This window comes from Cervus elaphus, chromosome 5, assembly GCF_910594005.1.
Source record: "Cervus elaphus chromosome 5, mCerEla1.1, whole genome shotgun sequence".
NCBI lineage: Eukaryota > Metazoa > Chordata > Mammalia > Artiodactyla > Cervidae > Cervus > Cervus elaphus.
In genome coordinates, this window is record NC_057819.1 from 115887605 (window position 1) to 115948552 (window position 60948).

The 60948-nt window shown below is 47.5% G+C and overlaps 3 protein-coding genes across 5 annotated transcripts; 1 reads left to right on the top strand and 2 right to left on the bottom strand.

Annotated features, from left to right (window-relative positions):
- Positions 1–1123: 1123 nt before the first annotated feature.
- Positions 1124–14404, bottom strand: DUSP3 (dual specificity phosphatase 3). The gene is made up of 3 exons (XM_043904758.1): positions 14195–14404; positions 10820–11046; positions 1124–4828 (listed from the first exon to the last, which is right to left on the bottom strand). Exons 1-3 carry the CDS (start codon positions 14317–14319, stop codon positions 4623–4625), a joined length of 558 nt encoding a protein of 185 aa, XP_043760693.1. The 5' UTR covers positions 14320–14404; the 3' UTR covers positions 1124–4622.
- A 1447-nt stretch (positions 14405–15851) lies between these two features.
- CFAP97D1 (CFAP97 domain containing 1) lies at positions 15852–19264 on the top strand. Its single transcript, XM_043904762.1, has 6 exons — positions 15852–16002; positions 16553–16623; positions 16886–17004; positions 17954–18077; positions 18586–18642; positions 19146–19264. Exons 1-5 carry the CDS (start codon positions 15879–15881, stop codon positions 18640–18642), a joined length of 495 nt encoding a protein of 164 aa, XP_043760697.1. The 5' UTR covers positions 15852–15878; the 3' UTR covers positions 19146–19264.
- Positions 19265–28406: 9142 nt separating this feature from the next.
- MPP3 (MAGUK p55 scaffold protein 3) lies at positions 28407–55838 on the bottom strand. Of its 3 annotated transcripts, none has more exons than XM_043904759.1 (20): positions 55761–55838; positions 55383–55451; positions 54510–54566; positions 54152–54270; positions 53907–53984; positions 52580–52660; positions 52197–52334; positions 48528–48609; positions 46937–47022; positions 45129–45203; positions 41558–41754; positions 39451–39515; positions 37816–37836; positions 37212–37253; positions 35600–35764; positions 35424–35504; positions 33983–34076; positions 33342–33450; positions 31608–31730; positions 28407–29485 (listed from the first exon to the last, which is right to left on the bottom strand). In XM_043904759.1, the coding sequence occupies exons 3-20, from the start codon at positions 54532–54534 to the stop codon at positions 29309–29311; spliced, it is 1758 nt and encodes a 585-aa protein (XP_043760694.1). In that variant the 5' UTR covers positions 54535–54566; positions 55383–55451; positions 55761–55838; the 3' UTR covers positions 28407–29308. The 3 variants fall into 3 exon arrangements, with proteins under 3 accessions (XP_043760694.1, XP_043760695.1, XP_043760696.1); XM_043904760.1 differs by having other exon boundaries at positions 55634–55765; XM_043904761.1 differs by lacking the exons at positions 46937–47022; positions 48528–48609 and having other exon boundaries at positions 55761–55835.
- Positions 55839–60948: the final 5110 nt, after the last annotated feature.

The window sequence follows — 60948 nt, forward strand, 5'->3', positions numbered from 1 at the left end:
TTTATGGGGAAAAGGATATCTACATACACACATGTACTTACCTGGCAGCTCAGTGGTGAAGAATCCACCTGCTAATGCAGGAGACTCGGGTTCAATCCCTGGGTTGGGAAGATTCCCTGGAGAAGAAAATGCCAACCCACTCTAGTATTCTTACCTGGAAAATCCCATGGGCAGAGCAGCCTGGCAGGCTACAGCCTATGGGGTTGCAAGAGTCAGACACAACTTAGTTGACTAAACAATAACATACACACATGTATCCAAACGTGGGCTTACACATGCATGGCACTTTTCTAAAAGGATATACTTAGAACTGGCTTCCCCTGAGGGAGAGGTATTGAAGGTTTGGGGTAAGGTTTACTAAACCTTTTTGTACTATTTGAATTTATAACGGTTCCTATACAGTATTTCCTTTTTAATTAAATGTTTAAGTTCCACTTTAAAAACGTTACCCATTTTACATATCAGTGCTTTTGTATCAAAATATGAAGATTAGGTTGCCAAAGAGGTTTGATAATACTGAGCTAGTCTCATTGCCCCCTGCTGTAGATGGTGAGCTGGAGATCAGAAAGGCTCTTTCTCTGCCCAGGCTCTTTCTGTCTGGAGGAAAGTCACCAAGTTTCTCTCAGTTTTTTATTCAGAGGGGGAAAAAAAGCAATGCTTCTTATAAAAGAGTTAGTGCTAATGGAGGAATTTATAAAACATCTAGGGGCAGGGGATGTTTAGGGACTGCCTGTTTGCAGGATCACTCAACTCCTAAAATGCCACGCAGTCATCTTCATGTGAGGCGACCCTGAGACTCACCCCTATCCCCTTTCTTAGGAACATAAATCTTACCTGCCTCATTGGCAGTAGTGGGCCACTCCAATTAAGAATATTCCAATCAGTTACACAATAATAAAGCTGGAATTTTAAAAAATTAAATAAAAAGATTATTCCTAAGCCAGTAATTTTCTGGTACTGGAGAGATGTTCAATACATACTGCATGAATATAATCATCACAGAACCTATAACTAGATCAGGAGGGTGAATTTTTAAATGATGATCATTAGAAAAAGCAAACATAAAAGCTAAGCATAAAAGTATAACAGAATCAACTATGATAAGAAGGACAAAAAAAGACCATTTCTTCATAATATAAGACATTTATTTTGGTTACAGTTTTAGTGTTTTAACACTGATTTGTGATATGACAGACATTAAACTTATTTTTTTTCAAACCAGTTTAATACCTTTCCCTTTTCTGTCCAGAAAATTGATGCTTTCACAATCAAATTACCCTAAAAGCTGACAGCAGGTAAGTTAAGCTTCCAACCAATCTGTTCTCTCAACCGGAGATGGCCTCTCTGTTCCAATCAGGATAAAATCTTGACTTGGAAGGACCATCGTTGTCAGCTCTTCAGTGATTCTTGATGCCGGTTTTATGACAGAAAATTTCCTGTGAGAAAAGCTAACATCTTCATATTTTAAGATCAGTGCTTATTTCGATTAAAACATTAGCATCTTAACATTGTGACACAAAGGCACCAACTTTTTCCCAAGCATCCATCTCCATGGGTGGAACATAGCGCCACCTGCTGGTCATCACGTTGTTACACACCCTATAATTTCCAGGTGGCGGTCCAAGTACATGGGGATTCTTGTAACAACCCTACGGTGTCAGAGACAAAAGGGACCTTAGAGGTCTTCAAGTTTAGTCCCCTTGCTTGAAAAATGGTGACTTCTGCTCTTCGGCTAACTTGGAGTGGCAAGGAAACAGACCAGCCTGTGGAATATGCACTGCTTCAGAACTGAGAAGAAAACCATTTGGTGCTCTCATCTGGTCTAGATGGGGGTCTCCCAGTCAAAGAAAGAGACCAGGTCAGAGGAGGGGATAGAGGCACCCTGAGTTCCTGTTCCATCACTTCCCCGTGGCAGAGGGGGAAGCTGTCCAGATGGGCATGTGTTGGCTCTTACACGACAGAAGTTGATTTTGTTTTTACTCAAAGAAGTAGGAGCCACATCTCGTGAAGGAAATATAGGGTTTCTGGGACTAAAGACTATGAAGAAATCCCAAGTTATCAGCAGAAAAGTAGCCCCAAAGTGACAGCAGTAATTCTCCCCATGGCCTTTTCACCAGCATGTCCCCACAAAGAGGCCTTCAAGAGGTCCTGTCAGCAGACCTAAGTAGCTGAGGCTGTCCCGTGTGAGGACCACTGCCTGGGTGTGGGAGAGGGACCCCAGCCCCAGCTCCTGAGCCTCTTCCGGAAGTGGAGCAGAAAGCTCTGACTTAGGGATGCTATGTGTTTCCAAGAAGAAGAGCCACACATTCTAACCCAATTGGGGACCCACATTTCTTACTTTTCCTGCAGCAGGCCCCCCTCCCCTCCCCCAGCACCATGGCTTGCACTTTTGTCCTCTGGCTACAAAGCTAACTGGCCCTCCTGCACGGGGGCTGGGTCAATAGCATGCACAGCGCACCAAGACCTTCCCGAGGGCTCATTTCTTGAGGAGGAGTGTAGTAGGAGAGGAAGAATTCCGCTTCAGAGAGCAGTCAGCCTGGTTTCACCTCAGCTCTGCCTTTGAGCTGGGCAGCCCTGAGCACCCCACCCCTAATCACTCTGAACCCCAGTCCCTTTTCTTAAAGGTACCAATACATGAATGAGCCCGACGCCAAGTTAATAAGGTTATTGTGAGGATCAAGTTAGATGAAGTGGAAGAGTTATTTGGCCTCTGTGAGGGTCACAGTGGGGAAGAAGGCTGTTTCACTTGGGTGGGTCTATGGGGGCAGCCTGGTATCTGAAAAAGAAGACAGATTCTAGTCTGTTTGGGGCTGCTGCGGTCACAGAGTAAAGGGGACATCCAGGCTGGGCGGTGCTGCTTCTGTCAAGATAGAGATCATTACCCCTGGGTGTTAAGCCCCAAGGCACACCTGCCTCTCCTCCACCTAGCTGGAAGCTTCTGGTCAATTCTCGAAAAGGCACATTTCCCACCTCCACATGGTCAGAACCACTGCCTGAATTGAAACTTAAAACTGAATTTTAAATATTCAACAAAAGTCCCTGATATTTCATTTCAGGTAAGACTCCTTTGCAAATCCTTGCAAGGGATCCTACCACCAAGTCAGGCTTCTGGGAGCTTGACAGACCCACCAGAACAACGCCCTGCGTATATTTGGTGCTCAAGAAAAAAAAAAGTTTAATTCCACAAACTTTTATCAGACATCTATGTGCTAAGCTCCAGGGGGCAGAGCTGAGGACCACCTCTCTGCCGTTAGGGAACCTGAAGACAACGGCACCGCATCGCTTGCCCTGATGACAATCATGCCAAGTGCTAACAAGACTGTGTTCAAAACAAAACTCTATTCTGACAAATGTGTACAGACGTGTCAGTATGAGTGTTCACGGCTTCCAACATCATCCTAAAAAGTCCTTGCAAAGGCCGTTTCTTTTTGTTTCTTTGCTCTACCATCAATAAAGGTGCCATGTGGATGTTCCGTCATGTTTCCTCTCTGCCTGGCTGAGTCGTTTTTGCTCCCAAGACTCCAGGACCTTTTCTGGCAGCAGAGAGCTGGAAGACCTACCTGTCAGTGGGCAGGGTGTGAGCCTGGGCCCATTTAACCCCCCGTTTGTCCAGCCACTGGCTATGCTGCTCTCACACACACACACACAACACATGTGCTATAATTGGCCAATTTCCTCCTCCTGTTCTTGGAATAGCAACTGAGACAAAAAGCAGTGAGCACGAGTGGCTTGGGCTCGCCAACACTATAATTTAGGACAAAACCCTTGTAATTCTCCAAATGGTGGGGTTTTTAAATAGGCTGGACTTCAACACCCTGTTTTCTAAAAAAGAAAAATAAAACTCTGCCTAAGGAACTACTCTTCTAACGGACCAAGGGACTGAGAGCCAAGTATCCCTAAAAGGCGGATTCTGAACTCAAGCCTTCTAAGGAGTCACATTTTTCAAACTATTGATCTAGGAGAGTCCTTCAAGGAGGGGGATGTGCTTGCCCACACAAGGGCCTCGTTGTTTCGGTATCTTTAATCCTAAGGAAATCGTCAAAATGCAGTTACTTGATGAGCGTTTCCACCCACGGACAACTGACCCCAGCCAGCTGCAGACCTCATGACGTGTCTCTGTGAGCAGGGCGCGGACGGCTGTGAGGATAAGGGGGAGACAGACACAGTGGGGGAGAGGGGCCCACATTTGCATAGTTCCTTTACAGAGCCCCCTCAGGAAAGGGCCCAGAGGTGGGGGCTTGGAGTTGGGGGCGGGGGAGGTCGGGAGGGGCCCCCGTGAGCATCTCAGGCCTCACACTTCCACAGACCTCTTGCCCTGGGTCGTCCAGGAGAAGCACGCCTGTCACAGGCCTTCGCCCTCTGGGCCCCCACCTCAGGGCGAGGACGTCATAAACTGCAGGCGCAGGACACGCCAGGGAGCAGGACGCCCTCCTCAGCAAGCTTCTTTATGTGCTCCCCAGGGGGAAAGCGGCCCAGGGCCGTGTTGGGACAGACGTGTGGGCAAGTGCCTGGTGATGCTGGGAGCAGGGTACACTGTGTTTCCTAAACATGGCAGCCTGTGACGTCACAACCAGGGACCCCCTCCCCCGCCTGACCTCTAGAGAAGAGGCAGTGGGGGCGCCCTAGAGTTTCAATTTTCCCTCCTTGACGAGTCTGTCATTGAGCTGGCAGAGCTGGGCCAGGAAACCGTCGTTGGGGCCGATCTCACGGTTCTGCCTGACGATGCTCAGGGCGGACTTGACATCCATCTTCTGACGCATCATGAGGTACGCGATGACGAGGGTCGGGGAGCGGCTGTAACCCTCACGGCAGTGGACAAGCACTCGGCCTGTGAGAGACGGGGGACGCGGTGAGCTGGGGCTGGCCCGCCCCACCTCAACTCCAGTCAAAACTCCTCCCAGGAAATGCACATGCAAATGACACTGCCAGGCCACCCTGGGCCCACCAGAATGGCTAAGATAAAAAGATCAATACAAAACACACAAAGCACTGTCGGGGATGTGGAGCATAGCTAGGACTTTGATCTGTGGCTGGGGAAAGTGAAAAAGAAAGTGATAGTCACTCAGTCATGTCCGACTCTTTGTGACCCCATGGACTATTCAGTTCAAGGAATTCTCCAGGCCAGAATACTGGAGTGGGTAGCCATTCCCTTCTCCAGGGGATCTTCCCAACCCAGGGATCAAACCCAGGTCTCCCACATTGCAGGCGGATTCTTTACCAACTGAGCCACCAGGGAAGCCCAAGAGTACTGGAGTGGGTAGACTATCCCTTCTCCAACAGATCTTCTCGACCCAGGAATTGAACCAGGGTCTCCTGCATTGCAGGTGGATTCTTTACCAGCTGAGCTACCGTGGTTGGGGGAGGGGATGTAAATTGGCACACAGCTTCAGGAAACCACGTGGTGGAATCTACTCAAGCTGACCACGTGCATCCCCCAGGCCCTGGCAATTCTATCTCAGACCCACACCAGATAGGACTGCATACACGTCTGCTAAAAAGAATCCCACCAGGACGTCATAGGCAGCACTGGTCACAACAGCCCCAAACTGGAAACTCCCAAAGGCCCATCAACAGAAGAGTAGAAAAATACTACGTCTGAATAGTCTACAACTTCCCAGATACAAATTGGATGAAACACACAAACAGGATGTATATGATCCCACGGAGCAGAAGAGTCAGGGGCATTCCCTGGTGATCCAGTGGTTAGGACACGGAGCTACTACTACACGGGGCACTGGTTCAACCCCTGGTTAGGGAACTAGATCCCATATGCTGCAAGGTGTGGCCAAAGACAAAATCGGGAAAAAAACCAAAAAGGGCCAGCAAAACTGAGCTATGCGGTTAGAAGTTTGGATAGTGATGTGGAGGTGGGAGATGTGATACTGTGAGGAATATGTGGGGATTCTGGGGTGCTGGTCAGGTTTAGTTTCTTGATCTGGGGGTTGGTAGTGAAGGACAGGGAAGTCTGGCATGCTGTCCATGGGGTTGCAAAGAGTCAGACACAACTTAGCAACTGAACAACAAAAACACTGGTGTGTGCAGTGCGCTGATCTACACACTGTGATATGGGCACTAACCTACATGAATTTTCTATCTCAAGCAAAAGCAAAATATGAAAACCACCCAAATGTCCATCAACAGGTAAATGGATAAACAAACTGTGGAACGTCCATCCAACAGAACACTACACAGCATTAAAAAGCCATTCCTGCTACGTGCAATAGCACGGAAGAAACAAAAGAATTATGCTGAGTGAAAGAGACCAGACGGAAAAAGCGTGCATACTGTGCAACTCCATTTACATGAAACTCTACAAAATGTACACTAGTGTCTAGTGATAGAAAGCAGATCAGTGGTTACTTGGGAATGGAGGAGAGAGAGGAGCAGAAGGGAGAGGTCTCAAAGGGACGTGAAGGAAATCTGTGAGGTGATGGACAAACTCACCATCTTGGGTGTAGTTATAGCTTCACAGATGTATACATATGTCAAAACTTACCAAACTCTATTACGTGTAGTTTAGGGAATGTCAATTAATGCCTCAACAAAACCATTTCAAAATAAAAGGACCATGAATGTCAAATACAAACACAGAGAATCAAAACAATGTATGTATGTGTTAGTTCAGCTGTGTTCCACTCTTTGCGACCCCAAGGACTGCAGCCTGCCGGGCTCCTCTATCCATGGAATTCTCCAGGCAAGAATAGTGGAGTGGGTTGCCATGCCCTCCTCCAGGGGATCTTCCTGACCCAGGGATCAAATGTAGGAGACCAGTGTACATTGCAGACAGCTTCTTTATGGTATGAGCCACCAGGGAGACTAAATCTGGCCCCTCCCCCTGCCTCTGACATCATCTCCTTGTTCCCCTCCCTGCAATCCATCCAGCCAGCCCCTTGGCCTGCGAAAAGTGAAAGTCTTAGTTGCTCAGGCCTGTCTGACTCTTTGCGACCCCATGGACTGGAGCCTGCTTGCAACACCTCTTTTCCCAGGGATTTGCTCCAGTGTCCTGAGAAGGTCTTTCCTGCCCACCTTCTAAAGCCACAATCCCACTCTATACCCCGTCATTCCCTTTCTCCCTGCTTTAGTCACCCCCACCCCCTGATGGGCCACACATCTTTTTCACTTGTTTACTGTCATCTCCCCGCAAAATGTAAGCTCCTCGAGGGCAGAGATGCCTATCTGTTTTGCTCCCTGTTGTATCCCCAGCACTGGATGAAGGTAAGAAGGAATGGTCAGGAGAGACCAGAGCATCATCAACAAGGATCCCCCAACCTTTTATCAAAGTGGGGCGGCCCCTTGAGCAAGAAGCTTTGCCTTCTCTTATCCCTACCCTCTCCTGACACAGAGTGCTCAGTTCAGGTCTTCATCTCTCATCTCTGCCCCTTCACCTCCAAACTGAGCTTTCCCTCCACCCTCATCCTCCACCAACCTACACAACAGCTGGAGGGAGCTTTTTCAAATATAAATGTGACCTGTCCCCATTAGTCGGGTAGCATAGTCACCAAAGTGTTACTTACCAGGCTAACCACCCACGGCCCCGACACCTTTCCAGGCTATTTCTCACCTCTGTCTCTTCGCTCATATTGTTCCTCCTACCTGGAACACTCTCTCCCTCTTGGCAACCTGGCAAACTCCTGTTCATCCTTAAGACCCCAGCTCAACTATTTCCCTTGTCAGCATAAGGACTGAGAACCCCAATCCTTGAAGACATGGAAATCTGGGTTTAAATTTTAACTTGCTGGTTGTGATGGTTAAATGTGTCAACTTGGCTTATCTATGACACCCAATTGCTTGGTCAAACACTAGTCTACAAGAGATTTTGTAGATGTAATGAACACCTCCCATCAGTTGACTTTACATAAAGGAGATCACCCTTAATAAGGTGCGTGGACCTCATCCAATAAGTTAAAGATCTTAAGAGCAAAAAACTGAGGTTTCCTGGAGAAGAAAGAATTCTGTCTGCAGAAGTCCTGCCTCAGTTTCCAGCCCGCCTGACAGATTTCAGATTTGCCAGCCCCATGACCATATGAGCCAATCCCTTAAAATAAATAATATATGTATATTCTATTGGTTCTGTTTTCCTGGAGAACCTGGGCCAATACCCTGGTTATCACCCTATGACCCACCTAAGAATACTGTGCCTCAGTTTCCTCATCTGAGCTAATATACCCATGCCCCAAGATGGCTGAAGATTCAGGGAAGAGATATATAAGAGCCTCAGACTAGTGCCTGGCAGACATGAACATTCAATAAATAAATATGAGCCGACACTACGAGCCTTCTGCTGGCACCTGGGGCATCCTCTTCTGTAGCAGTCTAGCCCTTTGTTTCTGCTGGTCACACACAGACCAACCCTCCTCTGCCAGAGTGTGAGTTCCTTAAGGGCAAGGACTATAGAGTATTGACTCTGGATACCCTACAATTCCCAGCATACACTAAGTGTTCAATAAATATTTGCGGATCAGCTGAGTGAATGATTCCCCACCAACACTTCTGCATGGGCATTACTGTGATGGAAACCTGCTAACCCAGAGTCAAAGTCTCTTCTATTCCCATGACCCTAGCCCCAAAACATAACCTTATTTTCCCAATGCTCTCAGGGTAGAAATGGGGGGGTTCTCTACTTCTCTGCCCAGTCAGTCTCTGGCCAATGGACCCAAAGTATTCAGAGTAGGGCTTTCCCTGTTTCCATCCTGGCAATGGGACCCTCTGCAGAGCAGCTGCCTCATTGCCTAGAACCTGGAACAGACTCAGCATGCACAGAACTCAGAGCCAATAAGCAAGGGGAGAGGTCAAAGTCCATCCTTCCAGGCCCCGCCCATACACCACCTCCTCCAGGAAGTCTCCCTTGATCTTCCCAGCTGGAAATGACTGCTTCCTTCTCTGAGGGTCCCTGGCCAATTCCCCCACCCCAAAGTGATGGGCCCCCAGCTCCCTCAAGCCTGGCACAGTGTTGGAGGCCAGTGTATTTCTGTTGGCTCACTTGACCAATCAATCCTATAAGTACTTCCACTAGGCATTAGAACCCATGGAATTTTTTCCTGTCACTGGTTCAGTACTCCAGTGTACCTGCTACACGCCCAATCTATGTCAGGTGCTAGGGAGACAGACAACAGACAGTGGACTCAGACTGCGGGCAGGCTTCATGGATGAATGGACACTACGTCCAGGGCTCAAGCATGAGGCAGGGTCTGCCAGAGGATGGGTCAGGAAGATGCAGAGAGAGCCTTCCAGACAAATGACCCAACCCACATGGGCTAAGGCAGGAGGTCACACAAAGTCAGAGTATGTTCCCAGTTGCATGGAAAGAGGAAACCGTCAGGGAGCTCTAAGTTGCCTGAATGAATGGATATACAGGAAGAGCAAAATCCATCCTCTTAACCGGGCCCCTCATTCTTGTCTACAGCAGAGCTCAGTATAGCTGGAGAGGAGGCATGTGATGTGTACGAGGCTGGGGAGGACCACAGCGGGCCTGATGATAAAGACTGCAGATATCCCAGGCAATCAAACCTCCCTCCTGGGCCCCAATTGTGTGATAACCAGTGGCTTGTAAACTCTGTCCGCTGGAAATCATTGCTGTGGGGAGGCTGCTGGGACAAGTAGCATCAGGGAAGCAGAGACAGGCTAGAATCAGGGGGACAGGGCTGATCATGCCTCAGTGGGAGTCGCTCCCCTTGGCCAGGTTTGGGTCGGGAGGAAGAAAGGGGATGGAGAAAGCGGCAGGAAGGTAAAGGCAGCTGCTGAGAGAATCAAGCTAAAAGCAGAAAGGGCAAGCAGCCCAGCCTGCTCAGCTGCTGTCTGCCCTCTGGCCTTCTAGGATTTCTCTCTGGCATGCCTCACCTGACAGCCAGCACTCCAGCAGTTCTACTTCGGTCCTGCCTTATATTTTGGACCCGCAGGAAGCATTTAAAAACTGGGCCAAAGTTTGCTGACTCCCAGTCTAAGCCAATCAGGGCTGCCCCCTTCCCCTCGCCAGGTAATACATATGACCCAGCTCTCACCAGTGAGGTGAGGGGGACTCCACTGGGTGGTTTCTAGGGACTACTTTATTTGTTCTTAAGAAAAGAGAAGGGGCATCCCTGGTGGTCCAGTGGCTAGGACTCTGTGCTCCCAAAGCAGGGGGTCCAAGTTCCATCCCTGGTCAGGGAACAAGATCCCACATGTTGCAACTAAAGACCCCATGTTTCCGCATAGAAGATTGAAGATCCTACATACTGCAACTATGACCGGGCGAAGGCAAATAAGGAAGTAAATGTTAAAAGAAGAAGAAGAACAGAGAGAAACATGAGGAAGAGATGGTGGCCTCATCTATTGCTGCACTTTATCCTGTTGGGAGGTGGTAACCAGATCTGCCACAGCCGTCTTGGGGTCATCAGGGGAGTCCCAAGCACTGAGGGTGGAAGAAGAGTCCTAAAGCCAGCAGAGAGCTATTGCATCAACCAGCCCTGGAGCTGGTCACCTCAGGATTTCTTATCACAGAAAATAATAAATCTTCACTACTGCAGCTATCTGAATAGGGGAGGGGGGCTGGCAATCAACCCTCAGCCAAAGTCAATGTAAACACAAGGGCCCCGAGGCTGCCATACCTGTGTCACGTGTGGTCACCTAACAGGCAACCAGGTGAGCAGAGAGAGACCCAAAGCTCTCGGTCATTCACACAAGAGCCAGAAAACATCAGGTTTTCCAAGAAAAGGCCTGTCATGTGCTTGTTTTCTAAAAGAGTCAAGTTCAACCTGCCTCCCAGTAAAGCAACTCAACTCCAATAAAAATTGATTTTAAAAAAAGCTGCCTCCCACCGTTTCCTGGGTGGCAGGTCCCTTACCGTTCTTCTGAGCCAGAGCCTGGTCGATGAAGTCTGCCGCCTTTTCAAAGTAGGCGCTGAGGTTGAACTCCTGTGTGTCATTGGCCTTGATGCCCAGGTAGGTGATGCCGGAGTCCTTGTAGAAGTTGGCATTGGTGTTGACATGCATGAAGGACCTGCCCTCAGCTGCGTTTAGGACATGGGTGATGCCCAGCTTCTGCAGCTTGGGGATGTCTTGAGCCACAGACCTGGACAGGAAACAGCAGCAGGGGAGGATCAACTGACTACCTGGCAGCCCTCAGGGGAGGAAGATGGAGAAGAGAGACCCTAAGCCTCTTGGCTCAGAAAGGAACCTTCTGTGCTCTGGCCCCTGCTGGCTTCTCCAGCCTCAGCTTATGACCCTCTGCCCTCACTCCAGCCAGCTCCAATTACCTGCCACAAATAGCCTGGGTGCTTTCATGCCCACACTGTTCCCACTACCTGGAATGCCCTTCCACCTTCTTCATAAAGGTGCATCCTCTCATATCTCATCTCCCTTGGCAGCATTTCCTGATCTCCCCTTCATCCAGCATCATGCTCTCGATACTGTGGTGGTGGTATCACCAAGAGACTAAAAATGGAGCCAGACTCCAGACAGCCCTGTCACTTACTAAGCTTGAACAAGTCACTTAACCTTTCTATGCCTCAGTTTCCCTGTCTGTAAAATGATGATGATAACAGTACCTACTCCCGGGGCTGTTGTTAGTGTTAAATGAGCTGTTCTATAGACAGTCTGACACCGTGGTCAGGGCCACTACCCTAATGCTTGATTGTGCTTATTTGTTTAGATGTCCAGGCTGTGAGCTCCTGATGGAGGAACCATGTCTGCTTCATGTCCATATGCCCTGCACGTGCTCTGGTACCTGGCACACACAGTAGGTACTGAAGGAATTTGTGGTGAATCAGTGAAGAATGAAATCAGCACAGCCCAGCAGCCTTCTTCCTTGGATTGTAGAGTGCAGCAGCCCCCTTCCGTCCCCTAGAGGGATCCTTCCTGCCATAGTCCACTAGCCACGTCTCTGAAGCTTTCCTGGGTGAGTAAGCACTTGGGGAGCCAGTGGAGGTTACAAAACATTCAATCTGAATAGTCAAAGGGCTGCTTTATTTCATCTCACAACAACATCCCAATTCAAACGGCAGTTTACACTTTACACAAGGCCTTCTCCTGCGTGATCTTGTTTGCCTGTCACATCAGCCCTGGGAGGAAGGAAGGACAGAGCTTCACCTCTGGCCCGACAGGACAGACGAAGGACGTGCATATGCTCTCAAGGGCTGCTGCATGGCAGGGCTGGGAGGAGGCCTCTTTTCTCCCGACACAAGGCCTGCTCTATCTTCCCCCTCACTCTGCTTCTCATGCCCACATCAACCACAAATCTCACGAGGCAGAAAACGGGGCTCCTCCAGGTTTCACTCTGCCCTGTGAGCCCTGATCAGGGGCCCTGATTTTGTTAAAGCACTCCTGACTGCAAGGGGTGGGGGAGAAATAGGTACTCAGTCAATCCTCCCTGTGGAGCACTCCCCATACCCCTGGTCTGTGTCAAGGTCAGACTTGCTTAAAAGGCAAGGGATGTGTTTTCTACAGTGGCCATTGGCACGTGCCACCCTGGACCACCACCAGATGTCCACATCTTGTTTTCCACCTTGTAAGTGGTGACAGCTGACTGAGCCAAACTGCCCAAGAGAGCAGGGTTTCCAAGAGTGCCAAGGCCCCTTGCTGCTTGGGTGGATGGAGAGGGGCTTATTCTCAGAACTCGGCAATTCCTGAGGACTCTGGATGAGATTCTGGTACCCTTAGTTAGCTGTCAGGACACTGCACGCAGCTGTAAAGTAGTGGCTCATTAAAAAGGCTCTAAAATAACTAACTTTGAAGAGTCACTGCCATTCATCTTCCTTCTCGAATACTAAGTCAACATTCAACAACTTCACCATCACTACTGTGAATGATGGCTTGTCTGGTGGCTCAGACAGTAAAGAATCTGCCTGCAATGAGGGAGACCCAGGTTCAATTCCTGGGTTGGGAAGATCCTGTGGGGAAGAAGGGCATGGCTACCGACTCCAGCATTCTTGCCTGGGAAATTACATGGACAGAGGAGGCTGGTGGGCGACAGTCCATAGGTGCGCAGAGTCAGACACGACTGAGCAATAAACACACAGTGAATGAACCTTGTTCAGTGCCTGACACCAGTGATGCTCCACATGGTGAATGAGTGATGGATGGATGCGGTTGGCCCCCATGAAACTGGGACCCGCCTTTTAGACCCCCCTAGTTCTGTGATGACCCCCATTTTTGCGGCAGTCCTTGGCAAAGTAAGCATCAGGTCCTAATCCAGGACCTGGGATACAGACATGAACAAGATATTGACCCTAACCTCACAAGCCCTCACCTGCTCTGGGCCACCATTTCTTCCTGTGAAAAAGGAGAGAACCGGGTTAGACATGCGGTCTCTGGGCCCATGGAGCTTAGGGCCTCAGGGTCTCATGAAAACCCAACCTGCGCCCTCCGGAGGCTACACAGGCATGGGAATCTATTTTTAACTTTTGGCTGAGATTTCAACACCTCTCAGAATGGCTATCACTAGTTCTCTCCTGCTGCTGAGAAATTCTTACTAGTAGTTTGACTATGAGAAAATCGATTTGGTAAGAACTCCTAAGTGATAAATAATAAATGCATTTCCTGGTGGCGAGAAGGTCGGCAGCCTTTGCTAAGTGATGGCTCAGGTCCTCAGGGGTTTTATCATTGGGTCGTTCTAGAATTCTAGGTAAATCAAACCCTAAGTGGAAGATAGGGGGAGGAGCGAGGAAACCTGGGCCCAGATCTCTGAACCCCCAAGTTTGGGATATGTCAATTCTCCGATCTAAGCCTGCCTCGCCGGGAAAATTCCACGCCCGAATTGTGACGTCAGCCCGTTGCCATGGCAGCGAAGGCAGACATTCCGCGGTGACCTCACTGCAGAACCAGGCAGCTGTCACATGACGCGCGGGCCGGAGACCGGTCGGGCGACAGAGGGCCACCTGTTAAGTGAACCTGGTCGCCCCGACACCGCCCAAGGCCGAGTACCTAGAGGGTGGAGGCCTCGGGCAGGACGCCGGCTGCCCGAGCGGCCCCGGGTCTCCACCACCCAGGGAAGGGAAGGACAGAGCGGGGATGGGGCGGGGTCCGGCCCCTCCGCCCCACGCACGAAAGGTGGGCGGTGACTCCAGCCCCCGCCCAGCCCCGGCCCCGGCTTCCGGAGGAGCGACCCCGCCCCGGCTCCCCCCACCCGCGCCGGCCGACGCCCCCACCCCAGCCCTCGGGTGGGCGGGGCGCCCCGGGGAGGGGCTGGAGGGGCGTCTCGGGGCCCGGGAGAGGCGACTCACGCGTTGCCCACGTAGATCCTGGGGGTGACCTCGTTGCAGGGCTGGCTCGGGAGGCTGTAGCAGCCGCTGCCATCCGAGAGCAGGTCGTTGAGATCCTGCACGGAGAGCTCGAACGGGCCCGACATGGCGGCGGCAGGGCCCTGCACGCCCGGGCAGCCGCGAGCGAGGGGAGAGCGGCCGGGTCAGCTGGGCGGGGGCTCCAGAGCTGGGACCCGCCCCGTCCCGCCCCGGAGGCGGGCCCGCAAGGCGCGGGAAGCGGCGAAGCGCGGGCGCCCAGGCGCGCTCAGCTCAGGGAAGTATGCGCGCCGCTTGGCCCCCGGGGGACTCGGGGAAAGACTTCTGGGCCTGAGTCCGCGGCGGAAATGCTGCCACCCTGGAGTTTCCGAGAGTCCTCTTCCCACCCCCCGTTGAGGCATGGACGTTCAGTAACTCCACTGGACTAAATTCAGGGCGCAATAAAAGTTTTTCTTGACCGAGCGTACACCCAAGTGTCGCTTAATTTTCTCTGGATTACAGGGACACCCGGGTTCCGATTGTGAGCTCTGACTGCCTGCTGCGGACTAGCAGCGTGGGCTTCACCCGGGAGCTGGTCAGAAATGCAAAATCTCCGCCCCAGCTCAGACCTGCTAAGTGAGGATGTGCATTTTACAAGCCCGGGATCCCTACGAAGGTTAAAGGCGGAGAAGCCCAACTCGGGGGCACATTTCTTCCTGCCTTCAATGGGAGTCGGCATCGTGCCTAAAGCTTGGGCTCTATGCAGACAAGCATGGCATTCTGGCCCTGGGCAGTGACTTAACCTCTCTGAGCCTGTTTCTGGAAAAAAAAAAAAAAAGGAGTTAATAAAAGCATCTACCTCCTAGGGCCTTGTGAAGGATTAAATATAACATTCCAGGAAAGCGCCCAACTTTACATAGCGAGCACTAGGGAGGTGTTCTCCCTCTCTTCATCAGCAAACGGTGTAGCGCACCCACTAGGTGCTGCACCTCCTAGAGCAGCTGCCAGCCCACTACAAGCCACATGATGCCAGCAACTCATCATTTACTGAGGTCCCGCTACCAGCAAATGACCATCCTCCTCCACTGGCATGAAAATGGCAGATGTCCCCACCCTCCAAAGAGCAACTGTGGTGCTGGGAATTCAGGAAACCCACATCCCAAGCCCAGTTCTGCCACTAACTTTCTCTAGAGCGGTTTGGTTGTTGCTCAGGACTTCAGTTTCCTCATCTGCAAAATGAAGACATTGAATCAAATTATCATTAAGGATCTTCTATTGATATCTCCCAACAGCTGTAGTCTCACACCTTCAGGGAAACCATTGCAGTGGGGACTAAACTTACAGCCCAAGGTGTATAACCAAGGCTGGTTTTCTCCACTCTCCCACCCCCACCCCTTGCCTTCCCAACCCCTTCCAGACAACACACTTTTTCCTGCTGCCGTTGGTGGCACCTGCATTCCAGGCAGGTGGGAAATCTGAGCCTCAGTCCTCATCTTGACTTGGACCTAGGTTAACTTTCAAAAGAGAAGCCCAGGGACAACCAGGCATGTTCCACTGCCCCTTTCTTCCCTGGGGACCTGTCCCTGATGTCATAACTGGGTAACTATGACAACCCATCATGGACCGCTAAGTACCTCACAGAGGAAGGAGCCTGGGTGCCTCATTTCTGAAGTGAGACTAGGAAGAGAAGATGAACAATTCCCTGGATTATCTGGCATACCCTGTAATTGTCTCTAATCATAGACAGAGTACATCCTTCAGGAAGAAGCTGGATTTTGGCCACTACGCATTTCATAAGAATAGAATACAAATAGGTATGTGGGGTAATTTAAACTGGACACTATGTCTAGGATTCTGAAAGGGCTCACCTTAGAGATATTGATGGTAAACCAGAGCAGTACACAGCTTTGCAATGATATGGCCTTATCTGCTGAGTCTGGTCAAGAGGGCATTAGCGTCAGTGACAATATTTATCTTCCACCAGGGAGTTCCTTTGATGGAAACACTCATTTAAGCACTTTAAAGCCAAAAATCTAGACAGAGGATGAGACTGCAGCATCCAGTAGCCAGGCTAGTCATATTGGGAAGGGGCAGGAGAAAGTCTCTTTCATTAGCTTCAAGGAACATTTATGTCTGTAAATTTTATTTTTCTCAGCCCTCATCATGCTTTCATGTCTGCTCAAAACTCTTCAAAAGATGCCAGTTTGAGAAAGTCAACTAAACCAGAATCCCTGAACTGAACTGGTTCAGAATTCAAACTTGTAATGTTTTAATCAGTGTCATTGTGTAGAATGTGAGCAGAGTCTCTAAGGCTACCAAGAGGATACCTGTGATATAACATTTCTCTCTTTCCTTCCTCTCCAGTGAAGCCTACTGTTGATACCAAACCTCCAGCAGCGCACACACATCACATTTTAAAATTGAGCAAACTGCAGGTATTTGTTCTTGCCATCTGCAGATGTACCTTATCTATGTCCCAAAGAGGTCCAGTTTCCCAGGGCCTTCTAAATACCCACCACTCCCTCCTCCTCTCCATACACCACCCCTGGATTCCTCAGCCCTGCTCCCAGTTTCCACTGTGGCCCCCAGTTTGCCCCTTTCCCATAATCCCACAGGAGGGGGATGCTCAACCATTGTGAGAGGGAGCATCATGTAGCAGTGATGATGTCACCATGGTGGGGTGGGGTTTCTCACCAGGGTGAACAAAAGAGAATCGACAAAATTGAATACGAAAACAAGCAACTGTGTCAAAAAATCGCCAATGCCCACCGAGGCCCCGCCAAGGTGGATTGCTGGAATGAATATTTTTCCAAGAGGTAGTATTATTTCTCTTCATTTCATTTTCTGAAAGTCAAAACTGACTTCCCCCTTGTTGGGTTTTAATACTAGAGGCATACTTAAGGAAAGTTATCCTGAGGGATAACCAAAGAGACCATGTTAAGGAGAAAGAAAACCACCCCAAATAAGAGCCTTTCTCTAACGTTGAAGAGCTAACTTTTCTTCCCTAAGAGACTCTTTGGAGTCCTATTTAGAGTTTGTCACAGGAAAGCACTTTTGTAAAATGGTGATGATAACTGGGATTTTAATATAGCATTCTTAAAATTGTTTCTGCAAATATTTGCTGAGCAACTACTATGTGCTGAGCACCAGGAATACAGAGGTGAAATGAGATATATATTTCCTAACCTCAAAAAACACAAGGTCAGAGAGAGGGGACATTTATGCAAATAATTACGCAGTATGATCAGGGCTACAAAAGGAGTGTATGCAAGGAAAGATGAGTTTTTGAGTATCTCTGTGTGTAAGTGTGTAGGGGAGAGTGTCAAGATGTCTTTCCTGATCCTTGTGTATTTAAAACTGGGTTGAAAGCTGAGGGGAGTAAGAACCAAGACTATTACCAGCTATTTGTGATTTCTGGGTAGACAAGACCTGCATCACCTAAACCAGAAACTCTCAATCCTGGTTTCATATAATAATGCCTGGGGAGCTATTGCAAAATGCTAATCCCCAAGCTCCATCCCAGACCAGTAAAGTAGAATCTTCTAGTAGGCTGCAGGGCTGAGAACCACTGGCCTTAACCTAAAAAAGCTTTGCATATTTCCCAGAATGCAGTCTGGTTCAATAGGTTCTCAGGGCTCCATGGAACAGCAGGCTCCTGTACGCAGGCAGCCTGAATTTCTGACATCATAACTTCATCTTCCCCACTCCAATCTGGAAGGAGAATTTTATTCTTCACCTATCCTAGGATTTTTTTTTTTTTTCCAGCTTAAACAGAGAAACAAGGAACCGGGAGCTAGTGAGAATCACTGTGGAAAACCAGGGCATTCTGAAGAGGCTTGGTGATCGCAAACCACACTATGACCGCAAGTCGTCAGAGTTAGATTGGCAGGCACGTGGGTACTCTGTGATAGTTTTATTCACTCACAGAATCTGGCTGTGTTCAGAGGAGAGTCAATCTCAGGAGAGACCCCTGATTGTTGGAGGACAAAATCATGAGGAATGTAACAATCTGTAAAAGAAAAACTGCCCAGAGCCTACAAATCTAACAACAGGAGCAAACCTTTCACCAGCTAAGGACATCTCCTTGGTAGCAAAGCCATTATGTGACAGCTTCAGAAAATATCTGGTAACATCTTCCCTCATCCCTTAATTCACTTAGGTTGAATGAGCAAGCAAAGAAGATGAAGAGTATACAATTCAGTATGTGGTTGATTTGTTTCATGTAGGGACAATCCTGTAAGAGGGGGAAAAAAGCCATCTGGAGTGTTTTTATAAACTTCCACTCTCTGGCTTTGGTCTGTAAGCCTTTTCTAAGCCCCATAGGATTTAGAACCTCAACTTTCACACCAGCACCTGGGCACTGACATAAATCTTTCTGATTTTTTTTTTCCTTCAAGAATTCAAGACGCTATATCAGAAATACAACCAGATATCTTCTCTCCCGAGATAAATAGGTATGTCTTCACATGGCTGCCCTTTATCAGAGAAGAACATGGTGATCACAGTTGATGCCAAAGCCCTAAAATCCATGTAGATGAAGAACAAGGGGCCCAACCAAGGGGCGAATTTTGCTCTTCTGTAATGTTGATTGGCCATCCATGCGGGGACTAGAGTTCCGTCTTTGTTTCCTCTCTCCATATAAGTAGGAAATGACTGCCTTTTGTCACCAGCTTTGAGGCTTTATGTGAGTCTAAGGGGAAGTGATTTGTTTCAGTAAGACATAAACAGGAGGTCTTTAATGTTATGCTGAAGTTACATTACGGGTCTCTGTCACTGTTCAAAAGTACTATTCTGTAGGCATTTTGTATTATTTCATATTATTAGTAATGACTTAAGTTTCCCTGCCCTGTCGCTGCCCCTAGGGAGAAGGATAAATGGACATTCGGGCTTTTCAAAGAATAATTCTGTATAATTGATGGCTCTCCATTTCTCTCCCTCTCCTCTCCTTGAATGCAAGGTTACTCACCATGGATAAAACAAGAGAAGGCCCTAGGATTTCTTAGCTGCTTAGGATTTCAAGGCACTCCTAAGTGGCTGAATGCTCAATCTTAGGATGCTACAATAAAGCTTGGAACATAAAATGAGTAAGTTACATGTAAAATACCCAAAGGCATTAAGTTCCATCCCCACATGGAGACAGAATGGAGCAGGCAGAAGGAAAGATCCAACAAGCACTTTTATTGGGGGCTATGAAAAGTCTTAATGAGACAGAGAAAGTGACAGCTTTCACCAGCATGCACCATTACCACCACCCCAAGCAGGAAGAATAGGTTGGGTGAGATGATTCAGTCACAAGCTCAGTTCTGTGGAAATGGAAAACAAAAAGCACATGAGGAAATTAAAGCTCAGACAACACAGAGAAAAAACACCATTAGTTTCTCTGTGAATACCCAGGATTGGAAAAGAATGCTTCAGTGAGATTTTCATGGACTCTGTTCATTTGTAGGGAGAAGCAAGATTGAAAATGTCAAAAATATCTCAAAACACATGACAAGACAATGTTGCATGGCTTCTGGGATTGGTTATGCTGGTTTTGAGCCTTTTTAAACGTTTTATTTTGAAGGAGAGGAGATCTTATATGTTCTTACTAGAAATAAATGTTTTATTTTAAAATAGATTTACAGGAAGTTACAAATAAATGTATGGTGAGGCCTCCTGCACACTTCACCCAGCTTCCCCCAATGTTAACATCTTATGTAAATATGTTACGGTGTCTCTCCAGGAAAGTTGACATTGGTACAATCTATAGAGCATACACAAATTTCACCACTTATACATGCACTCATTTGTGTGTGTGTGTATAACTCCATGCTGTTTTTATCACATGTGTGGTTTTGTATTAATACAAACACTTTCAAGACAATTAACTGTACCATTATGGAAAATACTGTATCACCCCTTTTGGCCACAGCCAGCCTCTTCCTCCCAGCCCTAAACCCTGGCAATTACTAATATGTTTTCCATCTCTATAAATATGCTATTTCATGAGTGTTACATAAATGGAATCATGCAGTATGTAATCATTCTTTTCAGATTTTTTTCCCACTCCATATAATTTCCTTGAGGTTCATCCAGGTTGCATGTGTTGATAATTTATTCCTTTTTATTGCTGAATGGTATTCCATGCGATGAATGTACCACAGTTTATTTAACCATTTACCCATTGCAGGATATTTGGGTAAATTCTAATTTTCTGACTATTGTGAATAAAGCTGCTATCCACTATTATGCACAAGTTTCTGCATGAAAATAAGTTTGATTTCTCTGGGATAAATGCCTAAGAGTGTACTTATGGGATTATATGATAAGTCCATTGTAAGAGAAATTACAAAACCATTTTCAGAGTGGTTATACCATTTATATTCCCACCAGCAATGAGTAAGCCAGTTTTTTCATATCCTCATCAGCATTTGATGTTATCACCATTTTTAGTTTTGGGCATTGTAACATGTGCAGTAACATCTCATGTGGTTTTAACTTGCATTTTTCTAATAATTAATGAAGTTGAACATCTTTCATATGTTTATTTGCTATCTGCATATGCTCTTTGGTGAAATATTGGTACATTTGCCCATTTTCTAATTGTATTGCTCTCTTCAATATTGAATTTTGAGATTTCTTTACACATTCTACATTCAAGTCCTTGGTGTTGGATATGTGATCTGCAAAATATTTTCTCTGTAATTTGTCTTTTCATCTTTCACAGTGTAAAGCATTTAAATTTTGATGTCGTTCAATTCATCAATGATGAGCTTGTTCTGTATCTTGACTCTGTTATGCCCATCTCCTGGCTGTGATACTGTTTTGCCAAGTGCTACCACGGGGAAACTGAGTAAATGGTACACAGGGTCTCTGTATTATTTCTTTCACACATGTCAATGTATAATTACCTCAAAATAAAAAGTTTAAAGGAAAAAATCAGTGTGTACAAATACAAATTCAATTTTAAACTGATTCCAGGTCATCTTATTTTGAGGATCCATCCTTCTAGACATCCTGGTGAGAAGCCTGGCGGTCATCCTTTACTCCCTCTTTCATCCCTTCCTCTTCCCTGCATATTTTAAATCTACCCATCCTCTCAGTCTTTGTATGTACTACTGCCCATTTCAGGCATTTGTGATTTACAACTGGTATTATTAATGGGAAAATATGCCCGTATCACTTTCTAGCTTCACACCTTCAATGATTTGCCATTCCTTCCAGAATGAGCCACACGTTTCAATGTGGCATACACAATATGGGCCCCCCAAAATCTTGTTCCTTCTGTCTCAGAAGCCTCTATCAACAGGAATCTTTATTTCAAGCAACGTAAATTGACTTTGTCTGATTTTAGTGAAAAAAATGTATAATTTACTGAACGAAATAGCTAACAGTATTTGCTAGAAAACTGCAGGACCCAGCTTCAAGCGGCACATTCGAGGAACAATGCCCCAAGTCTTGCTGTAGAATTGGCCTGTGGTGCTGTAGCTCACACAGTTGCCCCTGTCCTACCTGGAATGGAACTGGATCTTCCTGACCTGCTGAGTTTTCATTGATCTGAAGTCTGTGTCACTAGCTCTCAATTCCAAGTCAGTGAAAGTGTATCTGATTGGTGTAACTTAGATCATATGTACCCATTCCTTATCTGCAAGGGAGGTTGGAAGAGTATTTGCATTTTTCCAATTCTGAACATGGGTTCCTCTTCTCATTCTCACCAGACTAGGGAATTTTCCCTTAGTTACAAGAAGGTTCAGATACTAGAATTTCACAAAAATGACAAATGCCTGCAACCTTACGTCTCATCATTCCTTGCCTTTTTCAACTAACAGAAGACATGTTTTCTTCTCATCCCATTCATCTGTTTTCCCCTCTAGCCAGAAAATCCATAGTTCTATGTCTTTATCTGGACAACACCTATATATTATTTATACAAGAGAGTGGTCCATTCTCTAGGAAGTTTCCATGAACTGTAAAGGTTATATCAGGTATTCTTTCAAATGATTTGTAGATTTTCCTGTTGTCTTTCTGTGACTGAATTTGAGTCCATTATGGTCAGAGGACATACCCTATATTTCCAATTCTTCTAAATTTGTAAATATGGCCTACCTAGGTGAATATTTCATGGGCATTTGAAAAGAACGTATATTGTGCTGCCATTGAGGGGAGTGTTTTATAAATGTCCATTAGATCCTCTTAGTTGATGGTGTTCAGTTCTTTTATGCCCTGGATAACTTTCTGTTCTAATTCTATCAGTTGCTGAGAGTAGAGTGTTGAATCCCCCAATTATATCTGTACAGTTGTCTATTTCTTCTTTTAGCTCTGTCATGGTTTTTTTTTTTTTTCTCCTTTTGGGCTGCACTGGGTCTTCACTGCAGTACATGTGGGCTTTCTTTGTTGTGTGAGGGTTTCTCTTGCCGCAGTGTGTGGGCTAAGTTGCCCTGCAGCATGTGGGATCTTAGTTCTCTGACCAGGGATCGAACCCATGTCCCCTGCACTGGAAGGTGGATTCTTAACCACTAGACCACCAGGGAAGTCCTTAGCTCTGTCAGTTTTTGCTTCATGTGTCTGAAAGCTGTGGTGTTTGTTGCATGCACATTTAGGATTGCTCTATCTACTTGGTGGAGTGATCCTTTTACCATTATATAATGTTCTTCTTTGTCCCTAGTAATTTTCTTTCTCTGAAGTCTACTTTATCTGATAATAATACAGCCTTTTTAAATTATGCTTTTAAAAAAATTGTTTGCATAGTGTATGTTTCCATTCTTTCCAACTACTTTTGTATACTTGTAGATGACATATAGTTGGGTCATTTTTTTTTTTTTAATTTTTGGCTGCTCTGGGTCTTCCTTGCTTTGTGCAGGCTTTCTCTAGTTGCTTTCTCTAAAGCAGAGGCTACTCTTTGTCATGGTGCAAGGGCTTCTCATTGTGGTGTCTTCTCTTGTTGTGGGTCCCAGGCTCTAGGCGTGGAGCTTCAGTAGTTGAGGCTCCTAGACTTTGGATTTCCAGCTCAGCAGTTGTGGTGCATGGGTTTAGTTGCTCCACAGCATGTGGAATCTTCCTGGGCCAGGGATTGAACCTGTGTCCCCTGCATTGGCAGGTGGATTCTTATCCATTGCACCACCAGGGAAGTTCAGGTCGTGGTTTTTTTTAATCCACTCTGCCAATATCTTCCTCACTTTTAGAATATAATTATCTTATGTATTTCCTCTATATACACCGAACACTGTATCAGATGGTGACATGACTTTTGTTATCCAGAAAATACGGATAAAGAAGCTCAAGAGGTGAAGAATAACCTATTTACTTCTAGTTTTACATATTCAGTTGATTTTTTTCCTTTCTGAATGTCCCAGCCTTCTGCCATTCTGTTAATCATTCTTTAAGGGTTGGTCTCAAGAAATTCTGTTAGTTTCCCTTTACTGGAGAATGTCTTTATTTCCTCTTCATTCCTGAGGGATAGTTTCATCACATTTAGGATTCAAGGGTGAGAGTCTTTGCTGTCAGCACTTGATAAATGTCATGTCACCTTTTCGGGCCCGCACAGTTTCCTTTAAAGTAATGTTAAAATAGAATTTGCATTGGTGTTCCTTCCTGTTGTTTCTCCCTGTTCTTAAGTTCTGGGTTTTTTTTTTTTTTCAGTCTTCAGTTTTCAGGAGATTAATTATGATGTATCTTGGTATGGATTTCTTTGAGCTTATCCTATTTTGAGCGTATCAGCTTCTTGAATCTGTAGATTTATGTCTTTCACCAAACTGGGGGAATTTCTGGCTATTATTTCTTTGAGTACTTTCTGGCACCAAAGTGCCTCCTCTCCTTATGGGACTCTGATGATACAAGTCTTAACTCTTTTGTCTGTAAGGCTTTTTTCCAGTTTTTTGCTCACATTGCATAAATTTTATTGATCTGTCCTCAAGTACCCTGATTTGATCTTCTGTCACTTCTACTCTACTGCTGAGTCCATCTGAGTTTTCAATTTTTCAATAACTTCATGTTTATATCATTTCTATATAGTTATTTTTCATAACTTCTATTTCTTTGTAAGATTTTCTGTTTTTAAAATTCTTTCTAGAGAGAATTTGTTATTGTTAAAGCATTTTTATTACAATTGCTTTAAATTCTTATCAGATAAATTCCAACATCTGAATCATATCATACTGGTATTGGTTGATTTTTTTTTTTCTTATTTAGATTGGGGTTTTCTTGGTTTGTATTATGATGAGTAATATCTCATCACATTTCTCTCTCGTATCCTGGATATTTGGGTGATTGTCTTAGGGGTCTCTTAATCCTATTTAAATCTTCTATTATAGCAGAGAGTAGTCCAGTTTAGGTGTTGGTATAAATTTCTGCTTCTTTTATGTGTCTTATTTTCAATGAAGTATGGTTTTCTGAGCCTCTGCAATACTATTCTCGTCTGCTTGTTCTTTGGGTACTGCCAGGACTCCCACTCAGTCCCTTCTGGTGTCTTCTGCAGTGTGGGAATGTGCTTCCCTGGGCTGCAGTGCTGCTGGGCTACCTTCTGCAGAGGGGTGGGCAGACACTGCTGGGCCTGGGTCTCCTTTTGTCACTGGGTGGAAGGCAGGGAGACATAAGGCTTCACTCCTGCTATGAATGAACTGGGCCACCTGCTGGTACCCTGGTGTGGAGCTAGGGCTTGGGCTCCCCAGTAGGTCTCTTCCAGGCTTCTTTCCTCTTTCCTGTCCTTTGGCAGAAAAAGCAAACTTTTCTTTCTTTCTTCCTGCCTCACTCCCCCCTTCTCTCTCTTCCTTCCTTCCTCCGTTTCTTTCATTCTTTTTCCTTCCCTGTCTCTGCTATTGGTGGTTCTGGGTTGTAGGCCTTTCCATGTCTCAGTTGGGTGTAGGAAATGAAAAGAAAGCCCAGGAAAGTCACCACATTGTTGTTCCTCAAATCCTGAGTTTCTCTACTCAACCCATTTTCTTTCCATCTTTCAGAGTCCTTTTATCATTGTCTTTTTAATAAATTCCTAAGGTTTTAAGTTGTATTTGGAGTTGTGGTGGTGGTGTGCACACACATGTCTGTGCTCAGTAGTGTCCAACTCTGCAACCCCATGGAATGTAGCATGCCAGGCTCCTCTGTCCATGGAATTTTCCAGGCAAGAATGCTGGAATGGGTTGCCATTTCCTCCTTCAAGGGATCTTCCCAACCCAGGGATCAGACCCAAGTCTCTTGTGTCTCCTGCATTGGCAAGTGGGTTCTTTACCACTGTGCCACCTGGGAAGCCATTTAGAGTTGAAAGTGAAAGTGAAAGTTGCTCAGTCATGTCCAGCTCTTTGCAACCCCATGGACTAAACAGTCCATGAATTCTCCAGGCTTAAATACTGGAGTGGGTAGCCACTCCCTGCTCCAGGGGATCTTCCCAACCCAGAAACTGAAACCAGGTCTCCTGCATTGCAGGCAGATTCTTTACCAGCTGAGTCACAGGGAAGCCCAAGAATACTGGAGTGGGTAGCCTATCTCTTCTTCAGCAGATCTTCCAGATCCAGGAATCAAACCAGGGTCTCCTGCATTGCAGATGGATTCTTTACCAATTGAGCTACCAGGGAAGCCAGATTTAGAGTTGAGGAGGAGGGAAAAAATGACTCTACATCATCTTGCTCTGAAACCATAAGCCTGACTTTTAAAGGAAGCAGTGTTTGAGACTGTATTCAGAGGACAGGAAAAAAAATAGACTCATATTGACTCCACCAGATAGAGAAATGCTGCTTATTGTTTCTGAACTATATGATTCAAGAGGGCTTTGTGCATATGTTGGTCAGTAGTTAATAAAAAGTCAACAAATGCTTTCTTTTTTTTTTGACACGTGATCCTGTGATTGGTGGCATAAATGATGTAACTCTGGATAAGTGGATGTAAAACTGTGATGAGTCACATGTTTTAAAGCATGTATGTATTCAATGGTAAAAGCACAATTGGCCAGTGTTTAACATAGCTAAGCATTGTCTGTGAAGGACAGATGGTTGTAATTTTTAAAAATCCACTTCCTGCAGGGAGCGGAGTAGATGACAGAGAAGGTTAAAATTGCTGGATCAAGGATGGCAAACAAGATTAATTCACTTGCCGGTTCTGCTCAATTGAGACCAGATACTATATTCTGAAATATCCAAAAGCAATATCTACATTAAGCAAGGGAGTGCTGTGATGAATTAGTGATGTCTGCCATGGGTGTAAGAGTGGGTGGTGGCAGCTTATTGGCCCTATCCGTCTAACATCCTTAACCTAGAAAAAAGCCCTCCAGAGCTCACCATCTTCTCTCTGGTTGGAGACACAAGCAGAGACCTTACCAGCCATTGAGGGCCCAAGTGGGAGAAAAGGGACATATTGAGAGGTATAAAATAAGTAGATTACTTGGTGTGAGACCCAGAAAGACAAACACGCAAAAATTTTGCCCAGAGGCTCGGAACATATGTGCTACTGGCTAGAATGGGACTAGGAACTGAATTTATATATATTCCACCAATATACATTTGTAAACAGGTTTGCATTTTTTTTTTTTAAAACAAGAGTTTTATTTTTACGAACAGCAAAAGCACTTTACAAATGACCTGTCTCTGGGGCCCTATCCATTCTACTCTCACACATTTTGTAGCAGCCAAACAGCTGTCAACACAGTTTGCCTTCGGGGTGAGGAGGTTGCCTAGACAGAAAATAAAGCAGGCATCACAATTTAATGCCTTGCTTCACAATACACATGAAGAGAAAGATGAAGAGATGAAATAGTCATCTGACAATCATTAAGAAAATATTAAAAATAAGAAAATGCTGAGTTGTTTGAAATTTTTTTAAAAAATCTGTTATTCAACCATTGTGCTCCTACAATGGGGGAAAACCACCCAGTTGGGCCCTGCTAAGAGTTGGTTAGGATCCCCACCAAGGGGACACCCTGGAGGACTTTTCAAGAGTAATTTTGACTTACATGTTTTTTGCCTGAGGGCTGATTTTAATCCTTCTCTCCTGTATAATGGGGCTTCCCTGGTGGCTCAGAGGTAAAGAATCAGCCTGTGATGTGGGAGAAGAGTTTGATCCTTGGGTCAGAAGAGTCCCTGGAGAAGGGAATGGCTACCCACTTCAGTATTCTTGCCTGGAGAATTCCATGGACAGAGGAACCTGGCGGGCTACAGTCCGTGGGGTCACAAAGAGTCGGACATGACTAAGCAACTAACATGTTCACTTTTTTCTTTCTCCTGTATAATATACACAACTTGGTATGTGCCACTCAGCTTCAAAGAGCAGCTGCCTTTCCCATCTGGTTCTATGTGGAACAGCTAAGACTAATATAACTTGGTAAGAATCCAGTACTTTGTAAATACAAAGAGGTCCTCATCCTTTTGCTAGAAAGGTTTGAAGAATGTGATCCTGTTCTGTGGACCTACTAGGTTCATGAGCTATGTGGGTTGACCAAAAAGTTCGTTTGGGTTTTTCTGCAACATTGTAATGGAAAAACCTGAACCAACATTTTGGCCAATCCAATAGAAAGTGGAAAAGGTATCCTTGTGTAAGAAGGCAAAATGGAAATTTCTAAACAGGCAGCAGATCTTCTCCTTGGTGCTTTGCACTTTACCTCGTCTCCTTTCTCATGAGGAAGAGCTCGTTCAAGAGCTGTAAGCAGCCTCTTTCCAGTCTTGGAAGTTGCAGCCATATTGCATATTATTGTAAATTCTAGCTGAGAGCACATTCCTCACTTCTGAGTCAATGGCTTAACAGGGAGCCTCAGTTATGGGGCCACAAAAGAGAGGCAGTATATAGTGATTAATGACCATCATTGGTATTAGAGTTGGACTCTAATATTATGGCTCTGCCATTTTTTAAAGCTGTGTGAACTTGAACACATTATTTAAACTTTCTTAGCCTTGTTTTTCTCATTTGTATAATAGGGATGATAAGAATCCTACATCAAGGAATTCCCTGGCAGTCCAGTGGTTAGGACTCTCACTGCCAATGGTACTGGTTCAATCCCTGGTTGGGGAACTAAGATCCCACAAGCAATGCTGTGTGGCCAAAAAGAAAAAGAATACTACATCATAGGCTTGGTGCATTACCTACAAAGGTAAAGGCCTTAGCGTAGACTCCTGGCACAAAATAAAGGTTTATATACATTGGCTATTAAAAAGAAAATTCTCTGAAGCTAAGATGTATCACAAATCTGTTGTGATATAAAACACTTTTGCTCAGAGACAACCCATCAGGCCCATACTCAGAGTCTATATACTTAGATTTTGATGGTCAGGACTGATTTATTGTGGTTTAGACATAGATTTGATGGGGGTGGGGGCTGGAGGTGTGGGGATCATCTGTTTTTCCATGACCTAGCATGTCAGGAGCTCCTATAATCTGAAGGAAGGGACAGGTGAGAACCAGGGCAACTGTCAGTAACGAGAGACAAGTGACAGAACAGAATAAATCAAAGCAAGCAAGGGTAAATTTTTGGAGTCTGAGGATATATAGAAAAGGCACAAGCAGCCTTACATTCCACAAGAGTCCCTGAAAACACCACCGTATCATAGAATAGTACAATAACTCATGGTGACAGGGAAGCATATCTTAGTCTGTCAAAAAAGTTTGTGAATGCTCACTATTCAAGAAGGCAGAGAACCACATTTTCCATTGCAAGGCAAACAAAAACTTTCAAAAACTTTCAAAAGATCAACATTTTACTGCCTGAAGACAGGCGAACTTCAGTTGCATGTTAAGTCCTCCTGGGTAAAACAACTCAACTTCAGACAAAGCCCGATAAATGAAGTGTCAGTGTTTATAAAGCTTAAATTACCTCTGCAAACTGGTACTGCATACATTCACCACTACCTCCCCCGCCTAAAGACAGTGGCTACTCAACTTTGGTACAGAGAATCAGGGTCAACTTGCCTGTGATACTTTAATGAATGACATGTGTTATACTGTGATATATACCCCCTTTTGACTTGTGTTTTCTGCTCCAAAGGAGTGCAGTGAAAAGCAATGGACAAAAACCAATGACAAACAAGACTTCCCACAGAGACTCTTCTTGAGGATGGAGTTTATGGAAATTTCTGCCCCTCTCACTTGAGATTCCTTAATGGTAGCATGGGGTAGGCTGGGCCAGGTGGTCTTCCAGGTCCCCTCCAATCTGGATGTTCTAGGATACAGTCACCTGACCCAACTAATAGGTACCCAGTGAGTGTCCTTGTTCAGCCTCTCTAAGAGCGCTCTGAGCTGGCTGTACGCACTCTGGAGGTCCTCCTTAACCAGTACAGCATCCACCAGGTGCCCATAATGCTGGTCTATGAAGGAGGCAGAGGCGGCCATCTCTTGCTGCTCCTCATCCTGCAAGGAAAAGGGGTAGTTAAGGAACAAGTGGGTTGTTATTCCCCTGACAAGTAATGGACCTACAACCTTTGTCTTAGGCAGTGTTGCAACCTCTAAATTTTAAGCGATAAGTGGACGAATATGGCCCTTGAATAACCAATTGAGTACACAAGAACAGGGCGTAGTGATGCTAGCCTATCCAACGTCCAAGAAAAGTTCATGTATTGTAGCCGTAAACACTGTTCAGTCATTCAAAAGATATCTACTGAGGACCTGTTAGCTGATATGAAGTGCTTTGGGTAGATGCTGAGTCTATATCTGTGAGTATATATATGTCACTATCACACTTCCTGTCCGAAGGTATTTCCAAAATAGTACAATTAAGGTGCATGGCAATTTAGTTAAAACAATTACAGGAAAGAACCATAAATAGTATTCACTATACAAAAGCCAAGCAAGCATTTCTGGAATCAATGAGGGTAAAAAGGAAAAGAAGTAATTTGAATGCCCTCAGAGGATACCTTAATTCACCCTGTAGAACTCAGTTCTTCTTTTCATTTCCTCAAACCAGAGCCAAACACTTGCACAGTAGACAAAGGAGAGTTATTTAAGAAAGTCTGGGACAACCCTGACCCAATGCCCCATTTCCTTAGGATACCTGACTTCTATCAGATTGCTTTTCCGACAGCTAACACTAAGGCATAGACAGCCAATGAGCCCTCCTTCACCCAACCTATGCAAGTGTCTGCATCTTCATTCGGAAATACCTCTAGTAAGTAAAATTCCAAGCAGGTAGTTCACTGACAATGAACTTGGGTTTTGGAAGACAGGAAAGTGACAGGATCCATCTTAAGTAAAACTGCAAAGTGAAATTTATCACCGGCATTCACCCACCTCCCTTTCTATCTCTTTCCAACCCTCTGTTGCCTTTACTCCTCTGCTTCTAGGGCTCAGTGTTTCTATTCTGTCATGGAAGGGGGTGAGCTGTCTCCCCCTAAAAGGACATTCCAGAATATTGCCTCCTCCTCTTCTGTCACCAATCAAAACCAGATTCCTTCTTTAGTGACAGTGTCCATACTTTCAGAAAATATGTTCTAAAGGGCTAGGAAACAGTTTTTGCCAGCTACCGCAAAGATATTAGAGACCTACAGAAAGGCTTAGACAATTTCTTCTTCTTACTTCTAACCCCCTAGGATGCAGAAAAAAAACTATTGAGTTGGCCCAAAGTTCGTTCAGATTTTTCCATTACATCTTACAGAAAAACCCAAACGAACTTTTTTGCCAACCCAATAGATAAATTGGGCCAAGCTTCCCAATTCTTTATGGTATCTTGCAGGGCTCCTCTCCTACTCAAAAGCACCCTGCAGCATGCCACTGCTGCCCTTGGATCTAACATTCTGCTTCTCCCACCCCCTTACACACACACATCCCATAGACCTGTCCACCACTTCTGGAGTTTCCTCTCCCCCGGGCACCCTCACGGTTCATCCTGGAAGCATGTATCTATTCGAGAAATTATAGAAGGGACTCTTTTTTTTTTGGCCCCTAAATCCCTCTACCTTCCTAATAAATATCTGTCTCTTGAAAGAACTCAAGTAAATCTGTAATGGAGTAAAACGTGTAACATTTGTTTTGCAGCCGTCAATCCCTTGAACCCTTTTCCTGACCTGTAAAGGTGGAACTCAACCACCTGCGGCTTCAGCAAGAGAGCCTCAGCCCTGAGCAGCACGTAGGGAAGACTCCCCCTGCTGCCCCTTGCCTCCATCTTGGATAAGCTTGCTGGACCTGAAGTTGGTGTTTCAATTAAAAATTATGCGGGTTTGACTTAGGAGTTCAACAAATTATTGTGGTTTGCCACACTCAGATCAGGTGCCTGAAAGAGGTCAGTCCTTTATTTTCTGAGAGGATGCTCATGTGAAGGGGTGGAGGGTGGGAAACCCCGGTTAAGCCACCCCTGTGTGAATCAGGTGGTGCTTCCAGCTGCCCCAGCTTAAGCCTTCCAATCATCACATGACATCTGAGTCCGGGCAACAGGCAAAAATGGAAAGATGGTCTCATGCAGGAGGTACGTCTGCCCACATGCAGCTGAAACAGGCCCTTTTAGGCCTTGGGAGATGAAACGATCAACTTGAAAACTTACAAGTGGGGCTGCTGCATCCTCACAAGCTGGAGACATGGGTGGCGTCTTCCTTTTTTCCTGAACTGCAGGCTTTACAAATATAACATAGGGTTTAAACTCTGAGGTCCTCAGTTGTTGCAGTGCCTGAAAAAGAAAGTTCAGGAATGTCATATACTTCGAGAGTATTTTATTGTGAAATGTATTTCTCGCATGCTCAATAACGGTGTGCTTCATCACATCACCCCAATGGCAAAGGTCCTGACTATATGGTCATATGACAGTTGATTTCAACCACGCAGACCACCTGCTCATTTTCCCACTCTTCACTATGACACTGGGCTCAGCTGGGTGCTGGAGGCTCACTCGCTGAGAACAGAGATTCCAAAGCCTCAGTTCCGAAAGCTGCCATCTCTCTTAGCTCTGCCCACCCTCCCCAAAGCTCTAATTAGCCTTCATACTCCCTTCTTTGCCTGCCTACTCCTGAAGTAAGAACCAGCAGGATTCAATGTGTGTATCTAGTCAGAGGTCATCAATTTGGACTAATGCAAAATTTGTGCTATCACACAGGCCTCCTCATGATATTCAAAGAAGAAAAAGTCTGTTAAGCAAATGAAGAGACTAAGAGATCCCTTGAAGTAAACTGTAAATATTTTAAAAGGTTTTCCATATGCAAATTGTCCTGTTAATTAGCTCATTTTATTTATGATGTGAGGGCCTCTATTTGGACACACTGGTATTAAACTGCTATATATACAGTTTGCATCCCCCCACCCAAATCATAAAATCACTTCTCAAAAAATTTTTAAATTCAGACTTTTAATTTCAACTACCAACTCCCAGAAAGTCCAAATTAGTGAGGATTTTCCTTTCTGGACATAAGGTGCTTTGGGGAATCTGTTTCAAGTCTAGCTCTGTAAAATAAAACCTACAGTTTATGTGATAAAATCAGAACTCTGTTTCCACACAGGGGGGAAAAAATGCCCAGACTGAGTTCAAAGCTTAGAAGTTTTTCTCAAAGACAAGGTGAAAAAGATGGTTAAGCCCCTGTGGGGAGGGCGGGACTGGAAATGTTTCTGAAACACTTCACAAGGTCAAGTCTGCCCTTTTTCCCTTTCAAATTGCTCTCCTGACTGCCTCCCTCAGTGGCCCTTGAAGCCACTGACTTCACTTGTTCTAGTTGGGAAGGGGGTGGCCCAGCTTCACTGGTACATTTATATCTAACTGACTGTCCAGAAGAGCCTGGCAGACTACAATCCACGGGGTCACAAAGAGCCGGACATGACTTCACAACTAAACAACAACCCTGACTGTCACATCTAATGGACCAGTTGGTGCCATCATCTGCTGCATGATTTACTGCATGCAGTCTATCCCAGGTCTGTGGGCCACCAAGAGGGTCCCTCCAATTAAGGGAGTTTCTGCATAGAGGTGCAAATTTTGGGGTACAAAAACTTTCATTAGTCAAAGGGATACCCAAGGAGATGTCTGGGGTTTTAGTTGCTTTGGTCACACCACGTGGCACGCAGGATCTTAGCTCCCCAATCAGGGATCAAACCTGCACGCCCTGCAGTGGAAGCACAGAGTCTTAACCACTGGATCACTAGGGAAGTTCCAAGGAGACTCAAAGAGATGTTAACACTCACTGCTCTGGAATAAAAAGCCCCTGCACTGAGGTTGAATGTTCTGTAAAATGTATAGCCCCCTAGTTTACAAATTCCATTAATGGGAAATTCCTAACTGGCCCCAGGCACTCACATCTGGCTCCACGTCCACCAAACAAACTTTGTTTTTGGCCATCACAACCCGAATGGCTTCCAGGCTGGTTCCGTACAGGTTTTCCTTATATTCACCATGCTCCAGGAACCTAGAACACCAACCAACACAGGGGAAAAAATGGCTTTCAGTTCCCGAGCACGCTTGAATTCACACCGACGGTAAATGTGAAGTGAAAGTCGCCTAGTCGTGTCCGACTCTTTGCGATCCTGTGGACTATACAGTCCATGGGATTCTCCAGGTCAGAATACTGGAGTGGGGAGCCTTTCCCTTCTCCAGGGGATCTTCCCAACCCAGGGATTGAACCCAGGTCTCCCACATTGCAGGCAGATTCTTTACCAGCTGAGCCACAAGGGAATCCCAAGAATACTGGAGTGGGTGGCCTATCCCTTCTCCAGCGGATCTTCCTGACCCAGGAATCAAACCAGGGTCTCCTGCATTGCAGGTGGATTCTTTACCAATTGAGCTATCAATGGCCCACCAGGATTACTACCCCCGCCCGCCCCGGTCCCACTTCCTCTGCTTTTTCCAGGAAGCCTTCCCAAGAGGTCAAGTGGAAGATTGGCCAGATGAAGAGACACACAGCTGCACGGAGGCCCCACTGGCCCATCAAGATGACATACTTGTTGTGATGCAAGTCAGCTTCAAATGTTTGCTTAGAGACAAAGTGATACTCTACTCCTTCCTTCTCATGGCTCTTCCGGGGCCTGGTGGTATCTGTGGAAGAGAGAAGGACCACTGGGCAGAGATGTCACGTCACAGCGAGGTTGTGCTCTTGTTCCTTTCAGAGGTTCATCGATGATTTGTGTACAGACACCCACTTCCCTTTACCCAGGGTCCCTGTGTGCAGGTAGGCCATTGATTTGCACAGCTCTGTGATGTAGGCAAAAGGAGGCCCCAGTTTTGCAGGTGAGGAAGCTGAGAGGTGCAGAGGTTAAGCCCCGTTCTGAGGTCCCAAGGCTGGCAGGGAGCAAAGCCAGGCTGAACACACTCTGTCTCAGGCCAAGTGTATGCCCCTAACCACTCAGCAAAACTGCCTCACTGATGCTGCGGGTTTTAAAGAATTGCTAAAGGAATTCCTAGTCCTCTAAGTTTTTATTTCCCAATTGCTCCTCTTTTAAAAAATATTTTAATTTATTTATTTGGCTGCACCAGGTCTTAGCTGTGACACACAGGATCTTCTGTCTTCACTTCAGCATGAGAATTCTGTTGCAGCATGTGGGATCTAGTTCCCTGACCAGGGATCGAACCCAGCCCCATGCATCTGGAGCTCAAAGTCTTAGCCACTGGAGCATCAGGGAAGTCCCTCCTAATTGTTTTTCTTTTTGAGAACCAAAGAGGCAAAAACTCAGATGACCCTGCTGTATGCTTTTAATTCTTTATTCAATTGTTTCTCATTTTGAGAGGAAAGGAGACATGAAAGACAGTCCCCTTATGGACTGGATGTTTCTGCACAGCTGGCTCTTACACAATTTTAAAGCACAGAGTGTTTTCCCTCTGATTTCCACAATAGAATCAAGGTGCACACCTCTGGGGAAAATCAGATTCCCCATAGAACAAGGAACACACTCAGAGCTGTACACAGCTTTTTCCAGAGCATTCTGAGAGAAAAGAAGGGGTCTCAGAGGGCAGGCACCCAGGGGATGCTCTGCACTTTAATGTGTGACCTCTTTGTCCAACCTCTGGCAAAGCTGCTAGGGTCACTTGTGACCATGTCCTTGGGTTAATACTTTTATTCACTCACTGATTACATTCCAAACACTTTAGATGAGTATATGAGACCCTCTCGATCAATCCAGCCTCCCATTCAGCTTCATACCCCACCAATCAGCCACACGAAGCTCCTCACTCCCTCACACTGCTCCTCTGGGTCACACCTTCAAACCTTTGCATTTGTTCTCTTGATACAGAGAACTCATTCTTCTCTGCCTGGAAAACTCCTACTTTTCAAAACCCAGCATAAAAGTCACTGCTGCTGAAGTCAAGGCCCCAAGAAATCTTCGTGTGCACACACATTTGCGTGCATGCACATACACACAAACACACACACTCGGACCCGCTTACGTGGAATAGCAACACCAAAATGCTGAGGGTTCTCTGCCACCACCTTCTGTTTCAGCTGGTGTAGTCGGGCTCCCAGAGACCCTGAGAAACAAGAGAAAGGCTGCCAGGTTCCAGCTGGGCTCCCTCCCTTCCCCTCCAGGGAGGAAACCCGCCCATTCTCTGGAGATGTCACCTACCGATCAGAACCACCAGGCGGGGCCGCTCGCCAGGCTGGTGCTGGTACCTGGTCACCTCCTCGTAAGTCGGCAGCTCCGGAGACTCGGCCACTGCAGATGTCTTTCCTTCCTGTGGGCTTCCCAGTCTCTCTCTGCGGCCCAGCCGGAAGCTCCTCCGAAGACCAGCTTGGAGAGAAGGGCAGGGGGACACCGTGGCATTTGTCCCAGCATCTCCCTATAGACTTTCTCTACCTGGTCAGACCTGGAGGTGCAACTGAGACTCACTGGCCTCTCCCAGCCACCTCCTGCTGCAGGGTGCACAGTAATATGATGAAAGGGGGACCACTCGGCATCCAAAATTAGGGTTCAAGGCTACTATCTTACTTGGCATGTGACTGACCCCAGGCAAGTCATCACCCCTCTGAGCCTCAGTTCCGCTATCCATGAAAAGAGACACAAATCTATAAAAGCAATGGGTGCTCCTAGATTGGATCCTGGGTCAGGGGAAATGCTCTAAAGGACATTATTGGGACAATGGGGAAAATGTTGATATGAACAGCATAAATTTAAAAAAAAAATAAAATAAAAAAGAAATTCCCAGAATTTGATAATAGCCCTGGATTATAAGAAAATGTCCTTGTCCTTAGAGAACACATGCTGAGCTATTTAGGGGTGAAGGGACATGGACATGATGGCCGCAACTAGCTCTCACATGACTCAGGGTGGAGGATTAAATGTGTATATGCGGGACTTCCTTGGTGGTGCAGTGGTTAAGAATCTGCCTGCCAAGGCAGGCGGCATGGGTTCAGTCCCTGGTCCGGGAAGATCCTATATGCCTCGGGGCAACTAAGCCCATGCACCACAACTACTGAAGCCCATGCACCTAGAGCCTATGCTCCACAACAGGATAAGCCACTGCAATGAAAAGCCCTCGCACCACAACTAGAGAGTAGCCTCTGCTTGCCGCAACTAGAGAAAGCCTGTGTATAGCAATGAAGACCCAGGGCAGCCAAAAATAAACACCTTTAAAAAAAAAAGACTTAATAGTCTTAAAAATGTGTACATGCAGAAAAAGAGAATGATAGAGATAATACGACAAAGTGTTAACGTCTGGTGAACTGAGGTGTAGAGTATATAGGAGTTCTTTGTACAAGTCTCACAGCTTTTCAGTAAGCTTGAAATTACTCCTGAATGAAAAGGTTAAAAACCCTTCACCTGTCTCTAAAGGCCTTTGAAAAGATTTACCAAAATAAAAGAAGCAAAGGTACTTCAGAGACTGGTAAAAGGCACCACTGCCGTATGGGGGTGGAAGAAATGCTGAATAAACTACAATTGGGGTTATGGTAATAATAAAATTGGTACTAAAGTAGGGGTCCTTGTCCAGGGTGCTGCTCCCAGTGGCTGGATGAAAGTTGGGGGCAGGCTGGGGACCCCCGGGCCAGGGCAGGCTCAGCTTGGCCTCTGACCGACAGAGACTGAAGGGAAATGTGGGTCCCACAGACTCAGCTGCTCGTGAGGGGCTTCTGGGTCTCAGTCACCTCTCCCTGGCCCAAGAGCCCACGATGGGCTAGATGGGGTGCATGGGTGGGGAGGGGTGTTAAGGCAGGGGCAGAGGAGAGCCCCCATTACTTACCCACGTAATGTCCTTTGAAATACCCCTCACAGTCACAGGTCTCTGGGAATCAAACAGAGAGAGTGAGGCCGGTGAGCCAGGCTGGACACACGCCCCAGCCCAGAGGTACCCGGCTGCAAGTGGCCAGGCAGGACCCTCTGGGATGGAGCCTCAGAGGGGCTTGGGACAAATGTCATGTCCCAGTCAGCCCTAGGTAAACATATTCCTCTGTTTCACCCAGTGCTCCACGCTTAGGCCACAAACAGCCCTTCCAGACCTGGTAGGGGTTCGGGGTCAGCAGGCCCCGTTCCAGCCCCTCTGAGTGAGTTAGGGCCTGTGAGGATAAGGAGGATACACTCGCCCTGCCCTCCTGTCTCCTGCCCGCTGCCCAGGCAGGTCACGTGACCAGCCCAGCTGGAGTCCGGGGAAAGCTGGGCCCATGTCCCCACCAGCTCTGCATGCCTGAAGGAGCAGATCGGTCTGGCTGGCAGAGCCGGGAGAGAGATGCCAGGAGAGGTGCCTGAGGGGCACAGCCCCCCAAGAGGAGGGGATGGAGGGGCTTGTTCAGACAGTCTACAGAAAAGGGACCTTGTCCATGCACACAGGGGACAGATACCAGGCCTACCTTTGTCACAGGGCTCATCATCTGCGGTTTGCACAAAAGACAGATGGAGCAGCGTTAGCAGAGGGCAACCGGGAGGCCCTGCCACCAAGAGGCAGCCACAGCCTCGGGTCCTCAGGAGCCCTCCATCTGTCCCCTCTTTCTCTCCTCCAACAAACCTGTGATCTGACCTGCGGTGCATTATTAAACCAAGACTTGCTCTAATTAGTCTTCCTGTGTGTGTCTCATTAGCGGCCCAAAGAAAGCCCGCTCATTACTGGCATAAGCAGCCTCAGGGCCAACATACTCAGCAGCCCCTCCGACTTGAGAGCAAGTCTGGAAAGGCGGCCACACAGCCCAGAGAGCAGCTTGCTGAAGGGTGTCTGCGGCAGACCGGGACCTGCTCCCGCTTTTCTGGGGTTCGAGACTCGCCTGGGCGAACGCAGATGCCGGTGACGGCAGAGCACAGAGCGGGCCAGCAGGCCAGCTGTGTCCAGTCACCTGGTGTGGTTCTAAGCCCTCAACTTGGCTCCGAGCCCCACTCTCGACCCCTGGCTAGAGAGGCTATCCCCTGACGTTTCTTTACCACCAGGGGCTCTAACCTGGGGGCTCTGGAACCCTGTTCCCAACCCCACTCCCTTGACCTCATGAGCCTCTGTTTAACTATCTTGGGAAAACAGATGACCCTGACTCCACTATGAACCAGAGCTGTTGTGACGATTACAAGGCAAGAAGGTAAGTGTTTTGTAAAAGGTAAGAGCTGGACAGAGTAAAATTCCCAGGTAAAATACAAGACACTAAGTTAAATGTCAATTTCAGATAAACAATAAATAATTCCTTAGTATAAGTGTGTCCCAAACTACTTTATTTCTTTTTCCAAGCTTTAAAGTTTTTATTTTGTTTTGGGGTATAGCTGATTAACAATGTTGTAGTTTCAGGTAAACAGCGAAGGGACTCAGCCATACAAATACATGTAGCCATGCTCCCCCAAACTTCCCCCACCACATCCAGGCTGCCACATACCGTTAAGCAGAGTTCCGTGTGCTATATAATAGGTCCTTGTTGGTTATCCATTTTAAATGTAGCAGTGTTTACATGAGAATGTCCCAAACATTGCATGGGATATACTTATATTAAAAACCGATTCATTGTTTACCTGAAATTTGAATTTAACTGGGCATAATAAAAGTCCTTTACTTTTATTTACCAAATCTGGCTGCTAACACAGAGGCGTGAGATCACTCACAGCCATTTCCAACCCCTTCCAGCATCAGTGGTTCTTATGTTGTCAGGGTCAGGGGGCCCCTTGGGGATCTAAGGAAAGCTGTGGAGCCTTCACAGACAGACCTCACAGACACAGCACAGCACACACCTGCACACGATTCTGGAAGCGGCGTCACCACGCCCTGCAGTGTTTTCTATGGGCCCCTAATATAGTAGCTCCTCTCCAGGGAATAGCTCCCGCCACCTACCCCCATTTCTCCTCCTCACCCCTCTCCTCAGCCCCTCCTCCCTCAGGAGGCCCGAGAGCTCAGACAGGAATACCCGCTCCAGCCCAGTGCATGCTTCTTCCCCACATGACGTCCCAGGTCCTAGGGTCCTAACCACAGCCCCTCTCTGAACTGCTTCCCTGAAGTGCCATCCTGCCAGACTACTCACAGGGGGGCTTCTTGAGGCTCTGGGGACTCGGCAGGGTGCCTGTGGCTCTCCGGTAGTTCAGTCGCCTGTGGGGACAAAAGGGGATGGGCAGGCCAATGAGCTGGACCAGAGAACCAGTCAGAGGGAACCTTCTGGAAAACTCAGGGAAACCAAGGCCTGGATCCCACAATGGGGTACAGCCTGGCACTCCAAGGGCCTGCTGGCTTCACACTGAGTTCCAGTGAAGAGGGACATTTACACGGGTGCTCACAGGTTCTTGAGGGAAAAACTAAGCTTCTTGCTCTGAGAGAAGCTTGCCCAGCCTAAGGTGGTCATTCACATATAGAGGGGACACAGCCCAGTGTCCATGGTCAGTGGTTGGTTGTTACTTTCCCAAAGCTGATTCTCAAGGAAAGGAAGCCCCTTCTCCATAGTAGAACGACTCTTGGGAGAAGCCAAGGACAAAAGCTACTCTAATTTAACGCTTATAACCACCCTCTTCCCAACCCAATGGAGAGCTCAGCCTGGCACTTTATGTGGCCTTCAGTGGAGAAGCAGCTTTCAAGGCCTCATCTCTGAGCTGAGAAAACACCCAGGGCTCCTGGAGGTGTCTAGATTTCCACAATTAAATGCAGCAAGAGCACCTTCCCCCACAACCTGTGAAGCCAAAGATGCAGATGGGTCCGAGGCTGCCCTGAGGAAACAGAGGAGCAGTCTTCAAACTCCAGCCCCTCAGAATCACCTGGAATATCTGTTAGAACAAGAGCTCAGACTCTGGCCCTGGGGTCTATGATTCAGCAGGTCTGGGGCAGGGCCCAGGCAGGGACTGGCTTTTCTAACAAATTCCTAGGGGATGCTAATACGCCTGGGGACCACACCAGGAGAGCCACTGAAATGGATGAACCCTGAGGTTTGTAGATACAGCGTCATTCCACACCCTTAAAATGGAAGAGGGCTACAAATCTCAGGAGAGGCATTGCAGGCGTAAATGCCACACCCTCTGACCCAGGGTTTACACTTTTGGAAATCTAGCCTAAGGAGTCAATTTGAAATATGAGGACCAGACTATGTGCAAGATAATTATTACAGCCTTGTAGCAGTGAAACATTGAAGAGAGCTTCAAAGTACAGCCACAGGGAAGAAGAGAAGTCATTTGGTATGACCTTTCTTCCATGAAGCCTTCCATGCTGGCCCAAACTAGGGCCAGTCCTCCTACTAAGACCTGGTATCCTCCACCCTCACACCCATTACATTTATATAAAGTGTTCATTGAACCATGTGTGACTTTTCAGCTAAACTGTCAGCTCCTGCAGGGCAGAAACCATAGTTGCTGCCTGTGAATAAATAGTACATCTCCTGATGAAATATTATATTACCATTAATTAATATTATATTGTGATTAATTGGGCTTCCTTAGTGGCTCAGATGGTAAAGAATCCACCTGAAATGTGGGAGACCTGGGTTTGATCCCTGGGTTGGGAAGATCCCCTGGAGAAGGGAACGGCTACCCACTCCAGTATTCTGGACTGGAGAATTCCATGGACAGAGGAACCTGGCAAGCTATATAGTCCATGGGGTCGCAAAGAGTGGGATAGGACTGAGCGACTTTCACTTTCACACTCTTCACTATTAATTAATAGTATAGAATAAATATTATTATTCTATAGTAATGTTGGAAACGCTCACGTCAAAATGTTAAGAAAACGCAAAAAAAAAGAAACCAAAAAAAAGAAAACGCAAGACCTCAAATTCTATATGCACCACTCACATAACAGGGACAGCAAGGAAATAAATTATGCTGTTTAGATAGTGGTGAGACTGGGTAATTTTCTTTTCCTTACCCTCCTCTCCTGTATTTTTATTTTTTATTTTTCAACTTGCCCTAAGTAGGCATTATAAAATATACATTAATTTAATAGTACAGATTTATATACACTGACTAAAATCTCAAACAGCCATCACTACTGATGATAAGAGAAGAGCCAACACAAGCACAATTGGTACTTTGCTTAGAGAAGGACACCCTGTGGGCACCCCCACCCTGGGGTTTGCTAGCAGAGATTTGGGGCTCTGTTATGCCTCCGACCACTCTAGAACCACACCCCCTTACAACACGCCCCAGACCCACCTTTCCTGGAACTGCTTGGAAGGGATGAGGCCAGCTCGAAGGTTGGTGTCCCCCACTCGCTTGGCCTGCCACCACGTGGGATCATCCTGACTCACCACCTCCAGGACCTGCCTGCGCTGGAAGGGCAGGCCTGCCTCCTGGCAAGGAATGGCCCGGTCTTCCCGAGGGTTGTAGTGGAAGAGGGCCCGCATGAACACCTGCAGGGGAGGAGCTAGGTGAGACGGCCCGAAAGCACTGACGTGTCTATGCCATATGGAAGGCCGAAGGAGGCTGTTCACAATTAGGAAGAACAAACAGTGTCAAGAATAGAAGGCTAATCAGAAACCCACCACACCTATTTTCTTACTGTTCTTCAATCATTTTTAATATCCCACTCGGGAAATCCATCAAGAATCAAAAAAATGGGGACCTCCCTGGTGGTCCAGTGTTTAAGACTCTGCCCTCCCAAATGCAAGGGGCCCAGGTTCAATCCCTGGTCGGGAAACTAGATCCTCCACGCTGCAACTAAGAGTTCACCCGCCACAACTAAAGATCCTGCATGAGGTCGCAGAGAGGAAGAAGGATCCTGATTGCTGCAGTTGGGACCCGGGGCAGTCAAATAAATAAATAAATGCTTTAAAAAAACATCAACTTGCTAAGCTATTTAAAAAAGAAAGAATCAGAAAATGATTCATGGATTTTCATTTCCAACCTAAACATCTCCTTATGAACCTGACCTGCTGTCCTTACAATAGCCTCTCAGCCTACACAAAGCAACCGTTAGTCCTGGGAGCAAAAAAGCAAAGGAAAGCACAATTTCTACCTCAAGTGTTATTTCTGATATGCTAACTGCCCCTAATGATGTCAGCAGCCATCTGTTAAATAAGTAGTCTAGATGTTTTGATAAGAACACAAATATCAATGAACTACTGTTACCAATTCATCATCACTTTTCAGTGGGTAATTGACAGTCACATCTTTGACAGTTCAGTCCTGCCTCATCAGTCACATACTTGGCCAACCCCGAGCTCTCTTCTGTACCCAGAAGCCATCCCTCTAGAGAACAGGATGGGAACAGAATTTGGTCCCATTTCTTCATTCTCTTCTATAATTCAGTGGCATGGATTTATTTATTCCTACTTCCAAATCATTATGGCCCAATTGCTTTAACAGCAAATGGGGGGGGAAAAGCCAGAGGTTTTCTTTAGACAAATCCAAATCCTTTAGGTGCCAAGCAAAGGATATTCAGTTAGACAATAGTACGAATTTTCTGGCCATATATTAATATTATGAGGACAGGGACCCTCATTTAGCCATACATGTCACCAGGCTCCCAGGCACTCAAAAGAAGGCCAGCCCTGACCAAGCATCTAGCTAAAGGAAAAATATTCAAAAAAGATGGACTAAGAGATAGGCTACCCATTTTGTCCTCCAGGAAAACTAAATCCTCTCCCTATATCACGTTAGAACCTGCAAAAGCTGAACATGGAGACCATACCAGCTTGTCCCAGGAAGAACAACCTTCCATCAGGTATTATGTGTGCCCCGGGATTCAACTGAAGGTGCAAATAAGAAATTGTCATATGAAAATGATTTCTTCATTTGCGTAAAAAAAAACCCATTAAAGACATTGTCTGCTATTAATTGCCATTCATCAAAATATTTATTGACATCTTACTCTATGCCAAGTGTTTTCATGCCCTATCTTTCCTGCTCCTGGTCCTGGGAGGTGGGGGCGGAAAATTAGTTTTCTTGAAAAATCAGCATGCTTCCTTCCATCTTCTGATGAGAAGTATGTAATTCATTATGTTCTCCTTTTTGCCTTGGCTGCCAGAAAGTTTAGATCCAAGTTTACTGAGAAGTCAGAGTAATGCCTCTTCCATCCTCCCTACCACCACTTCAGCTCAGGGCTTAACAATCTCTCACCTGGGCTTTTACAACAGACTCCTACCACTTGCTCTGGACCCCATCTCCACCCTCCTCCACTCACTGCCCTAGGGAGCTTTGTAAAACACAAATGTGATTTCCATTGCTTCCCTCTCAGAACCTAAACAAGCAAAGAACACCAAAAAACTAAATACCTTTAGGAGCTTCTCACTGCCTATGAGGTTGTTACTTGGCCTGTGGCGTGCCTTCCGTATTCCCTTTTCAGCGCACCCCACCCTGACTGCCTAACGACTTCCTCCAGCCACTGGGATCTGCTCTCCCCTAATCCAGGAGGAAGGAACTGCTGGGAATTAACCCCTGGGGTACAGCCTGGTGAGAGTTGGTGTCTAGATTCCCCCCCCACAGGTCTCCTAGCTCTTAGGAGGAATGGAGGAGGCATGGTCTACACGGGACGCCGAATTCTGAAGCAGGATTAAGCTCTGGTTGTCTGCGGTGGTAACTTGCTGAGAACACACCCTTTGTTGCACTGGCTGCCCTCCCTTCCCCAACCCTGTTCTGGTGTTTCCTTCGTCACTGCCAAATAAACAATTTGCACTCGAATCCTTGCATTGGGGTGGGCTTCTGAACTCTAAGCAGGGATTATGCCAAAATTCTGAACAAAGCATTCAAGGCCATTCAGACAGAGCCTTAACCCACCTCCCCAGCACACCCCACTCTCCTCCTGGAGCCCCACACAATGCGCTTTCTCATGGACCTCACACTCCTCTCTGCCATGTCTGTGAGCCCCCGCTTATGCAGACCCTTCTGCCTGCCCTTCTCTTCTCCCTCTTCTTCTAGGCTCACTGCCAACCCTCCTATTATGTGCCACCTTCCAAAGTGCCTAGGGACTTCCCTGGTGGTCCAGTGGTTAAGAATCCAGCTGCCAATGCAGGGACACGGGTTCGATCCCCGGTCTGGAATGATCCCATATGCCTTGGAGCAGCTAAGCCCATGCGCCACAACTACTGAGCCCTAGAGCCCTATGCTCTGTAACAAGAGAAGCCATTGCAATGAGAAGCTCGTGAAACACAATCAGAGTAGCCCCTGCTCACTGCAGAGAAAGCCCACATGTAGCAACCAAGACACAATGAAGGGGGGGAAAAAAAAAGTGCCTAGAACTCTGCTGCAGTCCATGGGTCACAAAGAGTCGAACACAGCTGAGCGACTGAACTGAGAACTCGGCACAGAATTTTCTTGAAGCACTTATCACATAACAAGGAGACACTGGGTTCCCAGCCTCCCCTACTGAACCAGGAAACCTCTAAGCTACTAATCATCCTGGTCTCCAGCATCTGGCAGGGTGCTTGGCACAGAGAAGCTGCCCACCAAAGGTAGGCTCCACCAGGAATTAAACAAATGGCAGTTACTTAATTGGGCCTGAAGCCGGAACATTTGTTATCTTCTCCTCCTCTTCATGGCCTGGCTTTTCTACTTCAATTAGAAGAATTTTGTCTTTTATTAGTAAGCTACGTCAAATCCTGTTTAGAAGAGATGGGGTACAAACAAATGAATCACTAGGTGACTGAATTACAGGTCTCTACCGAGCACTTGCTCTGAGGACCAGATGGATGATCTCTTCCCGAGTGACTGTTTCAAAGACAGGGCTGGAGTCCCGCCACCCCCACCACCCCCCTTGCTCACTCCCCTGCCTTCGGCTCCCCCATACCTTGCTGTCCTTTAGGCGGTCTTCCTCCTGGGTGGCTGGGATGATTTTCAGGGTGATGGATCCCTGGGACTGCGCCTGAAAGGAGACAGCACATGACCATATAATCTCCCAGGTCTAACCCTCCAGGACATCACATGTTACCTCCCAGTCTGGAAACTCACATGCAGAAGCAAAGTTGGACATGCGGCCTCCCCTGTGACCCGCCCTTCTGTGGTGGCACTCAGCTGAATTAACTCAAGCATTTTTATGGGACAAAGGGACAGAACACTTTTCTCTTTTTTGGCCACGCCACGCAGCTTGAGATATCTTCGTTCCCTGACCAGGGATCGAACCTGGGCCCCAGAGAATTGAAGGCGTGGAGTCCTAAGCACTGGAGCACCAGGAAAGTCCCCAGAAGATTTTAAATGAGAACTCGAGAACAATGCATACAACAAATACAGCTCTCCCTCTCCCTCCTGACCTCTAGTGCCCCCAAGCGCTGCCCTTCTTTTCTCTTGGGTTATTTTCACATCATCGTTCAATTTCATTTTCCTGCTTCCTGCCTGATTTGGGGCTGGTTCTCAACCAGCACTTCCCTGTTGACCTGCACCTTCCCAGTCTCAGGCCACTCCATCTTCCCCAATCTCAGGTCCCCCTCCCTTCTACCAGAGACAGGTCCTGCACCCCACATGGGGACCCATGGAGAAGCACATGTTGGCCCACTGGAGCACATCTCACCCAATGCTGTCCCTGATCCCGCCTCACTCTGGAATATGGGAGGCTGGTGCCCTGAACCAGGGGAAAAGGAGTGGGGGCAGAAAGACTGAAGGGTCTGCCTTAAAGAGTGGGCCTCCAAACTTGAGATCCCATTTCTCATTGAGATCTCATCCCATTTCTACCCCCACAAACCATTAGAAGTTAGCAAACAGTGTCGTGTTGGGAGAGGATGCCTGAGGATTATAGAGGTCAGAACTACGACAGGGGCTTTTTATAATTTCAGTTTCGACTTGAATTCCCAGAATGGACTGAGAAGGTTGTTTCCATCCCAGCACTGGCTACCCTAGAATCCCCTCACAGTTGTGAAGTGCAATGCCCTCTTCCGGATGTTTACATCCTAACGACAACCACGTCTTGGTTGAGAAACCATCCCTACCCCTATTGTACAGGAAAGGAAATCAAAACTTGATGATTTGATGACTTGTCCATCAAGGTTGTACAAGGCACCCCTGGTGGCTCAGTTAGTAAAGAATCTGCCTGCCAATGCAGGAGACCTGGGTTCGATCCCTGGATCGGGAAGATCCTCTGGAGAAGGAAATGGCAACCCACTCTAGTATCCTTGCCTGGGAAATCCCATGGACAGAAGAGCCTGGCGGGCTATAGTCCATGGGGTCACAAAAGAGTCAGACACAACTTAGCAACTAAACCACCACCACCACCAAGGTTGCACAACTGTAACATGATGGAGACAAGATTCTAACCCAGGACCAGCTGACCCCAAAGCCCTTGCTCTCCTGTGCTACAGCCTTTTACTCCATATTCCTCAGCTCTTTGGAAGGGGGGACCCTTTCAAGAGGGTCTTCTAGAAGGGTCCTCAGGAAACAAGGCTGGGGGTAGGGAGGACAGCTAAGCTGAAGACAGGGTCTGAGAGGCAGGTGGTCTGGACAACCCCCCACCCCCGCCCCAGTGCAGGGCACACTGTTAAGGTCACTAGGCCTGCAGTCTCCCCATGAAAACAGGGAGACTGGGCTAGATCAGCCCTGGCTCCAGGAAGCACCCAGCTCTGTGTCTCTGAAGAACCACCACATCCCCAGCTCACGCATGGCACGGACCAGAATCTGGCTAATCTCATCGGGCCGCTTGTGCAGGACTGTGATCCCGTTCACTTCCCGGAGCTCGTCTCCAACGTGGACCAGCCCTAGGAGACACAGGGGCTGACCGTCAGCACAGCAAGGGGGCCAAGGTTCCCAGAGCGTGAAGTTTTGGGCACCTCTGGCACCCACCTACAGAACCCAAGCAGGGGAGTCAAGGCTTAAAGGTAGTGGATGGGACTGGGATGAACTTATCCCCAGGTATGCTGGGTGGCTCACCCTGAATCACAGCCTCACAGCAACCTGGTGAAACCCCCCAGTTTACAAACAGTCAGCTGAGATTCAGAAAAGCGATGCAGCTTGCCCAAGGCCACACTGCTAAGAAATAATGGAGTCAGTGCACAGACGCAGTTACTTGGCTATAGAAAGCCTATGTTCTTTCTGCTGTCACCTCTGCTTCTTTAAAAATATCATTAACTCTTCCCCTTCCTGTGTGTACAGACATAACTCCAAGGACAGCCTTCTCCAATTTTACATGAAAACTGAAGGGCATGAGAGAAGATGGAGTCAAGAGTGTTAGACACACTCGTCTGTTGGCCTCTGCTTTAATGACAAGCAACTCTGCATATGGGGCCCTATTTGCCACTCAACATGGACACCGGTCCAGAAGCAGCAGCATCACCCAGGATGCAGGAAGGGCTGCAGAAGTCCTGGGCACCCCCCAAGACCTGCTGAGTCAGAATCTGCATTTTAACAAGACACTTGGACCATTTCCATGCTTGTTAATGGGAGGCACTGGTCTTAGGGCTCCCACCACAGTAGGCCCCAGACTTTTGGGGGCAACACTCCCCTACACCAGGAGATCTGCCTCCCAACTTAGTCCTCCACACACCAGAGATTCTTTTTCTTTTAACTTTTTATTTTATATTGGAGTATAGTTGATTAACAATGTTGTCAGGTTCAGGTGTATAGCAAAGTGGTTCAGTTACATATGTTCATGTATCTATTCTTTTTCAAATTCTTTTCCCTTGTAGGATATTACAGAGTACTGAGCAGAGTTTCCTGTGCTATATACAGGAGGTCCTTATTGGTTATCTATTTTAAATATAGCAGTGTTTACATGTCAACCCCTAACTTCCTATCCCCCATCCCGCCCATCCTCTCAGGTAACCATAAGTTTGTTCTCTAAATCTGTGAGTCTGTTTCACAACAGTAATTCTTAACCTGTTTTCTACTCAAACAAATCTGAGACATGAACACCCTCCCCGTGGTAACTGAGGCTGGCTAAGGCAGCTGGGGTGTCAGGAAAGGGTGTCTTGCTTCCCAGTTAGGATTTACCTACCAAGCTCAACTACCACAATCCCCAGGCTAAGCCAATGCACAAGCCCTCCTGATCACCCCCAAAGGACTCCATGCCAGACCTATTTTCAAACAACTAAATTTTCTACTGGGCTTAGGAAGGAGAGGAGAATTTCAGTCCCACTCCCAGAAAGTAAAGCACATCCCAAACAGGTGAGCCAATGGGAGAAGGAAAGGAGACCCATGACCAAAGGAGGAAGGCTGGGGGGACCATGGCCATCACCGTGGCCAGGCCGGCACTGACGCCACTCACCGCTCCGGTCTGCTGCGCCCCCTCGCATGATCCTGGCCACCACAACAGCCCCTGAGTGCTCATCCCGCCGGATGGTGGCCCCCTGCATCAGAGACAGAGCAGGCAGGCCCCTAAGAAGCAGCCTCGAACCTCAGACTCTGACTCTCTGGACCGGAGAGAGCCTCCCCCCCCCACCCCTGCTCCTCCCTCTGCCACCCCAGGGGGGACAGCCCAGCAGGCACCTTGCCATGCTGAGGGCAAAATAAAACCAACATCTCAAATTAGTATAGCACAGCACTTTAAACAAAGCACGACTATAATGCTGTCACAGCCTCATGTGACAGGTAAGCGACAGGGGCACAGAGAAGGTAAGCAGCTTCAAGGTCACCCAGCTTTCTGGGATGCCAAGTGCAGTGTTTTCTCTATCACATCACAGCCCTTGCCTCTTGCAAAGATATTTAATCATGAGGAGAATACGTGCCAGCAAATTCTCAACCTGCCTTGAGCCAATCACGGGGTTGCCAGGCCTTCTGTTGTTGCCAAGGGGAACCAACTATGCCCCAGCCGGGGCTTTGGGACCAGGACTTGGCCCCCAAAACACGGCAGAGATGATGTCTAGGATGAGAAGGGCACTTAAAGAGCTCTCATGCACCAGGCTGGCTGGGCTATGGCGGGGCAGGGCAGCAGTCAGGAGTTGGATGGCCCTGGGTGTGAATCCACTCTGTCATTTACTAAGAACAACGGCCTTCTTTTAGCAAGGAAGCCTCTCATCTTCTCTGCAACTGTTTCCTCTGGGGTATGGGAAAGCGTTTGACTCTCAGGGTTGTTGCAAGGTTAACATCAGATAATGCAGTCCAGGCACTTAGTACAAAGTAGGTGCTCAATATGGGCTTCCCTGGTAGCTCAGCTGGTAAAAAAATCCACCTGCAATGCAGGAGACTTCGGTTCAATTCCTGGACTGAGAAAAATCCCCTGGAGAAGGGGTAGGCTACCCACTCCAGTATTCATGGGCTTCCCTCGTGGCTCAGACGGTAAAGAATCTGCCTGCAAGGCAGGAGACCTGGGTTCGATCCTGGGTCAGGAAGATCCCCTGAAGCAGGGCATGGCAACCCACTCCAGTATTCTTGCCTGGAGAATCCCAGTGGACAGAAGTGCTTGGTGGGCTACAGTCCATGGGGTTGCAAAGAGTCAGGCACAACTGAGCGACTAAGCACAAGTGTTCAATACATGCTAACCACTAATTATTGGCTGTAAGTGCAAACACACTGGCACACTTAATCATTAACTTCATTTGAAGTCCTTAAAATGAATGTTGCTGGAAAGAGAGACCAACATCTAAGAACCCTGTGGCTTCTTGCCCCTCAGACCATCAAACTTGGAAGCATCTCTGTCCATCCTCTCCTCCTCTTCCCCAAGTCAGCCGAGGGGATCCTCCTGGCTAGGCTGGTCCCTCCATCTCCCTCCCTCCCTCTCCTGCATTCTCAACGCCCCCTCCCCAGTGGCTCCTTCTCCTGGTCCTAAAGATATTATCAAGCCTGTCCCATCATTAAAAATGTGGCAGCCCCATCCAGTGGATGCCAGTCTCCATTCCTTCGGAGCAAGCTTCTCAAAGAGGCAGCGCGCGTCTGCTCTGACTCACTCCCTGCCAGCCTCCAGTGCATCAGCAAAAGGACCAGCGACCCGCGAGCTGCCATCTCAATCGCCACGCTCAGTCTCCTCTCTCTGATCTTGATTCGCCCTTTCCCTGGAATGCTCTCTTAGCCTGGGCCCTGGTGACACCCCTCTCACCGTACTTCTCAGTGACCAACTGGTCTCCTTGGCTGAGTCTTCCTATATCTGTCTTTTAAATGTTGATTAAAGGGCCAGCACTTGGCCCGTGTCCTCTCCTTGTCTCTTTCTATACACGCTTCACCCAGGTGGTCTCAGCCTCTCAGGTGGGATCGTAACCCCTTCTGGATGCTGGCAGCTACCAAGTCCACATCTCTACACACCTAAGCCTTTATCTCCTGGACATCTCCACTTGCGGGCACCCAGGCCTCTTGAATTCAATGGATCCTAAGTTTCTCTTTATTCCCCCTTTTGAATCATGGTCCCACTGCCCACCTGTCATCCCAGCTGGACACCCTCACCTTATATCCAAGATGCCTCCCCAGACTCCTGCCCAAACTGGGGCAGTCACAAAGTGACATTAGTTTTATTTCTGATGTATTTCTTGGATTCCTCTTCCCTCTTCCCACAAACCAAGGTCAAGCTCTGCCTCTGAACCATATGTATAGTTCAGAGGCAAATAAGTCCTCTGCAAATAAGTCCCCTGCTTCCGGTCTCGCCCTCCAGGTGACTTTCTACTTCATAGCCAAGGTGATCTTTCAAACTGAAAATCTGACCATTTCTTACTTAAAATCCTTCAGTGGCCCCCCACTACCTTCAGAGTCCAGGCAAGCAACTGTGGGTGACAATCCAGGCTTTACGCTCTCCTCATGATCTGGTCTCACCTCTGCCACGCCTGACCTCCAACTTGGCCAGTTCCCTGAATCTACCACGCTGTTCACCTTCCCATGGCTCTGCTCATGCATTTCTACTGGTGGAATGCCCTTCTTCTCCCTCTTCCCTCTGGAAAAATTCTGTTCTTTTTCTAAAAAAAATTTGGCATGGGCATCACCTCTTCCAGGACACCCCAGTTACCACCTCCTATAAACTCTCAGAGGGCGACGACTAAGTCTGTTAATTTTTTTGGCTTTGCCATGGAGCACGTGGGCTCTTAGTTCCCCAGCCAGGGATTGAACCCGCAGCCCCTGCATTGGAAGGATGGAGTCTTAATCACTGGGCCACCAGGGAACCCCACGGACTAAGTCTTAATCCTCTCTGAACTGCCCGCACCTAACATGGTGCCTGGCACACAGGAGGGTTTGCCGAGTGGATGGATGACTGCCCCCATTGTGAAAGTAAAGAACCAAAAGCAGAGGAGAGCCCTGGGCAGTTTGCAGAAGCGGTTCATCTGAGGTCACTTGGTGAAAGTTGACAGTGAAGAAGGCCAGCTGTGGTATTCTCTAGGGCACGCCCTCAATTCTCTGGACTGCTGCTACTTCCCTCCATCTAATAAACAAACCTGTCCCTTAGCTCGGTAAATCAATGCTGAACCGGGACCAAAATGATAACAATCTGTCAGCTGCAAAGAAGAATGGCTGCTACCCTAGGTTTCCTCAGAACTCAGAATAGAGATTGGCCAACTTTTTCTGGAAAGGATCAAGTATAAATGTGTTATGCTTTGCAGGCAACACGGATTCCGTTGAGTCTGCCGTTGTCATGTAAAGGCAGGGCCCCCAGACGACATGTAAATGAACTGGATGGCCAGGCACCAATAAAATTTTATTTACAAACACTGACTGGGTTGGGTTTGGCTGTTGGATCATAGTTTCCCAGCCTCTGGTTCACAGCATGATGATCAGGGCTGCCCTGAACAGTTGTGCAGGTTCTTGACTGCACAAAGGAGCTTGGCCACAGCAAAGGGAGGCTGAATCCACCCAGAGAAAGGAGTACTCCGCACACAGTGGTGTCACAGGACTAGCGGCAGCCCTGACAAAGCTGCCATCACTTACTCCAAAGATTGCAGTAGGGGGTCCCTTCCTGGGTTTTTCAGTGGGTGGGTGGGAAACAGGGAGAGCATGGGGAAGAGAGGTGAGAGCCACGTACCAAGGGTTCCTTGTTTTTCACCAGGCGGACAATCTTCACTGATTCTTCATCAAAATCCTCGTCGATGTTATCAGGCAGAGGGGGGAGAACGGGGTCAAAATTCTTCTGGGCGACTGTGTCGTGTACCATGAGCATGGCCTGTCATGAAAGCAAGACAACAGAAGGGCTAGCCTCCAAAGCACACGGGGGTCTGAGGGACCTGGCCAGGGGGCAGTGGTTTGGGGTCCCGGATCTCATGCCAGAGAGATGACCTCCCCAGACACTTAGGCTGAGGAACCCTAACTCCGAAATCTCCTTTCCTCAGTTTCACAGCCAAGCACTCCTCCTATCCCCACCCCGGGAGACACAGATGCACGGGTGGGCAGGGACTGTGGCGTGACTACCCTGAGGTGGGGGGTGGACAGCAGCTGGAGCAGCTCCCTCTCGTCGCTGTGCACAGAGGCAGCCTGCAGCTCCTCCATCACCTGCAGGGGAAGGAGAGAGAAGGCCACAGATGGCTGCAGGTGCTGCGAGCCTCCTGGGAGTCACCCAAGCGGAAACCCTGCTCCCTGGGCCCCCCAGCCACGACTACAGCACCAGGGGGCACTGGACCCTCAGTCACCCCAGGACTGTGGCTCCCAGGGAAGTCATTCCAGGGATCAGAGAGCATGAGAAGCCTCTGTAGGCTAATCCTAATGGGAGCTAATTTATGAAGGCTTTCCTGGGTGCTGTTTGCCTCACGTGGATTAACTCTCACAACAAACTAGATGGAGCAGGTACTATTATTTGGCCATTTCACTGGTGAGAAGTAAATGAGAGAGATTAAATATTCTGCCCAAGGTCCCCAAGGTAGTGAGTGGCACCACCAGGACTTGAACCTGGGCTTATCTAGCTCTATTGTCTCTACCCTCACCATATTTTCCAGATGAGGAAATTGGGGCTCAGAGAGGTTGAGTGATTTGTTTAAGGTCACACAGCAAATATTAGAAGCAGTGCTGAGCCTAGGAGCCTGGCAACCTAACCTGCTCTTAATGGCATCTCACAGGCAAGAAAGGCAGGGAATCTGCCCCTATCCCTCACTAGGCTATCTGCTGGGGTGATGTGATTTTATTCAGAAACAGGCTTTAATAATCAACTAGGACAGTTTTTTCAATCATGTGACACAAAGGACAGGCTCACAAGAAATAAAGAAGGATTCCTTTACAAAAACAAGAAGCCTGGGAATTCCTTGGCCGTTCAGTGGCTAGGACTCAGCATTTTCACTGCCTGGGGCCCGGCAATCAAGGCCCAGGGTTCAATCCCTGGTGGACCCCACAAACCACACAGGAGCAGCCAAAACAACAAAAAACAAAGCTGCAAGTCCCTGGACCCAGGACTTCACACTGGGCCTCCACAAAGCACAGATATGCAGTGTGCATGTTTGACCTGTTCTTGTCACCAGCCCTCAACTGTTTGGGAACTGCTCTCATCACAGCTGGGAAAACAGACTTTCTCAGGAACACACAGTAAGTGGGTGTCACCATGTCGCCATGGCCCCTGGCCCTATCCAAAGCTCACCAGTTTCTCCCTGCCTATTAGGAGGCCCAGGGAAGAGGTGAAGGGGAGGAGACTTTCTTCACCTTGGGGCTCCTGAGCCCTGATGCTCCCTTGCTAAACAATGGCAAACAGGCCAGATGAAGGAGCTAGGGGTGGGAGAGGGGCTGAGGCCAGAAGGAGAAACTGGGGGCTTACATCTTCGGCGAGGGCCACAGCGCTGTGCAGGACGGGGGTTGGACTTTGCCTCTCGTAATAGCGAAGCTTCTCGTGGATCTGCAAACATAGCCGAACTCAGGCTGGGGCCTCCCAAGGCAGTTGCCCAGACGTACCCTGGATGTCACACAGCCCACTCACAGCTGTGAGGATGCCTGGGGCTGCAGACCAGGTCATTCAGAGGGCAGCATAAGGGAAAGACCTTCCTGGGGCAGAAAGGACTTTACCTTCATTAAATAACTGAGGCTTTTTTCGCTGAAAACATCCCTCAGAAAGCCCATCTCTTCCTTGTGGTTGGAGTCAGGTCTCAGCTGAGAGGTCAGTAGTGCCAGGGTTTCATGCAAACCTGAGGATGGAGTGAGAAAAACACAGTGGAGCCAATGCAGTGGCTACTTCCTGCCCCGGGGATCCCGAGCGGACCCTCCAACCGAACGTCAGCCCTGCCGGGGGCACATTTGTTCCCCGGCTCTCATTCCCAGGGCTCCGAGCCAACACTGCTGGCAGCTGCTTTCTTTGCTGCCCTGGGTTGCTGGGCAGGCTCTTGTCTTCAGGACTGTGGCAGGCCCGGTCCCGGGAGACACTCACCGGAGTCCTCAGACAGCACCGGCATGTCTGTGCCGCTTAGATCTCTGCCTGTGGATTCTGGGAGAAAAAGAGGGGATGGGGTGGGATCTGAAACTCTGGCAAGCTCATTCATTCAACAAACAGTGATTACGCGTGTACTGTGACTGTCCATGACCAATTCGGGGACAGAAGGGATGGGAACAAATCCTCCACTCAGTTTTTTCAGAGAGGAAGGAAAGAAAACCAAGTTTGCTGAGTCCTCCCAATGTGTCAAGCATTGTCCTGGTGATTTCATATGACATTTTTCTTAATCTGTTCAAAGCCCTGAGGAACAGACGTTAATATTTCCATTTACCTGATGAAGAAACAGAGGCTGTGGAGAGAGGCGTTCAGTAAATTGTAGATCAGAATCTATACTCCATTGGCCCTTCCAGGCAGGTATCAGATGAGAAGTGGTCCCTGCCTGACAGCGGGTGCTCTCCTCCACAGAGCCCCCCTCCTCTGTGGCCTTCTAAGGGGCCTCTCTCAAGTCTCCTGACTGTCAACAAGTACCTGGCTGGGCCTACAAGCCCCTCCTTCCCCACCATTCCCAAGCCCCAACCAGAAGCGATCCTGCCCCCAAAATAGAGCGTAGAGAGGAGGTGGAGAGAGGAGAGTCGTGTCTACTATGCCGGCGGGGGGAGCCCTATCTCGGCAGGCCCCCCAACGTGTTTTGCAGCACGTGGATCTCAAAAAGTCCTTCTTCAGAAGGGGATAAGGAAGAGTAATGATTCATTCATTCCGCAAACATGGAGCCAGCCCTACAGCGCCCGCCCGAGTCCCGCGGACACCAAGATGCAGAAGAATGGTCCCCGGCCCTCCAGCCACCGCCCCGCCCCCCTACGCCAGACTCACCCTCTGGCTCCTTCGAGCTGTGCCCCCCACTCCCCCAAGCACAGACTCCGGCTCGCTTTGGGAAGGAACCTGTGGGACCACAAGGAGCGCGGCTGGGAGAAGGCGAGGCAGGACCTGGGGGAAGCTGGGGGCTGTCTCGGAGGATGCGGGCCGGCAGGAAAGGAGCGGTGCGCATGGAGGAGGGGGTAGGCGCGGAGAGGAGGCCAGGGACGGAGGGGCGGGGACTGAGGCCCCCCAACCCCCGCTCTCACCAAGCTGGGGGGCTTCCCTGGGCCGCGAGGCTGCCTGTGCCTGAGAGGCGGGTCTCAGCCCATCCTCCCCTCCTGCCGGGCCCCTACGGCTCCGAGTCCGTGGTCCATCGCCCGCGCCGGTTCCTACCTGGGCGAGCCGGGATCTCAGCTCCAGACCCGGAGCCGCGCGGGTGCCGGGAGCCTCGGCGGCCGCTGGCTCCGCCTTCCCGGCCCCTCCCTGCCGCGGCCGCGCGGGCGGGGGTGGCGGAGCCGGCGGAGCAGGAGGAGGCGAGGCTTGGGGAGGAGGAGGGGGAGGGGGGGCGCGCGGGGGGCAGGGGGAGGGGCGGAGGGCGCCCGCGGCGTCTGGCACCGCCAGTCCCCTGCCGGCCCCGGCTTCGCTCTCCCGCGTTGTGCCCCCTCCTCCATATCCTCCCACCCGAGCCTGGAGGAGCTCCCTGCCTGTGTCCCCAACCCGGGCACACAGCCAGCCTTCCGTCCGCCCCCGTCGCCCGCACACCCACCCCCGCTCCCCACCCCAGACACACACACACGCCGAGTGCTGAAAGGTGGACGCTTGCTTAACACAGATTTCGATTTTGCAAACATTTATTGCGCGCCTTCCAAGTGCCAGGCGCTGTGCCAAGGGCTGGGGGTTCCGCGAGCACCCAGGCCGGGATCCTGGATTTGAGAGACTCCCAGGCCCGGAAAGGAGGACCGGTCAGACGCCAGGGCAACTCGCTGTAACAATACAACGATGCTGGGAAAGATTTATTGGTGCGCGGGGCCCTGGGGGAGCGGAGAAAGGGGAGAGGAGAAGTCGAGTCGGGAAGACTGCAAGGCTCGATTCTGCCCGGCTGTAGTAGGCGGGGGGGTGGATCTGCCGGGAAACGGCGGCTCGAGTGCAGGGGCTTCTCCTGGGGGACCTGCTCTGAAATAGCCCTGACGATCACTGACTTTATTGTGCTGTCTCTATGCCCGAGATACTGCTCAGACCACTTCGCATCGCATTAACTCCTGAGCTAGAGACAATTATTATTTCTGCTACGTGATTGAGGAAAACTGAGTCTCAGGGAAAAGGACCTGTCTGGAGCCAGAGGGTAGGAGCTGCGGGATGAGTGAGCAGGTGGTTGTGGGTATTCGAGGGTGAGGAGTGGGCCAATGAGCCCCCTCCCCGCGCCCCCAGCACGCAGCACGTACCCCGAGCATGAACCCAGGGGTTAAGCATGGGAGTCCATCTAGCGCTTCATCATCTAGCGCTAGGAAATGGATCCACAGGCCTCCACGGCCTGTGTGCCTGGGGAGGCCGTCAGTGGCGGAATATGTCATGATCACATTTCCCCTCCTTCCTCAAAAATTATCTACACCAGTGCTTCTCAAAATGTAATGTGATTACAAATCATCTGGGGGTTGTGTAGGGCTGGCGTGGCGCCAGATGCTGCATTTCTAACAAGCTCCCAGGTGATGTGATGCTTCTTGTCTTAGGACCTCACTTTGAGTAGGGAAAGACTACTTGAGACACGTTTTACCAGGGATGCTTAGTCAGAGAGATATCACGAGCAGTCTAATATAGGGTCAGGTGACTTTTGACATGAGCACCAACAAATGTGCCGGAAAATCTAGATATTCTGGGCTGGAGGAGTCAAGCCCAACCTCACACCACGTACAAAGTTCAATTTGAGAGGGACCATAGGCATAAACATAAATTGAGAAAGCTTCTAGAAGATCACATAGAAGGATATCTTCTCAATCTTTTGGAAGCCGATGATTTCCTAGAAAGGACATAAAAAGCATGGACTCAAAAAATCTGACAATCAAAATTTTAAATTTCTGTTCATCAAAAAAAAAAAAAGTCAAGAAAATAAATAGACAAGCAGCAGACTACTCATAATTTATATATGACAAAGGATTTGTACCCTGAACAAAGACCTCCTGAAACTCCATGATAAAAAGGACAAACAACCCAACCAAAAATCAGGCAAAAGGTATAAACACACACTTCACAAAAGATGATGTATAAACAGCCAATAGGCAAACATATGAGAAAGTGCTCAACCAACATTATTTGTCTTCAGGGAAATGCAGAGTAATCCACAAGCAGGTACCACTTTGCATACACTGGAGGAGAATGAGGAACACGTGAGGACTGGAAGCATTTGAAACCCAAACTGCCCTGTTACAAGTATTTCACGGTACAGTCACCTCCAAAAGCTGTTTGGCAACTTCTTCAAAAACTTAAGCATACAGCTCTCCCATGATCCAGCAATTCCACTTCAAGATATTTGTCTGAGAGAAGTAAAACCTCTGTCTACAACACCTGTACTAGAATCTTCAGTACATCTTTATTCATAATAGCCAAAAAAGGGAAACAATTAAGGATGTCTATCAACAAGTGCATGGATAAATCGTGGTACATCCTACAAAGGTATATTGACTCATCAGTGAAAAGAGACTATCAACATTATTCAAAGATTATCCCCACGGTGCAATAACATGGGTGACTGCCAAAACAAATTATACTGGGTGAAAGAAGGAAGACACGAAAAATACATACTGTTTGATTCTTGTGGGGTTGTAATCTTGATGTTGTCACTGCACTCAGAGGCCTTGACTTGGCTGGCCCAGAAACTCAGTTTATTATTATTTACTATGCAAATTACCCCCAGAAGAGAAATACTAACAGACTGACTTTAAGGGGAGGTGTCAAAAAATTGTTCCCTCAAGAAGCACCAGATAGTTCTGCAGAAAAACTCTACCAAACATTTAAGGAACAGTTTTCCTGAACTCTTCTAGAACATAGAAATAGAAGGAAATCTTCAAAATTCTTTTTATGAAGTGAGCATAGCACTGATACCAAAATCTGCCAAAGAAAGCAACACACACATACATCAATCCTAGACACCAGTCTCATTTATTTAAAAAAATCCTAAAAACTATATTGGGCTTCCCTGGGGGCTCAGACGGTAAAGAATCGGCCTGCTATGCAGATTCAATCCCTGGGTTGGGAAGATCTCCTGGAGAAGGGAATGGCCCACTCCAGTATTCTTGCCTGGAGAACTCCATGGACAGAGGAGCCTGGTGGGCTGCAGTCCATGGGGTCGCAAAGAGTTAGACACGACTGAGCAACTAACTTAAAAGCTGTATTAGCTGATAATGTCACCAAAACACCAGAAGAATAATACAAAAGCTCAAGTAGAGTGTATTCTAAAGTTTTAATACCTGGAAATTAAATGGCTTAATATCTGGAAAATCTGTTAACTCCATATAAGGTAATCCATTAATAGAATAAAAAGTGAAATTTTCATATTATTATGTCCATAGATTCTGCAAAGGCATTCATATATGACTTTTCAAATATATCTTTCAGGGAATTCCCTCACGGTCCAGTGGTTGAGGATCTGCTCTCTCACTGCCAAGGGCCTGGGTTTGATCTTTGGCCAGGGAACTTAGATCCCACAAGATGTGTGGCAAGGTAAGCAAACAAACAAAAAACTTTCAAAACTGTATATCCTCTCCTACATATATACCCAAGAGAAATGAAAACGCCAAAACTTATACAAGAATGTTGAAGCAGTATTATTCATCATAGCCAAAAGTGTAAAAAATCCAAAGGTCCATCAATTGATAAAGAGATAAAGAAAATGTGGTATAACCAATCAATGGAATATTATTTAGCAATAAAAGGAAATGAAGGGACATCCCTGGTGGTCCAGTAGTTAAGAATCCATCTGGCAATGCAGGGGACACTGGTTCGATCCCTGGTCCAGCAAGATTCCATACGCTGTGGAGCAACTAAATCCGTGCACCTGTCCTCTAGAGCTGCTCCACAGCAAGAGAAGCCACGGCATTGAGAAGCTCACACACCACAACAAAGAGTAGCCCCTGCTGGCAACAACTAGAGAAAGCCTGTGTGCAACAAAGACCCAGCACACCCCAAAATAAAATTTATTAATTACTTTTTAAAAAAGGAAATGAAGTATATGTGCCACAACATGGAAGAACCTTGAAACATAATGCAAAGTGAAAGAGGTCTGTCCCAAAAGACCACATATTGTATGATTTCAATAATATGAAAATTCCAAAATGGGCAAATCTATAGCAACAGAAAGTTGGGAGAATAGAGGTTGGGAGGGATTGATAATGGGCATGAAGTTTCTTCCTAAGATAATGACAATGTTCTAATTAGATTTATAGTGATTGTTTTACAACTGTGAATATCCTAAAAACCATTGAATTGTACACTTTAAATTCATGAAACTTATGGTATGTAAATTACATCTCAAAGTTGTTTTTGTAAAAAGTAAATGGTCTATATCCTCCAAATAAAAGAAAGAAACTGTCAAGATAGATTTAGAAAGACTTAACCATATGTTAGCTAGCAGAAACTCACTCTAAACACAAAGACACATGTGTTAAAAGAAAATGAATTAAAAAAAAAAGACTTAGCTGGGAAGTACTGAAAACTGAATAAGGAATAAGAAAGCTGAAGTGACTACATTAATATAAAGCAAAGTGTTAGGCCCTCAGCTGTGTCTGACTCTTTTCGACCCCATGGACTGTAGCCTGCCAGCCTCCTCCATGGGATTTTCCAGGCAAGTATACTGGAGTGGGTTGCCATTTCCTTCTCTAGGGGCTCTTCTCCACCCAGGTATCAAACCCATGTCTCCTGCATTGGCAGGTGGATTCTTTACCACTGCATCACCTGGGAAGCCCCAATATAAAGTAAAGTGGACCTCAAAACAAGGGCTACTGCCAGGGATAAAGGGATAAACTGATGAGGGATCAGTTAATCAAGAAAATATATATAAAAGAAAATGTATCAACCCCAAATGTGTGTGACTGTAATAGTCAAATCTCAAGGTGCCTAACCATCACCAGAGTAATTTAACATCACTCTTGGTATGTTGGCCAATATGGGTAAATGAGAAAAAGAAATAACAGGCATAAATACTATAAAGAAGGAGGCAGCACAGATGATACATGTTATGTGTAGAAAACCAAGGGAATTGACTAAAAGTAGAAATGGAAATGATGGAAAATTAATAAGATGTCATAGGACACAACTGATATTAAAATTCAATGACTTTTCTATGAACAAAAAGAATTATAATTCATAATGAAAGAAAAATTCCAAACTAAAATATTTAATCTACCAAGATTAGATTAAATACCAAGTTCTAAACTGCATAGGAAAAGTAATAATAGAAGACCTGTTGATATATGGTAAAGGACAGACGCAACAAACTGCAACCCAGGGAAAAGCGCAGTTCAGTACCATAAATACATCAACTCATTCCCAGATAATCTCTAAACCCAGTGCAATGTCAGTTAGAATATAA

Bases quoted from the DNA above. Each gene is read 5' to 3' on its own strand.
- CFAP97D1 (XM_043904762.1), top strand. From the start codon at position 15,879: ATGAACAATTCCCTGGATTATCTGGCATACCCTGTAATTGTCTCTAAT. The intron at 16,624-16,885 runs GTATTTGTTCTT...GTTTCTCACCAG, and splicing joins TAAAATTGAGCAAACTGCAG to GGTGAACAAAAGAGAATCGA. The intron at 18,078-18,585 runs GCACGTGGGTAC...TTTTCCTTCAAG, and splicing joins CGTCAGAGTTAGATTGGCAG to AATTCAAGACGCTATATCAG.
- MPP3 (XM_043904759.1), bottom strand. From the start codon at position 54,534: ATGCCGGTGCTGTCTGAGGACTCCG. The intron at 53,985-54,151 runs GTAAAGTCCTTT...CTATGTTTGCAG, and splicing joins GCCTCAGTTATTTAATGAAG to ATCCACGAGAAGCTTCGCTA. The intron at 41,755-45,128 runs GTATGGGGGAGC...CCTCCCCTGCAG, and splicing joins ACCGCCTAAAGGACAGCAAG to GTGTTCATGCGGGCCCTCTT.
- DUSP3 (XM_043904758.1), bottom strand. From the start codon at position 14,319: ATGTCGGGCCCGTTCGAGCTCTCCGTGCAGGATCTCAACGACCTGCTC. The intron at 11,047-14,194 runs GTGAGTCGCCTC...TTTCCTGTCCAG, and splicing joins AGGATCTACGTGGGCAACGC to GTCTGTGGCTCAAGACATCC. The intron at 4,829-10,819 runs GTAAGGGACCTG...CGTCTCTCACAG, and splicing joins GGCTCTGGCTCAGAAGAACG to GCCGAGTGCTTGTCCACTGC.